Source organism: Coregonus lavaretus, assembly GCF_964263955.1.
Source record: "Coregonus lavaretus genome assembly, chromosome: 10".
In the NCBI taxonomy this organism is placed as follows: Eukaryota; Metazoa; Chordata; class Actinopteri; order Salmoniformes; family Salmonidae; genus Coregonus; species Coregonus lavaretus.
Genome location: NC_139997.1, coordinates 48,330,301 through 48,402,389, shown reverse-complemented (window position 1 = coordinate 48,402,389; position 72,089 = coordinate 48,330,301). Strand labels below are relative to the sequence as shown.

The following is a 72,089-nucleotide window of genomic DNA, read 5'->3' as shown; positions in this document are numbered from 1 at the left end:
TTTGTGTGTGTGTGTGTGTGTGTGTGTGTGGGTGTGGGTGTGTGTGGGTGTGTGTGTGTGTGTGCCTGTGAGTGAGTGAGTGAGTGATAGAAAGAAGAACATGGGCACTCATTTCAATAGATTTAATGTATTGTGTTCTGTATTAAGTAATTAGTTGTGTCTGCTAAATGACTAAAATGTAAATGTAAATGTAATTAATTATTTGAATAAATGTCTTAAAAGTAACTGCAAACTTTGACTGCGTTTTTCTCCAAAACATGATTTGATGATGCTCACATGTAATGGCACGTAACTTGCTTGATATTTGGAGTAGAGAGAACATGTTGGTCTCATTAGAAAGCTAACATTCAGCAGTATAAAACTCCAAATGTGTTTTGGGTTCAATGTGACTGATTATGATAGAGCAAGTCACAAATGTCCACATGGCAGCTTGGGGCAGACCACAACATGTTGTCTCTGGGAAATTGGGCATCATTGGCATAAGTGGGCATGTAAGTAATCCATACCCAATCCTCCAGTAAGTCGTGACGAACTCACTTACAACACTCCATTTTGGACGAGACTGACTTTATGACCAAAATTATCTTAATTTTACACTATGTAGTCAATTTTGATACTAGAAATAATGTCTCTGACTCATATCAATGCCACATAGGCCGCTTAAAACCAGAGAAATTGGTTCTAAGGGGCAGTTACCCTTTAAATGGCACATGGTTACATCTGTATCTTTGTTTTAAGTCCAGTGCCTCAGGCTGTTGTTACATTTGTATCATTTGAAGGGCGCGCATCAAGAGCAAAGTAATTTGTATAATTTTACCTTGTCTGTGAAAACCATTAGCACAGGCGAGTCTGATTAGGCTTAGCCAGAGCCATTTCTTTCTTACAGTTTTTTTTGATTGCTTAAGCACGATTTTCAAAACAGGGCCCGTGTTTTCAAAACACTACACACAATTAGCACAACAACACACCCAATTAGCAAAACACTACAGATCCTTTGCAAAATTAAACACTCTTGTAAAAACTATACACTTCTTTTTAAAAACCACACTTTGTTACCATATGAAACACACACGTTTCACATTACTATACTCTGTTTGCACGAGTTACACTCTACTGTGATAAACCAAAAACACTTTTAGCACTTCTACTTCCCTATGATTAGAGTAGGCTACTATCAACAAAGTACAAAGTACAAAGTCCTCTTTGAGCACCTTCTTGTCTTCCTCTTCCTCTTCCTCTTCCTCCCCTTCCTCCTCCTCCTCGTCCTCCTCCTCGTCCTCCTCGTTCTCCTCGTTCTCCTCGTTCTCCTCCTCGTTCTCCTCGTTCTCCTCCTCGTCCTCCTCGTTCTCCTCGTCCTCCTCGTTCTCCTCGTTCTCCTCGTCCTCCTCGTTCTCCTCGTTCTCCTCCTCGTCCTCCTCGTTCTCCTCGTCCTCCTCCTCGTTCTCCTCGTCGTCCTCCTCCTCCTCCTCCTCCTCGTCTTACTCTTTCTCTGACTCTTTCCATTGTGCTTGAAGACCGATGAACTCACCTGCTGATTTTTATAGTGCTTATACACCTGATTGGTGTGTCTACAATTAAGCAAACGAGTGTTTGCACACCTGATGACTGTGTTGAACCAATTGGTTGGACGGTGTGGTAATTTGACAGTCAGTGCTTTGGTATTGCAAGGACGTGACTTCATGATATATTTTTGTGTGTAATGTATGTTAACTGTGTTTAGTGTTTTGCAAATCACTGTGTGTAGAGTTTTGCAACAAGTGTAAGGTTGACAATGTGCTTATAGTTGTGCAAATATGGGCTGATGTTTTGCTTCTTGAGTGTAAGGTTTTGCTAATAGTGTACTACTTTTAATTTTAGTGTGTAAGCGATCCAAAAAAACTGTAATACATGTCTCTGGTAGGGCTTACCTATACCACAGCCTCTGTCATAGAAACAAACGGAGCATGGTTTCGTGTCCGTGGTTGCACCTTTACATAGCAGAAACCGCTCGTTTGTAACCCAAACCATTCAAAACTAAAGACCTATTTTACTTGAGCTACATTTTTCTTCTTTCTGGCTCAGACTCTCAGGACGCTCTTAAAAGGTACACACAAATTAATCCTCATGAGTAAGGAACTATCAACACTATGAAAACATTTCAAATAAACCCTATTTAATCTTTTAAAAAACGGGTGTCACAGAAAATAGATGATTTACATTATGGATCAGATGAGATGGAGGTCATTACCATTAAATATATTAATAGGGATATTTTAAGTGTGCCAAATAATTTTCTATCCCATCAAGGTGTGCCACGGTTCAAAAACAATTGGGAACCACTGTTCTAGACCATTCCATTGGTCATTAAGTAAAATATCCACTCAACTGGGGCCCTGGGCCATGCAAAACGAACTTTCCCATTGTCAATGAGCGTCATCACTATCTTTCCTTTGCGGTACTTCAAACGGTCATTATTACCAGCTGAGATAAATGTTTATGAGTTCATTTTACTCCTGCCTCAGAGTTTGTCTGGACAGTGTCTTAAGATCATCTTAAAATCTATGAGCTGTGTTTTTTTGGTGTCTTAAAACAGGTTTCAACAGATTCCTAGGACCTGTTCTGAGATGCTTTGTGGATACGGGCCCATGTGGCAGAAAGGAAGATACTCAAGGCCTAGTCAAAAAACATTTATTTATTCTAACCAGGAATGCTGTTTTCCCTGAGAACAAGTAACTCAATATTACAAAATAATACATCTACACAATGTAGATTAGTCACATTAATATTCCCAGTCAGTGCAATTACCAGCTATTCACAGTATTCTAAAGGAATTAAGGCATACATTATGAATCTGTTATGGCACATAAGATGTACTTTGTCATTTCAGTTAAGAAAAAGACTATGTAAAGACTCTAGGGAAGCAAGTTCTACCCTATTGTTATTCCTTCATCCCTGACATATTTCATTAAAACAGGCTCAGGTCATAAGCTTCTCATGAATACCCCCTGTGCTTTACTCTCACTCCCAATCTCTCCTTCAGGTCATGACCAAAGCCCTTTTTAATAGTTACTGTACCTAGTACAATAGTTACTGTTTGTATGTCACAAAGGTGCTTTGAGTGTAATGAGCTGTTCTTACCAACAGTTTAGCTCCTACCGGAGCTTGAAAACACCAGTTCAAGATTGACAAGAGCAAACCTCATAACACATAGCAATGTCGTTTTTCAGCTCTGCTGTTAATTTTGTATTTCCAGTGATCATTGATTTCTTAGGTCTTTTGCATTGTATGTCATTTTTCAAAACAACACACAAAGGCTGATGTTTAGTCTTTTAAAGGCATAGACGTAAATAATACTGAGTTGTTCAGTCTTAACTCAAATGTAATAACCCATGCTCACATGAAGCAAAGTAAAGATTTGCACCATATCCAAGGTGCACATTATTCTTTGGCTCACTGGTTATTAGAACTGGGGCTACCTGCTCATCGTCTATGACTCAGTATGAGCCCCTGAACACAAAGTGAGCTTTCAGTCATCCATATCGGACTGAGAGTCTATAGAAAGAACATGAATACTCTCATAAACAAGTGCTTAATCCACATCTCTCTCTGCGAGCCATGTCCCACATCCTGGGGGTTGCTGTCTGTCAGTCTGTGGTTTACAGCGGAAACTTTCAGTTTCACCCTCTTTCCTCCGGCTCACATTGTTGTGTTATCCATTGTGTCTTGAATGTCAATCACCTCGAATCCGGGGTTGTCGATACCCAACTTCCTGTGGTGGTTGTTTTCGTTATTGTTGTGGTTGCGTTGGTCTGGATCACCCTGAAAGCATTGGACACAGTGTGGGGTCGTCACCGGCACGGTTCTGGAGAAGTTGGAGAAGTCCACATGGTACTTGCCCGTCTTGGTGCGGGAGATGATGGGCAGGAAGCTGTATCCCCATTGGACCTCCTGGGGGATGAAGGAGGTCCGCACCTGGCAGGCGGAGCTGGTGGACTCGGCCGTCCCGTCCAGGAAGACCACCAGCTCAAAGTCCTGCTGCTGGAGGGTGTCCACTGACATGTTGTAAAATGGACTGGCCTTGTCGATGATGTGGTACAATGTCAGCGGGCAGACAAAAAACAGGTTGTCCTTGCCAGCGTCTACTGCAAAGTCAATGCCTACCTGGTCGAGAATTATAGTCTCACCTTCCGGCGTGACAGTTGTCCTAAGCAGCTTGCCGTAGATTTGGCTCCCAATGAGCAAGGTCTTGCGGAGGTTGGCCACTCGGATCAGCAGGCACAGGCTGCCCTTCTTCAGGCAGATGACCGCTGTGTTACTGAAGGTCACTGTCTTTGCCCTCTTCTTGGGAAGGGAGATCTTGGCCAGGATCACCCCACACATGAAGCAGTTGACAAAGACCCCAATGAGGGATTGGACGACGATGAGGGCCACGGTGCCAGGGCAGTGCCCAGTGAGTGCCCGTCCACCATAACCAATTGTTGTCTGGGTCTCCAAGGAGTACAGGAAAGCCGTGGTGAGCCCATTGACATTGTCTATACAACTGACATGGCTGTCTGTGCTGTTCTGTCCAATCAGATCCCCATTACTCTTGGCAATCCAGTACCACAGAAGGCTGAAGACGAACCAGCTGCCTGTGAAGGAGGCGACAAAGAGGAGGAGGACGAAACGCCAGCGGATTTCCACAACCGTCGTCCAGAAGTCCCCCAGGAAGGCAAAGTGGTTGTGGTACTCGATGTTGCCAAACTCAATGTTGCAGCGGCCATCTTTGGTCACCAGACGGGTCTGGCGGATTCTGCCCTCCATCAGGTGGTCATGGATGTGTCTCTGGACGAACTGGAACATCCTGGAGCTTTGGGGGAAAAAAAACAATAACAAGTGTGTAAGACCGGGATAAACCGCAATGGAGAAACCACAAACGTGGGCAACTAGCAAACACTAGTTTTAGTTAGTTATAGAAAATGAACATCAATAAAAATAATATAAAAAATAATAATAACTTCAGTGTTGTTTATCTCAGTCAAAGTTTTGACTAACCTTCTTTTTCTTTCATAAAACACCTCGTCAGCAATAGATTTGAAAATGTATCTTTGATATTCCACTCATTTCTACTCCTAACAACGCATATTACATTTGCCTCAGATATATGAGATAAAAACACAACCTTTTGTGTTTTATTTGTTTGAGAGCCTCAGGAGATTAAATAGTTGACAGAAGTTACATTTGATATTTCACGGTTACTCACCCTACAAAGTGATGTGGGTACATTTGTGGTTCTAATTGTTCCACTTTTGTTCCAAAAATCTAATCCCTGGCAGCAGTTCCACTGAAGGGAAACCAGACAATAGTAATGACCTTGCACTTTAAAATCTATTGCCTAAATTACTATGGCAACACAATTAACTGTTTAACATAGGTCACTCATCCTCTAATAAAACTCAATGAGGCAACACTATTTCTGCCATTAAAAGACAACAGCCTTTTTTCACAATTAGAAAATTGAACACGTTCACCTTCCTCTCCTATTCAGCAAACAAAAACAAAACTTCTCACTTCATAAAAAATCCCATAACAATACTTAAGAAATAGATCACTGTCACACTGTCGGTCTGTCTATCTGAACAGCAGAAAATCCACTTCACGTACCTGCTAAGTGAAACCATGGGCCAAACTGCAGAGACAGGATCAGTCTGGGAACTCACACTCCTCCGAGTGAGTTGGCATGTAGGCGTTGCAAAGGTTTTAATCCACAGTGAAATGTCCTAATCCCAGCCACATGCCACGGTGTACAGCCCTCATACAGACAGACAAGAGTCGGAATGTTACAATAGTGCGCCACTATTTTAGTCCCAAGTCAACATCCCACCACACTCTCCTCCAGAGTCCCCAGTATAGCCACTCACTCCATCCCCAGTCAGGGTGTTGTGGTTGGCTGTGGCTCCCCCTGACATGGTGGCCCATTGTACATGGTATCCACCACCACCACCACACGTGAAGGCTCAACTCCAAAAATGTAGCATCCTGGATTCCATGGCCACAGAGTTTGCCAGAAAGCACACAATAACTATTGCAGACAGAAGGTGCACCTATTGAAGAGGGGACAACGTAACCAGTGCAGCACTCATGCTGTTATTTGTTTTCAACTCCTCTGAGAACATTAGGGCTTTGTGTTGAGGCCCACACAAAGAAATCATTTTTTTTTCGCTGGTCCCCAACAACCCCTCCTCCTCAAAACTTCAGCCTTCTTAGTATCTGCATCAGAATTAAGTATGCTGGAGTGGCAGGGAGCAGTGGGCGGTACTCCAGCAGCAGAATGAGTTTGGAAAATAATATTTGTCTCAACTGTGGAACACATATGCGGAATGGCCGTCTGGCAATTCTGGCAAATGCCAGAAAGCCTGGAAAAATTTAAGAAACTTTGATTCTTGAGTGTAGTTGTCCTTTAATTCAGTGTGCATGCCCTGCACTCATCACATGTGCACTAAGCGCACATGTGATGAGTTCGCAAGTCAAATGCCCACTTGTGGTGCCACTGGACAGCAAAAAACGAGTACGTTTACCTTTATTTATTGTAATTTAAATTAGTTTGTAGTAGTTAAGTGTTGCGCTAGATTACGCAGCTACTAATAGGAAATGTATGGTTTAAACATGTCTTTAATGTTTATTTGTGTTAGCTGTTAGTGATAATTCCAAGTGTTAATAAATGTGTGTTTACATCATAATGGCCAAAGGTGTCTGACTTTATAGTAAGTACAGCGCCATATGATATGAAGGACAAAGGGGAAGGGGGATACCTAGTCAGTTGTACAACTAAATGCATTCAACTGAAATGTGTCTTCCACATTTAACCCAACCCCTCTGAATATAAGACATTTATGAATGTGTTATGAATGACGAAAGGGGTCTGACATTAAAGTAAGTACAGCATCATGCAATATAGCATCTTTATGGATGTGTTATGAATGACCGAAGGTGTCTCACTTCAAACAAAGTATTACAGGACATTACATAGGTTATTAACATTCTGCTGATTTATGAAAGACAGCCACAAAGTTTTAATTATAGCTAAACCCTGCCCATTTCCACAATTTCTCTTCTTACAATGTGATGTTAAACCTAACCCTAACTAATGAAGGCCAAGTTTGATGTGTTGGTCCACCAGATCTTTTGGGCGCATTTGGGCGGAAGTGTCTGGGAACGAGATTAGGTTCAATGTGACTAACATGACTTCACTTTAGTGCGTGTGCCATCCTTCAGCACAACATGTCACCCTTTATAAAGCACATTTGACATTGGTGATTATGTCACCCAGTTATGCCACATTTATGAACCCTTTATAAAGCATGACATACGGTTATAGATGCTTTGTAATACATTAATGTAGTGCTTATGAAGGCATTTTGAAGCCTTTATGAAGCTGTTATAAGCTAAACGTCATTTAAAGCTGGACTGACTGTGCCACTATAAACAATGACATGATAAGTAAAAAATAATAAATTACTCTTAAAATGTAGTTAGGTAACACTAAATGGCTACACTGAATTATCGGCTGATGATGTTGAAGAACTACTCAAAAAAATTAAATATGGATTAGGACAACCAAATTATGAACTTACCTTTTTTTTACTAAGAACTTGTGAACTTGAGACAAGTATTGTAATTGGGCTGTTGATGGAGTATACAAAAGTATATAGACACCCCTTCAAATTAGTGGATTCCGCTATTTCAGCCACACCCTTTGCTGACAGGTGTATAAAATCGAGCACACAGCCATGCAATCGCCATAGACAAACATTGGCAGTACTGAAGAGCTCAATGACTTTCAACGTAGCACCGTCATAGGATGCCACCTTTCCAACAAGTCAGTTCGTCATATTTCTGCCCTACTAGAGCTGCCCCGGTCAACTGTAAGTGCTGTTATTGTGAAGTGGAAACGTCTAGGAGCAACAACAGCTCAACCACGAAATGGTAGGCCACACAAGCTCACAGAACGGGACCGCCGAGCGCTGAAGCGTGTAGAGCGTAAAAATCATCTGTCCTCGGTTGCAACACTCACTAAGTTCCAAACTGCCTCTGGAAGCAACGTCAGCACAATAATTGTTAGTTGAAATGGGTGCTAGTAGCGTTTCAGTCGGTGACGTCACTCACTCTGAGACCTTGAAGTAGTTGTTTCCTTTGCTCTGGAAGGGCCATTGCTTTTCTGGAGCGATAGGTAATGATGCTTCGTGGGAGGTAGTTGTTGATGAGGGTCCCTGGTTCAAGCCCAGGTTGGGATAAGGAGAAGGACAGAAGCAATACTGTTACATTGAGAGGTTTATGAGATGTTAATTTCTCTCTCCTTTAAATTCCCAAAATATAATCCATTCACATGTTCTCTTTTAGACTAATGGTCAAAATGGACAATGGTCAAATCAGCGAGGCAACAACAGATTGTGGTCTGGAGGGCGTAATAGAAATGTTTCCTTTTTCCATGTCATAACTCGGTTCAACTTTGTGACACTGGGTGAAGGCTAACTTTGCATGAGACTGTGCATTGTTATTAGTTTTCTGCTCAATACAACTGAGATGTACTAGTAAAATAAGTATGATTTCTCATGTCCCTGTGCTGCTTTGCATCCCCTGTTTACAATACACTGTGTAGTCTATTTCACTCACTGAATCAGTTAGAGAAAATGTTGAACTGTACAACATCAGGTACGCTGTAACAGAAAACGGTAATATATATGGTAATTTGGGGTATTATCAACAGTAAAATAAGTTTTACTGCAGCATACTGTAAATGATGGTGCAATGTGGGAAAATGTTTTAAGCAAGGAAATTATTGCTGTATTTCGAATGGTACTGAAATTCAACCGCACAGAATCCAGTACCGTATCTTTGGAGAGCCAAAAAACCTTTTGACCACTAGTGGGTGCATGGTATTGTGGCTGCCAATGCCTACTTGACTCAAAAATGATCAGGTGATTCTGCATCTACTAGGATAAATCTCTATCTTTCCATCTCCCAGTCTTCTGCAGACAGGGAGTCAAGCCATGTGCTTGACACACACATTGAGGGGAGGTAATCTGTGCTTAAGTCAGTCAGCAAGAAATTGAGCGAGAGAGAGAGAGAGAGAGAGAGAGAGAGAGAGAGAGAGAGAGAGAGAGAGAGAGAGAGAGAGAGAGAGAGAGAGAGAGAGAGAGAGAGAGAGAGAGAGAGAGAGAGAGAGAGAGAGAGAGAGAGAGAGAGAGAGAGAGGTAATTAGGAGATATAACACAAATGGGAAGGATGACTGCAACTGGTAGGAAGCACTGGAGCCTGGATGGGAGTTGAGTGATGCCTTGGTGGCTTCTTGGAAAGTTAAGTTACCTCCATTGGAACCAAAAGGTAGGAACCACTCTAAACAGGTATAGCCTGGTGTGTGATGCTTCAGCAGGTCCTCTGGACTTTAGCTGCCATGCATTGTTGAATGTAATTTGAGTGACACGATAGCTTACTAGTTCAATGCAAGTAATAAAGGGAAATATATATTTTTTAAGGATATATATATATGTATGTATATGTATTTATATGTATGTATATATATATATATATGCTAGAGAAAACAACATATGGGGGATTGGAAGTGATGCAGACAATTACATTGATGGAAGTATTAAAGCTGATCTATCCCCTAAAAGAAAAAAAAAAAAAAAAACAGTTAAATGCATAATGCATGCATTTGTGACTTTTATAATGTGTGTATCTGGGATTCTGCACTGGAGTGAATCACAAAAGATAACAACAATTGATGTACATCTGCAAATGACCCACATCTGTGAATGAAGAAAGTCACAATCAAGCTGTTGTTTTGTACCCAGTACCGGGTCTGCGGAGCTTAAGTGTTACCCACTACGTCAATTTCGGTCAGAAAAAATAAAGTGACATATCATTCGAAAGCTACAGCACTTGTCTTTTTGGAAACTGAGCTCACACCTTACTGCTGGGATGTCATAAGAATGCCCCTGCCTCGTTTCCAATGGGACAAATTAAGGGGAAAAGAGTGTTTGAAGTTTCCTCGCCTGTCTGTGTGTTATTTAAAAAAACAAGGGTCATTTTAAGATGTCAGGCCTGAAATTCCACTACGCCATTTTCGCACAGTGAGGACTACCCAAACCAGATCAAACCAGACGCATCTGGTTTCAAGTGGCCAAGTCGCATCATATGATCTTCTACTGCGATCTAGTGGACGAACTGGGAAATTGCATGAGCTTTGATTACATAAGTGAAAATGTTATGAGTTCAGCTTTCTCCTTATATGTATATCAGTCCTGTAAGATGAAAAATTAAGACATGCACAAGCCATGCACAAGTGTGTGTATGTGTGTGTGTGAGTGTGTGTGCGCGTGCGCGTGCGTCCGTGCATGTGTGTGTTTCCAATCCTGGAGCACCCCAAATGTTGTGACCTCCATCTACACAGTGGGTATACCAATGCAGGATTAATTTAATCTCCCTGTTGTTACAGGAAATTTCCTGCACAGCAGTTAATACAAACTTGTAGTGTATTTGAGGTATAAAGGCTTCTAAAGTATGTAATTTACACTTTTACATTTCAGACTTGATTTGCCCTAACAAAAAATGTATCAACCCCCACAATAAAATCGATTAATTATCATCCACACAATAATTCACATTTCCTGTGGCTGCATGATTATTTTCCTGCTATGAGGAAATGCTCAAATTAAGATCCTGATCTGTAGATAGCCCTCCTCCTATATAGCGAATGTGTAATCATTTTCCCGGTCTGCAGCAGGAACATGGCAGCAGGAACATGGCAGGAAGAATGGCACCGGAGGGGATGGCTGCCGTTTTACGGGTTCCTAACCAATTTTGCTTTTTGTGTGTTTTTTCGTATTGTTTGTAACTTATTTTGTACATAATGTTGATGCTACCATCTCTTATGACCGAAAAGAGCTTCTGGATATCAGAACAGCGAATACTCACCTCGAACTGGACAGAGATTTTTTCTTTAATGAGTCAGACGTGAAGGATATAATGTTGCTCCCAGACAAGGCCCAAATCCCCGTCATTCGCATTAAGAAAAGAAGCAATCATCCCGTGATGCACCAAGCCCTGTCTGGACCCTGGTGTGGGAGGCCCCGACCCTGGAGAGGGGTTGACGTCTGGTTCTGGCTCTGCAGTCCTCCCGCGATGCACCAAGTCCTGTCTGGACCCTGGTGTGGGAGTGGACTGCTCTGGCACTGGAGTGGAGCCGCTGCCCGGAGCTGAACTGGACCCCGGTGGAGCGGACTGCTCTGGCTCTGGACTGGAGCAGCTGACCGGGGATGGACTAGGCACCGGTGGAGCGGACTGCTCTGGCATTGGATTGGAGCGGCTAACCGGAGCTGGACTAGGCACCGGTGGAGCGGACTGCTCTGGCACTGGAGTGGAGCAGCTGACCGGAGCTGGACTAGGCACCGGTGGAGCGGACTGCTCTAGCACTGGAGTGGAGCAGCTGACCGGAGCTGGACTAGGCACCGGTGGAGCGGACTGCTCTGACCCTGGACTGGACCGTACCGGGCTGGGGACACGCACCACTAGTCTGGTGCGAGGAGCAGGCACGGGCCGTACCGGGCTGGGGACACGCACCACTGGTTTGGTGCGAGGAGCAGGTACGGGACGCACCACTGGTTTGGTGCGAGGAGCAGGTACGGGCCGTACAGGACTGGAGACACGCACCACTGGTTTGGTGCGTGGAGCAGGTACAGGGCGTACCGGGCTGGCGACACGCACCACTGGTTTGGTGCGAGGAGCAGGTACGGGCCGTACAGGACTGGAGACACGCACCACTGGTTTGGTGCGAGGAGCAGGATTGGGGCGCACCGGGCTGGAGACACGCACCACTGGTTTAGTGCGAAGAGCAGGTACGGGCCGTACAGGACTGGAGACATGCACCACTGGTTTGGTGCGAGGAGCAGACACGGGCCTTACCAGGCTGGAGATACGCACCACTGGTTTGGTGCGAGGAGCAGGCACAAGCCATCCTTGCTGAACGCTAATTTTAGCCCGGCACACGCTAAAGAGCAGGCACAACCCGGTGCACCAAGCGCACCGGGCTGTGAATGCGCACTGGAGATACAGTGCGTATCACAGCATAACAGGGTGCCTGTATGGTCCCACGCTCCTTAACGCGAGTGCGGGGAGTTGGCTCTACTCTGAAACCTGGCTCCGCCAGCCTCTGCTCTAAGGACTGCGTTCTCCTTTTCTCTAGGGTTAATTCCTCTCTCAGCTCCTCCTGTTGCCTAGCCAGCTCCTCTCTCCGTGCATCCACTGACTCCTCCCTGTGGGCCTCCTGCAGCGCCTCCTTCTGAAGGGAGAGCTCCTGCTCCCTCTTCTCTATCAGCCCCCGTAAGGTGGTGGTCTCCTCTCTCAGAGTGCTGAGCTGCAGGTCTTTCAGGGCCTCCTGCTGCTTCGCCCACGGGGTGTGTGCCCCCCCCAAAAAATTTTTTGGGGCTGCCTCTCGGTCTTCCTTAGTGATCGGGACCTTTTGAGTCGCCGTTTTTTCTCCCTCGCTTTCTCCGTTTGCTCCCAAGGAAGGACATCCATACCTGCCTGGATCTCTTCCCAAGTCCAGGATCCCTTACCGTCCAAAATATCCTCCCATGTCCATGTTGTCTGCTCTTCCTGTTCACGCTGCTTGGTCCGTTGGTGGTGGGATCTTCTGTCACGATCGTCGTGTAAAGGATTGGACCAAGGTGCAGCGTGGTATGCGTACATAGTAGTTTATTATATAAACACAAAATAACAAAATCCAACAGAACGTGAAGTTCAAAAGGCTAAACATCCAACAAGCCAAACAGAAACAAGATCCCACAACATAGGTAGGCAAAATGGCTACCTAAGTATGATCCCCAATCAGAGACAACGATCAACAGCTGCCTCTGATTGGGAACCACACCCGGCCAACATAGAAATACACATTCTAGATAATCACATAGAAATTCACACCCTGACTAAACCAACTAGAGATCTCTATGTCAGGGCGTGACACTCTCTCTGTAAATCCTGATGTTTTACTATAATATGGGGCAACGCTTCCAGACAATTTATTCCAACTAGATGACTGTGGTGTAATTTGAAATACCAGGTAATAACGTTGTACTTTAATAACAATGCATTGTAAAGAACCATCAATTGAGAGAAGCTAAGTATGGTCTTGGTGTTGATAGAAATTGGATAAAATATAGTAAACTATATTTTTGTGATACAACAGAGTTTGTCTGCACAAAAAGGGATTACACAACCATGTCTAGACAAACGTTGTGTAAACATTTTTGTGCAGACAAACTCTCTGTTGTATCAAAACAGTTGTGACAACTGTGTTGTACATCAGTTGTTCAAACTGAGTGTGTACGGGTGGCCTCTGTTATTCAATGGTCGTGTTTGTTATGTAGTGGGGACAACATCTAACCCTATCAAATTTCCCCACGTTGTCATATTATCATATACTCAGTGTGGCTACGAGTTTGTGATGGATGATCTCAACAAAGCCTGTTATTTTGCTCATATACATTCTGTACATCCTGAAAAACACATCCTTTGATATAAAAATGTATAAAACCTTACACGTCACTAGCATGCAGTAAACAGATGTCATTGGCTTTTAGACGCTTTGTTCTTTTTATAAGATGGAAGGCACATATATTCCATAGTATTTGTAACAGGAGACTGAGGTGGAGTGAAATAAAATGACATGATCAAGTTTTTATCTGGCGAGTTTTCCTTCCCTTTTCAACATTGGGGCATCTACTTGATAGTCAGGGGTGGCACAAAAGTTTTCCCTTTACTGAATGATGCTGTGGCATTCCTCTTTAATGTTTTGGGGTTGTTTGTGGTTTTGGGGGTTATGTTTTTTTCTCATAGTAACTTGTATTCAAAAATACAGTAGCCTGTCATCCCCATTAAAATGTGAATGCTGAAAATATTTGACAATATTGTTCATTTTCCGCATAACTCATACCTCATAAAGATGTGTCAGTGAAAACAAATTGTCACATTGTTCTCAAAGGCTGCATTTAGACAGGCGGCCAAATTCTTATATTTTTTCCACTAATTAGTATTTTGACCAATCACGTCAGATCTTTTCACATCAGTCTTTTTCAAAAGACCAATTAATGAAAATAAGAATTGTGCTTCCTGTCTGAACGCAGCCTAATATGGTGTATGAATTCATATCAAAATGTGAGAGAAACCTTAAAGAAAGGTATCCCCCCATGCATGGTCAGCATTACAGTTATTCAGCTACACTCTCTCTTTCCCTACAGCGTCAACCTTCTTACTGGATTAATCCATCTGAATAGAGGGCATTGTTGCTCAGATATGTTACATAATGTACGTAATGCACATACAGTAGTGTTAAAATAGGACTGTTTAGTCATAGAACGTATGTCCCAAATAGCACCCTATTCCCTATATAGTGCACTCCTTTTGGCTAGGTCTCAGGTCAAAAGAAGTGCACTATATAGGGACTAGGTTGCCATTTGGGACACAGACAAAGGCTTTGCTTATGTTATGTGAGAGAAAGCACATAGCTGGCCCATATCTTCAGTAGGTTCCTAATCCTGAAATTATTTTACCCAGTGTTCCTTTTCAAATAAACTTTGCATTGAGTGGATTTTACGTAAACCTGATTCTCTACTTATAAATGCCTCATGAGCTTAGTAAAACTGTACCCAATCAGAACCCAAAATGCAAGCTTGTTTTACTCCATTGTTGGTAAACAATGTAATTGTAAACAAACATTTTATCGCTTAAAAGCATGGTTAAGGCCGGGATTCAATCCGATTGAGGATTTGCACAATGCACCATTTAGAAGGTCATTTCCGATTAAGCGACATACGCAGCATTTACCATGAATGTGATCTCCGAGAATGTGGGAACATTGGCTTTAAAACATGCATTGCAGACAAAGGGCGATCGGATTCAATCCTGGCCTAAAACTATCATGTTGATGTCATGAATGGTCAGTCCTTACACCCCGTCTATGAATTTGAGAGTGGTTACATTTCTCCTGCTCCATCCCTCAGCTCTTTACCAAAAAAAGTGGTGGGGTGGCGATGTGTTGTTGTTTGAATCCCTTTAATGATAATTCATTTTGATGTCTGACTCTTCTAGGAAGGCTTTCCACTAGATGTTGGAACATTGCTGCAGGGACTTGCTTCCATTCAGCAACAAGAGCATTAGTGAGGTCGGGCACTGATGTTTGGCAATTAGGCCTGGTTCGCAGTCGGAGTTCCAATTCATCCCAAAGGTGTTTGATGTGGTTGACATGAGAGCTCTGTGCAGGCCAGTCAAGTTCTTCCACACCGATCTCGACAAACCATTTCTGTATGGACCTCGCTTTGTGCATGGGGCATTGTCATGCTGAAACAGGAACTTCCCCAAACTGTTGCCACAAAGTTGGAAGCACAGAATCATCTAGAATGTCATTGTATGCTGTAGCGTTAAGATTGCCCTTCACTGGAACTAAGGGGCCTAGCCCAAATCAAGTTGGCATTCAGACTTACAGTACCTTATGAAGGTATGTAACAGGCTTTGCAGGCATGGTTCCCTTGCACACGCTGAATACATTTCATTAAACTGCTGAAAACCCTCCCACTTGCTGGCCAACAGATTTTCTCATGGTGTTTTCATTCAATAGGGTTTTCAGTACATTTCTCTTAAGCCGTCCCTTTAAATACGTGTACCTTTTAGTTCGAATTTTGTCAACAGACTCAATAGAATACATTGAGAGAACGGGTTCAGCATTACATTTACATTTACATTTAAGTCATTTAGCAGACGCTCTTATCCAGAGCGACTTACAGTTAGTGAATACATATTTTTTTATACTGGCCCCCCGTGGGAATCGAACCCACAACCCTGGCGTTGCAAACGCCATGCTCTATCAACTGAGCTACATCCCTGCCGGCCATTCCCTCCCCTACCCTGGACGACGCTGGGTCAATTGTGCGCCGCCCATGAGTCTCCCGGTCGCGGCCGGCTGCGACAGAGCCTGGATTCGAACCAGGATCTCTAGTGACACAGTTAGCACTGCGATGCAGTGCCTTAGACCACTGCGCCACTCAGGAGACAGATGGGGTAGTCATATTAGGGATCAATTAAAGAAAGCCATCTAAATGTAGCCTATGCATATTCGTCTCCATTTCAGCACCAATTGGTAGATAAAAAAATACTCTGTAGAGTATTTTGGGTTAGGGAAGTATTTATGAATCATAAATAACAGGTTTGGAGAGCCTTTAAGCACGAAAGAAAGAAAACGGGGGTTTGATTCATTCTGAAAATTGCCATATTCAGTTCTTTAACACATGGTAATGTTGGAAGATTAGTGTACATACAATTATAATAGGGAGAATAGAGTACAATAGTAGGCTATACCCTTGTCTATTGCCTTCACTAACCATGGAAATGTGTGATGACACAGCCAAGTACTGTGCATCCCTGCAAGTTAAAAGGCCGTACAATGAAAATTCTGCATAATGGCACAGCATTTCATAAACTTTACTGTGGGAAAGTTGATATGTTGATATGCTTTAGTTTGCTGCCACATTACTAGTTTCACATGTGTCTCTGGCGATTATAAGTTAAAATGTATCTAAAACAAGCATTTACTGTATATTTACAATTCCATTATCCAAACGGATTACTCATTTACCTAGCACTTATTAATAGCTCTTATCAAGTTGTAAATTACAGTACATGGAGAATGGTGTTATTTCTATTGGAACAAATAAAGTAGACGCTTTTTCCACTTAGAACCGGTAGGTCGCTAGACATTATTCATGATTTAAGAATACGGCGTATCTGTAGACACACTTCCGCCACAACTTCATTTATTCGATCTCCACCCAAAACGAATAGCAGGTGAACAGCACGCATGTGATTTCACATTACAGACCAAATAGTCTTGTAGGCCTACGTAAATGCATGACTCTTGCGTTTAACATGCGACTCACATAGACCTACACATAATTAACCATAGGCCTATAATTAATAGACTATGAGACGAGAACATAATGCCCTAATATAACAGTAATAATCACAATAGGAAGCCATAGCCTATATAGACTAGAACAGTGGTCACCAACCTTTTCTTAGTCGAGATCACTTTATGGGTCAAAATGTAAGCTAAGTATAATTCTCTGCTGGGAACGGGAGATCAAGTGCGCCTACAATGTATGATCAATAGCATATAGGGCATGGGTCGGAGAAGCACAGGGTCAGAGAACCAAAGTTATATTTCCAATTAAATTAAATTCCAAACAATGAAAGGCCATCGACTGGAACTAAATATTGTTTCATGTATTTGCTTATTTTCATGTATAATAAGAGAGGTCAGATTTTCTCCATGTAGGCCTACCCCTTATTATAAATAACATAGTCAGGTCCGTAACCAGGGTCTAAGTTTATGCTGCATTTCTATACAATTAAAAAAATGTGGAGATTTGCGAAACAGCAAAAACAAGCAAATTATCACATTGGTTGCTATAGCTTCATTCACCTCAGTCCATCTACAAACACATATCCTATTAGCTATACAATTAGCCGCTACACATTAACTCAGCACTGGGATTAAAAACTATAATTTAATACGTACAGAGGGATCTGTTAGCAGAAAAAGTATTTTATTGACAGAAAGTAAACAAATGTTTGCTTTACAGATTTTTTTGTTGTTGCAGTTCTACAGCAAATGTCCTGCAATTCAACACATTTTGCCATGACATGCCATGTTATGCCATGTTAATATGATATCTGAGTGAGAGTGACTAACAAAATCAATGAGGGCCCCCTGGAGGTCAGGGTCCCTGTGCAAGTGCCCTGCATGCCTGGTCAGTAATTCGACAGTGCCTTCAAAAAGTAATCACACCCCTTGACTTTTTCCACATTTTTGTTGAGTTACAACCTGAATTTTAAATGAATTACATTTAGATTGTGTATCACCGATCTACACACAATACCCCATATGTCAAAGTGGAATTATGTTTTTACACATTTTTACAAATTAATAAAAAATGAAAAGCTGATTATTCAACTAAGTATTCAACCCCTTTGTTATGGCAAGTCTAAATAACATCAGGAGTAAACATTTGCTTAACAAGTCAGATAAGTATTGCAAAATAATTCTGTGTGCAATAATGGTGTTTAACATGATTTTTGAATGACTACCCCATCTCTGTACCCCACACATTCAATTATCTGTAAGGTCCCTCAGTGGAGCAGTGAATTTCTTGAAGAGGTCACGACTTGGGGCAGTGGGTTCAGAACAACAATAATAAAAACGGTATAAAAAATATATATAGATGTATATATACAGTTGAAGTCGGAAGTTTACATACACTTAGGTTGGAGTCATTAAAACTTTTTTTTCAACCACAATTTTTTTCAACCACAATTTCTTGTTAACAAACTATAGTTTTGGCAAGTCGGTTAGGACATCTACTTTGTGCATGACACAAGTAAATTTTCCAACAATTGTTTACAGACAGATTATTTCACTTATAATTCACTGTATCACAATTCCAGTGGGTCAGAAGTTTACATACACTAAGTTGACTGTGCCTTTAAACAGCTTGGAAAATTCCAGAAAATGATATCATGGCTTTAGAAGCTTCTGATAGGCTAATTGACATAATTTGAGTCAATTGGAGGTGTACCTGTGGATGTATTTCAAGCCCTACCTTCAAACTCAGTGCCTCTTTGCTTGACATCATGGGAAAATCAAAGGAAATCAGCCAAGACCTCAGAAAAAAATTGGTCTGGTTCATCCTTGGGAGCAATTTCCAAATGCCTGAAGATACCACGTTCATCTGTACAAACAATAGTACGCAAGTATAAACACCATGGGACCACGCAGCCGTCATACCGCTCAGGAAGGAGACGCGTTCTGTCTCCTAGAGATGAACGTACTTTGGTGCAAAAAGTGCAAATCAATCCCAGAACAACAGCAAAGGGCCTTGTGAAGATGCTGGAGGAAACAGGTACAAAAGTATCTATATCCACAGTAAAACGAGTCATATATCAACATAACCTGAAAGGCCGCTCAGCAAGGAAGAAGCAACTGCACCAAAACCGCCATAAAAAAGCCTGACTACGGTTTGCAACTGCACATGGGGACAAAGATCGTAGTTTTTGGAGAAATGTCCTCTGGTCTGATGAAACAAAAATAGAACTGTTTGGCCATAATGACCATCATTATATTTAGAGGAAAAAGGGGGTTGCTTGCAAGCCGAAGAACACCATCCCAACCATGAAGCACGGGGGTGGCAGCATCATGCTGTGGGGGTGCTTTGCTGCAGGAGGGACTGGTGCACTTCACAAAATAGATGGCATTATGAGGAAGGAAAATTATGTGGATATATTGAAGCAACATCGCAAGACATCAGTCAGGAAGTTAAAGCTTGGTCGCAAATGGGTCTTCCAAATGGACAATGACCCCAAGCATACTTCCAAAGTTGTGGCAAAATGGCTTAAGGACAACAAAGTCAAGGTATTGGAGTGGCCATCACAAAGCCCTGACCTCAATCCTATAGAAAATGTGTGGGCAGAACTGAAAAAGCGTGTACGAGCAAGGAGGCCTACAAACCTGACTGTTACACCAGCTCTGTCAGGAGGAATGGGCCAACATTCACCCAACTTATTGTGGGAAGCTTGTGGAAGGCTACCCGAAACGTTTGACCCAAGTTAAACAATTTAAAGGCAATGCTACCAAATACTAATTGAGTATATGTGAACTTCTGACCCACTGGGAATGTGATGAAAGAAAAACAAGCTGAAATAAATCATTCTCTCTACTATTATTCTGACATTTCACATTCTTAAAATAAAGTGGTGATCCTAACTGACCTAAAATAGGGAATTTTTACTAGGATTAAATGTCAGGAATTGTGAAAAACTTAGTTTAAATGTATTTGGCTAAGGTGTATGTAAACTTCCGACTTCAACTGTAGATGGCCAGAATGCCAGTAGTAGGGCAGCAGGTAGTCTGGCGGGTAGAAGCATTGGGCCAGTAACCGAAAGGTTGCTGGATCGAATCCCCGACAAGCTGTCTGTCTTTATGCCCTGAGCAAGGCCGTTAACCCACTGTTCCCTGGACACCGATGACATGTATGTCGATTAAGGCAGCACCCCGCACCTCTTTAATTCAGAGGGGTTGGATTAAATGCAGAAGACACATTTCAGTTGAATGCATGTACAACTGACTAGGTATCTCCCTTTCCTTAGGTTCTGTGAGGACAAGTGGAAGATGTGATATTTTACCAGGAGGTGGCAGCACAAGTATGTACAAATAACAATGAAAGATGAACAGTCTTCTCCATCACTACAACATCAGTTTTTTCATAATAATAATAATATTAAATACAGTGGGGAAAAAAAGTATTTAGTCAGCCACCAATTGTGCAAGTTCTCCCACTTAAAAAGATGAGAGAGGCCTGTAATTTTCATCATAGGTACACGTCAACTATGACAGACAAATTGAGAAAAAAGAATCCAGAAAATCACATTGTAGGATTTTTTATGAATTTATTTGCAAATTATGGTGGAAAATAAGTATTTGGTCAATAACAAAAGTTTCTCAATACTTTGTTATATACCCTTTGTTGGCAATGACACAGGTCAAACGTTTTCTGTAAGTCTTCACAAGGTTTTCACACACTGTTGCTGGTATTTTGGCCCATTCCTCCATGCAGATCTCCTCTAGAGCAGTGATGTTTTGCGGCTGTCGCTGGGCAACACGGACTTTCAACTCCCTCCAAAGATTTTCTATGGGGTTGAGATCTGGAGACTGGCTAGGCCACTCCAGGACCTTGAAATGCTTCTTACGAAGCCAGTCCTTCGTTGCCCGGGCAGTGTGTTTGGGATCATTGTCATGCTGAAAGACCCAGACACGTTTCATCTTCAATGCCCTTGCTGATGGAAGGAGGTTTTCACTCAAACTCTCACGATACATGGCCCCATTCATTCTTTCCTTTACACGGATCAGTCGTCCTGGTCCATTTGCAGAAAAACAGCCCCAAAGCATGATGTTTCCACCCCCATGCTTCACAGTAGGTATGGTGTTCTTTGGATGCAACTCAGCATTCTTTGTCCTCCAAACACGACGAGTTGAGTTTTTACCAAAAAGTTATATTTTGGTTTCATATGACATTCTCCCAATCCTCTTCTGGATCATCCAAATGCACTCTAGCAAACTTCAGACGGGCCTGGACATGTACTGGCTTAAGCAGGGGGACACGTCTGGCACTGCAGGATTTTAGTCCCTGACGGCGTAGTGTGTTACTGATGGTAGGCTTTGTTACTTTGGTCCCAGCTCTCTGCAGGTCATTCACTAGGTCCCCCTGTGTGGTTCGGGATTTTTGCTCACCGTTCTTGTGATCATTTTGACCCCACAGGGTGAGATCTTGCGTGGAGCCCCAGATCGAGGGAGATTATCAGTGGTCTTGTATGTCTTCCATTTCCTAATAATTGCTCCCACAGTTGATTTCTTCAAACCAAGCTGCTTACCTATTGCAGATTCAGTCTTCCCAGCCTGGTGCAGGTCTACAATTTTGTTTCTGGTGTCCTTTGACAGCTCTTTGGTCTTGGCCATAGTGGAGTTTGGAGTGTGACTGTTTGAGGTTGTGGACAGGTGTCTTTTATACTGATAACAAGTTCAAACAGGTGCCATTAATACAGGTAACGAGTGGAGGACAGAGGAGCCTCTTAAAGAAGAAGTTACAGGTCTGTGAGAGCCAGAAATCTTGCTTGTTTGTAGGTGACCAAATACTTATTTTCCACCATAATTTGCAAATAAATTCATTAAAAATCCTACAATGTGATTTTCTGGATCTTTTTTCCTCAATTTGTCTGTCATAGTTGACGTGTACCTATGATGAAAATTACAGGCCTCTCTCATCTTTTTAAGTGGGAGAACTTGCACAATTGGTGGCTGACTAAATACTTTTTTCCCCCACTGTATACCATTTAGCAGACGATTTTATCCAAAGCGACTTTTACATATGGGTGGCCGCAGGAATTTAACCCACAATCCTGGTGTTGCATAAATACCAATAGAGCCATACTGCCTAAACACTGTACATGCATTCATACATACATACTTGGAAACAGTTTTCCAGACAAAGGTTAAGCCTAGTCCTAGACTAAAAAGATTATCAATTGAAAGTACTTTTTAGTCTGTGTCTGGGAAAACAGCCCTTTCTGTAGAAAATTGTTTTCTTTTGAATAACCTCAGTCATGGGCATGGCTCATCACCATAACTATGACTTTGAACGTTCTCTCCATAATTCCTATTTTCTCACACTCATTTCCAGTTCAAGACCATTATCTTAGGTTTCCAGCACATCCTTTGAGAGGTATGCCACAGTTTGAACTTGAAGAGCCCCTTGAGAGTGGAAGGGGGGACAAAGCACCATTGTTAGAGTCAGGGCTTCTTGCTCAGTGCTGAATCGCATCCCTACGCACAGAGGAAGACTAGGAGTTGGCACACTCCAAGGTCAGACGAAAATAAATAGTTCAACGTGTGATTTTTTCGACTGACACTCGAAGCAATGACATCTTTAGCTTGGTTATGATCTGCCAAGGCTCCAAAAGAATACCTATAGTTTCAAATGAAATAAATGTTTCATATGAAACCATAGTCACTCATGAAACCGCACAGATATTAACACTAATACATCTGCATTGATACTATCTTTCCCATTACATGCATAACAATATCTACTTTCGTGTGACCACTAATATTGATACAACGACGATTGATATTCATAGATTACAACACATAGACATTCATTGTTTCTTGACCCCTTATTGACCGTGGTGATAGGAGAGACTTTTGACTGATGCTACTCTGAAGGAAATGCTTAGCAAATCGTTTCATACCCAAACAAAGCAACACTGAAGTGACTATGTTCATAGTGACTATCTTCTTCTCACTACAGTAACTTGTCTGCACACTTCAAACATTTTCAAACTGCTCTAAAAAGCACCTAAATAAAATAAAACACTAAAATCCTTAAAAGTGACTCAAATGACAAGAAAAAGTTTGGCCAGATGACCAGTTTGGCCAAATGACCAGAACGGCCACCTATTACACTACAGTGCCATTTTCGCTAGATTGTCTTTTCAAGCGTCTGGCTAATGAGGAGCTACAGTACCCTATACTGTACATTTCACACAAGATTAACACATGCCATTTGCAATTCTAAAATGTTCCATGGCATGTGAAATGATAATTTAACCTGTTACCAATACATTTGTAATGTATCTAGGAACTAAAAATGGATTACAAACTAGCTTTTCAGGTGTTTGTGAAAGCAAAGACGAGGTGGAATGCATTTTTTACAATTGTGTTACAATACCATTTGCCATAATGTAATAATTGTATTTCCAACTCATTTTAAACATGTATATTTCCAGGAGGGTGAGCAGCTATTCTGAGCAGCTCTCACCTGGTTGCTGTTTGGCGGTGTGTTGAGGGGCAAGTGGAGCAGGCGGCTGGCCGTTTGCTGCTGGAAGCAGGGGTCCAGGATGCGGATGTGGTTTCCAGAAGCCCTTTCTGATCTGAGGCCACAAAAAGGGTGAAGAGAGAGAGTATAGTTAGAAAGAGTCCTGGGGTGGTCCATATGTATCAAGGAAGTAGAAGTATGAAGAAGCAAAAGTACGTGGCCTGTTTTGATGCTGCCTTCTGAGGAGCTATCAGAACGTTTAATCCCCATTTCAGGAAGTGCCTCACCGTCCCACAAGTTAAGCTTCAAACCTCAGCTTAAGAAACAAACAACGCTGTTAAGGACAGTGGATGATCTGCTACTATTTATTTCCTCTCTAGATATTTAAGACTCATGACTGCATGGGCAACCTCTCACATCGTTGTCCCTTATGCAGTACATAAGCTGAGAGTTGGGCGAGTCAGGATGTTCACGTTGGGCCAAGCTAAAAGCAGAAGGACGCTGCCCTCAATGTCATCGGCCCTGAAACTTGTGCCTGGTTTGAATACTTTCCAAATGTATCCTTCCTTCCTCCCTTCCTTGAAGTTATCACTGGTCTAAAATGACTGGATTGGTGAAAGGTATGTTATAGGAACTTTGCTTTCAACTATCCAATCACATACTGCTCAATGACTAGCTTGAAGAAGGGAGGAAAGGAGTATGCATTTTCTATTTTCGAGGATTGGAACAGAGCCAAGCATATGTAAAAATGTGATATCATATCATGTAAAAGTGAATTACTTAGGCTTTAGGAAATGCAACCAACTACAAAGATTGATTGGGAGGGGAGCGGGAGAGGAGACCCATGTACCCCGCTTCAATCAAGCAGGCGTCAGTCACCCACTTGGCTTCAGTCACCCCCAAGATTGAAGCAGGAGACAAATCCAGCAATAGCCTTCTCATCAGGCCTCTCACAGACAGTGATCCTGGGATGGACAGCTCACACAGCTTCCCCACATACTGTGCTGGATCAAGGGTGACCTCATTGAAGAGGAGATCCAGGAGCCTGTCTACGTAGCCTGTATGTTTTTGAAAAGGGAAAAGTTTGTTAAATAGGTAGTGAATTTAATTTCCCTTTATTTACTGAGTTATGATGCTATCAATTAGTTTATATAGTGATCTACTCATTCTACAATATGTTTTCTGGTATTTTTGAAGTACTCAATTTGAAATATGCAATATTTGGGTGTGCAGTTTTTGGTGAAACTTCTCAGTGTTTGTATTTGGAATGTGTGTACCTGAAATGCTCAATTGATTTGAAATGAATAACTATGACTTACAGTATGTTGGGTCTGTCTTCACAATATATCCCCCTTTTTTGCCTTGGGAAAGCTGATGTTGTATCACAGCATTTCTGCTGCGGTGGTTGCCTGGGAAGCTATGCAGACAGAGTAGATATTGAATTTTCTAAAATGTCTATCATTACTGCTTGACGATAGTGGAAAAACAAAAAAAGATGGAAAGTGAAATAATAATAACACCCACCCACCCACCCCCATCACTTCTCAGACTCAATGTAAGGGGCTTAGGGATGGAAGAACAAAAACCATATAATGACTATCAGGTGTGTTACAGAAAATATACTGTTCACAAGTCAAAGCAGCCACAGTTACAGCCACAGCCACCATGTCAGACTCATCAAACACTGATACTTACATTATGGTCAGCGCTTGCAAGATCCACTGATCCACTGTTAATGATGGTACAGCATCTGTCTTCAGGATAAGATTCCTGGCAAGACCCATCGAATGTTCTCCACAACTGATAAAGCAACTTTGCTGAAATGTGCACTGCACACACGTGATTCATCATCATTAAATTAACACGGTGGCATCCAGTCACAACACAGTGTGCCTTTTCCGGCATGCTGGTAAGTAGCTTGCTAGCTAAAAATCACAACATAGTTGTGGGCTAGTTACCAGTATCGTTCTGCCACATTTTGCTTGAGCTATCTAAACGTTTGTAAACAAAGCAGTATGATGTGCACGTGATGACGGTTTTAAGTCATTACATATTTAAATTAGTTAAGATTATAAAAAGCTACCATTGGTGTATAAAATGTCCGGCATTACGTGACGTTGCATAATGCTGGAAGTAATCTGAATCCAAGTCAATGTACTAGCTACAATAATTTTTCATACTTAAGCCAACCTATTATTAACTGGTTTCCTCCAAATATCATCACATTTTATGAAAAACATGATTTTCACTATTCGGGACCTATTAAGTTTGTTTACTCAACAAACAAATGTATGACAGTGTGAAATCAAACCGGGTGAAGAATAGGGCCCACCTGGCCTGGCGAGGGTTCAGCCTCCTCGCTGCCCGGATGTACTCCAGGTTACGGTGGTCCGTCCAGACGAGGAATGAGTGTTTCGCCCCATCGAGCCAATGTCTTCACACGGTCAGAGCTCGGACAACAGCCAACAGGGCAAGGGCACCTAGGAAGTGAAAAAAACCAGATACAAAGTAATGGCCAGATTTTAATCTATGGATTGAAAATCATTTGGGAAAGCTTAACCCCTGACTCAAATGGACTAGATAAGCGAGATACACTACATTACCAAAAGTATGTGGACACCTGCTCGTCGAACATCTAATTCCAAAATTATGCGCATTAATATGGAGTTGGTACCCCTTTGCTGCTATAACAGTTGTTGTTGGAACATTGCTGCGGGGACTTGCTTCCATTCAGCCATAAGAGCATTAGTGAGGTCGGGCACTGATGTTGGGCGAGTAGGCCTGGCTTGCAGTTGGCGTTCCAATTCATCCCAAAGGTGTTCGATGGGGTTGAGGTCAGGGCTCTGTGCAGGCCAGTCAAGTTCTTCCACACCTATCTCGACAAACCATTTCTGTATGAACCTCGCTTTGTGCATGGGGGAATTGTCATGCTGAAACAGGAAATGGCCTTCCCCAAACTGTTGCAGAACTGCACAGAATCGTCTAGAATGTCATTGTATGCTGTAGTGTTAAGATATCCCTTCACTGGTACTAAGGGGCCTAGCCCGAACCATGAAAAACAGCCTCAGACCATTATTCCTCCTCCACCAAACTTTACAGTTGGCACTATACATTGGAGCAGGTAGCATTCTCCTGGCATCCGCCAAACCCAGATTCGAAAGTCGGACTGCCAGATGGTGAAGCGTGGTTCATCACTCCAGAGAACGCATTTCCACTGCTCCAAAGTCCAATGGCGGCGAGCTTTACACCACTCCATCCGACGCTTGGCATTGCGCATAGTGATCTTTGGCTTGTGTGCGGCTGCTCGTCCATGGAAACCCATTTCATGAAGCTCCTGACGAACAGTTCATGTGCTGACGTTGCTTCTAGGGGTAGTTTGGAACTCGGTAGGGAGTGTTGCAACCGAGGACAGATTATTTTTACGAGGTATGTGCTTCAGCACTCGTGGTCCCTTTCTGTGAGCTTGTGTCGCCTACCACTTCGCGGCTGAGCCATTGTTGCTCCCAGACGTTTCCACTTCACAATAACAGCACTTACAGTTCATCAGGGCAGCTCTAGCAGGGCAGACATTTGACAAACTGACTTGTTGGAAAGGTGTCATCCTATGACGGGCCACGTTGAAAGTCACTGAGCTCTTCAGTAAGGCCATTCTACTGCCAATGTTAGTCTATGTAGATTGCATGGCTGTATGCTTGATTTTATACACCTGTCAGCAACGGGTTAACCTTAATCTACATTTTGGTCATTGGTCATTCAGATAAGGTAGGTAAGAAAACCACATATCACAGTCATTGCAAGTAAAACCTTCCTCAACAATGACAATTCCTATTGATTCACTTGGCCCTTAATAATCAAAGTTAAAACCCTCAACTTTATCACCCATTACAACTGTCACAATGTACACTTATATTAACATACAGTATAAATATCCATAATTATATTATGACATTCCTCATTCTGATAAAAATTACAGATCATCATCTCAATGCATTCCTAATACTATTAATTTAGCAGTGTATATACCTCCTACCCAAATTATTAAATTTAGATAAATCCAAATGTATTATCCAACCCCTTCTTTCTCCGGCACTTAAATCTTCTGGCGTCTCTTCATTATGTTCTTCAGACAGCTTCATAGTTCAAAATGCATTGCCCATGACAATGTCCCGACTTCAATGTCTCATCCGAGTCACCACCATCTCTACACCCCATTGTCTTGTCCATTTGCCAACCATTATACCAACAACATGAGAAATGTTGCATTTGAACAGATCTTTCTCCATTCTCACTCAATGGTGGACTCCTGTCCCACTCTCTCGATATAAAAACATGAGAAAATCAGTTGATAGCTGTGGTAGAAGTGGTGCTGTATAGTAACGTCTTCAATGCCTCTTACAGTTGAAGTCGGAAGTTTACATACACTTAGGTTGGAGTCATTAAAACTTTTTCAACCACTCCACAAATGTCTTGTTAACAAACTATAGTTTTGGCAAGACGGTTGGGACATCTACTTTGTGCATGACACAATACATTTTTCCAACAATTGTTTACAAACAGATTATTTCACTTATAATTCACTGTATCACAATTCCAGTGGGTCAGAAGTTTGCATACACTAAGTTGACTGTGCCTTTAAACAGCTTGGAAAATTCCAGAAAATGATGTCATGGCTTTAGAAGCTTCTGAAAGGCTAATTGACATAATTTGAGTCAATTGGAGGTGTACCTATGGATGTATTGCAATGCCTACCTTCAAAATCAGTGCCTCTTTGCTTGACATCATGGGAAAATCAAAAGAAATCAGCCAAGACCTCAGAACAAAAGATTGTAGACCTCCACAAGTCTGGTTCGTCCTTGGGAGCAATTTCCAAACACCTGAAGGTACCACGTTCATCTGTACAAACAATACTACGCAAGTATAAACACCATGGGACCACACAGCCATCATACCGCTCAGGAAGGAGACGCGTTCTGTCTCCTAGAGGTGCGAAAAGTGCAGATCAATCCCAGAACAACAGCAAAGGACATTGTGAAGATGCTGGAGGAAACAGGTACAAAAGTATCTATATCCAAGTAAAACGAGTACTATATCGACATAACCTGAAAGGCCGCTCAGCAAGGAAGAAGCCACTTCGTCCAAAACTGCCATAAAAAAGCCAGACTATGGTTTGCAACTGCACACTGGGAAAAAAGATCGTACTTTTTGGAGAAATGTCCTCTGGTCTTATGAACCAAAAATAGAACTGTTAGGCCATAATGACCATCGTTATGTTTGGAGGAAAAAGCGGGATCTTGCAAGCCGAAGAACACCATCCCAACCGTGAAGCACGGGGGTGGCAGCATCATGCTGTGGGGGTGCTTTGCTGCAGGAGGGACTGGTGCACTTCACAAAATAGATTGCATCATGAGGAGGGAAAATGATGTGGATATTAGAAGCAACATCTCAAGACATCAGTCAGGAAGTTAAAGCTTGGTCGCAAATGGGTCTTCCAAATGGACAATGACCCCAAGCATACTTCCAAATTTGTAGCAAAATGGCTTAAGGACAACAAATTCAAGGTATTGGAGTGGCCATCACAAAGGCCTGACCTCAATCCTATAGAAAATTTGTGGGCAGGACTGAAAAAGCATGTGCGAGCAAGGAGGCCTACAAACCTGACTCAGTTACACCAGCTCTGTCAGGAGGAATGGGCAAACATTCACCCAACTTATTGTGGGAAGCTTGTGGAAGGCTACCCGAAACGTTTGACCCAAGTTAAACAATTTAAACGCAATGCTACCAAATACTAATTGAGTGTATGTAAACTTCTGACCCACTGGGAATGTGATGAACGAAATAAAAGCTGAAATAAATCATTCTCTCTACTTTTTTTCGGACATTTCACATTCTTAAAATAAAGTGGTGATCCTAACTGACCTTAGACAGGGAATTTTTACTAGGACTAAATGTCAAGAATTGTGAAAAACTGAGTTTAAATGTATTTGGCTAAGGTGTATGTAAACTTCCGACTTCAACTGTATGTTCATCTTCAGCCGGTTCAGAGGTTGTGTCTTTTTAAGGTTCACACCATTCTATGCCAAATTATCCCTGCTATGCATCAAGACACCATCTGTATTTACCTCAATAGAAGACAGAACATAACAGTTTAGTTGATTTCATTTCTAATCCAAGAAACCATATAACCATTGAATATATGCCGAATTATTATGTTTTACCAATTATTCTTAATAACAATTTCTAATATACTTCCCAATTTCTGTTAGGTAAACCCTCCAAATACAGAGAAATGAATGATGTGACAGTCAGGTGAAATTCTGGAAGATCTTGTAGGTCTGTCCCTCCGCCAAGGGAATCAGCCATCACACGTAGCTCATCAGTAGCATTCCCCTTGCCATCGTCTCCCATCAACTGATCCTTGTCAGCTCCAGCATCCTCATCTCCCTCATCTCTAGATTGTTGGTTTCCTCATAGTAGTCTGTTGCATTGGTTTAGATGATACCAGGTCGATCTCCCCTCTATCCATACATCCGTTGGTGTAGACTGGGTGACGATGTATGGTCCTTTTAGATCTGACCCTTCTACCTTCACTATGGTCTAGGATCATGCAGAGTCCTTCTCCATTTATCAACATCGCTCTGTGGAGTGTGTCATTCTTTCAGCGTACTAATAGGGAAGTTGAGAGTCCCTGCTGCAAAGATACACAGACTTAGACACAAAAGAAAACAATGCTCCGCAGTGGTGATGCCATCTTCCTCCTCTGATTTGGAATACTCCTACAGTGGAACAAATAGATGCAGGTATTTCTCTCTGCTACTTTCCCCTCCATCGAGGTAGCCAGCAACACCTAGTACTGACCTCCCCACCTGGGTTTTGTCCATCTCTGACTTCTGTACTCCTTTACTGCCACATAGTCTCCAAGACGCAGAAAATGCTCAGATTCTCCTGTTAGGTTGGCAGAGAAGCCTTCACCCTTGGGAAGAAAGTCTTCAGAACATTGGTAGGTGAGACACAGTATGCTACTATATCCTGTCTTCATATCAGTCAGTAGAAGCCTTGATATTAGGAAGTGCACATTTTTGCATATTTTTATAGGTCACTAGTTTCATAGACAGGCTCCTCTACATACTGCCTTATACCACAAATACATTTTCACCTAAAACATTTAATCTAACCCATAACACATGAATTACTACTGCTCATATTCTTTTACCAAAACAAAACCATGCGACCAGTACTTCCCCCCTTTGGACACATGACTCAAATCGAGATTCATGTCTTCAAAAATAAAACAACATTGCCTGTTAAACCAAAATAATAAATGCAATTAAAATGACAACATTTGATAATACCTTAACTTAATTGTATCCCCTAAAGTAATTCAAGTAATATCAAAATTGACTAGCGCCAGGTGTTCCTCATTCAGGACTAGCTCTCTCATCTTACCTTATTATGGTCAGAATCATAGATATGACTATTGCCAAATTATAAACTTCTTCATAATTATCAGTATTATAAAATACCCTCAACTCGGTATAATAAATTACCTTAAATTACTCATCCCATGCCTCAAGGCTTTCCAGTGGGGATGATCAATTCACACTAGAAAGTCAGGACAGAGTTCAGAGGTCGTTCAAACCCTTCAAAGAAGTATTCCATGCTATAGTATAAACTAATCATTAACAACAGTCAAAACATTTCATAAATGTTATGTATCCCAAGCGTACAGTAAGTCCTCATTACATTTCTTCTTAAAAGAAATCACGCGTTTACCCAAAACTAACTCATAAAAGAAAAAAAACACCCTGTAGCTCAGTTGGTAGAGTATGGCGCTTGCAACGCCCGGGTTGTGGGTTCGTTTCCCACAGGGGGCCAGTATGAAAATGTATGCACTCACTAACTGTAAGTCGCTCTGGATAAGAGCGTCTGCTAAATCACTCAAATGTAAATGTTAGTTGTGTGTGGTTATTTGAAAAACCCAATTGGAAAACAACAAACAAAAATAGCCAGGCCTGGTTTATTTGGTAGCTGCCTTTTACGACCTAATTATAAGACTGCCAAATTTTACTAACTGCTCCCCCTAGCCCATAGACTTAGGAAACAGCCTAATGAGATATAAGGAAATCCACATTTTCCTGGAAGAGAAATTATACATTTCATTAACATTCAATTATAATCAGCAATCCAAAAATATGAATTACACCCCAAAACATGATGCAGATATACCCTCTCCTATCTCACATCAATAATCATTTGTTTTAATCTAATTCCTCATAACTAGTCCAGAAGAAGATGACATACAATCTCTCAAAAGATGAAAACCACTCATGTTTCTCTGAGTTTACAATTAGTATTTTTAATTGATTACCCTTCAGACTTCATCCTCTGTAGTTCTCACAATGATTATTCAACCCCTAAATCTGCTCCTTTTGATCCCATATCAAATTATCCTAGTATCGTTACTTGATCAACAACATTGGAAATATCTATTTCCCCTTATATTGTTCCTGTCACCCCTCTAAATGACATATTTTATTCATTCGCCAATATAATCAATTACTCCGCGTAAGGAAGCAGTGAAATTTTATCCCAGGCACTATTAAAAAAGTTGTTTGAGACGTTGTCTCCTACTTTCCCTTAACATATACTGTAGGGGACTTCCATCGTCCTGGAAAAAAACACATCAGATAATACGACGTTTCATTAATTTGACTACACCTTCTCTCTAAACCTATATCCCCTTTTTGGTAATGTAATCATCTCCACTTGTTGCATTGATGTTTGAAAATAAAAAACTATTGTTTAGTATGGAGAAAAAAAAATGCACTCACTAACTGTAAGTCGCTCTGGATAAGAGCGTCTGCTAAATGACTAAAATGTAAATGTAAAAAATGTTTAGTAACTTCAGAACTTACAAAAAATGTTTACTACTCCATCAGCCTAACTACTCCCATTGTTCAACGTACCAGAAATAGATTAGCGTTTTTAGAATTAATGAACTGTCTGCATAACTCATTGTTGTTTAAACAAACTATAGAATTTAATAATAATAATAAAAAATGGTCAAAGAACGTTCCATATTCAACTATTCAGACATCTGCTTCACATTATCCCAATGCGTCCTTTACATCTCAATATAGCCCAACGATCACTACTCTCTTTCACCCTCTTACTAAATCATGACATTAGTAAATTCTATCCACAAACCACTACTACCTAAAACATATTTTCATTCACATAACTAGAAAGCACTATTTTAATACCAGTCTACTCAAACAATCCAATTCAACATTTCTCATCACCCTATTAACCTACTTACTTTTTAACACAGAGAATCCTCTACAATCTCTTTTATCCTCTACCGCTGTTTTTCCATCTAACGGTACTTTAGCAGACTGAAGTTATTTTAAAGTCAAAACAAACAAAACATATATTCACAGGGATGCAACTTAAATCACTATGTTATCCTATCCGCCATGGGTTGGTAAGACAATCTCTTTCGTATAATCTTATCAATTCAACCAGTGATTCAGGTCAACAGCATCAATGTAACAGTTTTGCTTCCTTCCCTACATGGGCTTGAACCAGGGACACTCTGCACACATCAACAACAGTCACCCTCGAAGCACCATTACTCGTCATTTCAACAAAAGGCGCGACCTTGCAAAGCAAGGCAAACAACTACTTCCAGGTCTCAAAGCAAGTTACGTCACCAATCGAAACGCTACTAGTTCGCACCACTAACTAGCTAACCATATCCCACCGGTAATACTCATCACCCTTTTGACATCCTTCTCCTTTACCGCAGCAACCATTGATCCAGGTACACCAAATTTAACCCATAATAACACTTACATCCCTCTCACATTCATCTAACCCCAGTTGCTAACACCCACAAATCAACATGGAAACTCTTCCATTCTACCCTTTAGACAAAAATAAAACCCATTCTCAATCTTTTAATCTAGCAAACCCATAGGCAACGCAAAAAAAAATGACTACCTCGAAATCGTCTCGCTATTCCCGTTAAATAAGTGAGTCTTTCCATTTGAACCAAGCACACTACAAACCTTCCATTCTATATCACCAAACCAAATACTTTGTAGCATCTGTCTAAGCAACACATACCAACATTTGAATTACACTCAGAAACTCAGGTTTGTTTACTCTATGCCATTGCCCCAATGCTATTGAAATGACACAGAAATCCCACAAATAGCGCAATTATACTGGCTTATCTTCTCACCATCCAATACAAAACGCAGTTCCTTCACTACATCACCTTACCTCTGCAATGATAATTAGTTTAATGGAAACCCCAAATTGTCTTTGGACTATGTTGTAAGTTACGTCTGTAACTTCCATTCCTTATGTGCAATTTATTTCTTAAACCTTATCTCTATCAAATGACCCATCAACGTCTCAAACTTAGAAAACCCGTATTAATTATTTCCCACCCATGACATACGTCTACGTTTGGATGAGCAAGTTAACACATACATAGTACTCTAATTATGATTTTCTCACTTCTCTATTAATCAATTACACACATAAACTTCATCCTATTTTCACATCGTCACAAACTCCATATAGAACATTAGAAACTCCTAGGTACTCACATCAAACAATCCCTTCGTGTTTTATTAACGATCCTCACTCAACACAAATCAACTTCTTCAAACATACTCCCAGCGGAACCAAAAAAACTGACTGTAGTTTCAAGGACACTGACCATTGGATCCTCACAGGTTCTGACCATTGGATCCTCACAGGTTCTCTAACTTTCAGGAAACCCCTTCAAAGTCAAGCCTCTCATTAAAACATATACTTCTCCACTACACTTTAACATAACCTCACGTTCTCCATGCCACTCCTTGATATCATATCATGGGCATTGATGTGCGGAACCACAATATAATGTTATATCAAAGCTTATTATCCAAACTTATATCAACTTATCATACACATTCATATAATTTATTATGCACCCTTTCAAATTAAAATTACTTTTTGCTCTTTGTTCATAAAATAGCCTGTTGTTCCATATACCTCGATGCCATCTGGTGAACAAAAAATGGTTGCATCGAGTTTACTTAAAAGGTCTCTTCCCATGAACGCCATAGTAGTTGTAGCGTTTACTATAAATGAATGTTGATCATTAATATCCTCCTAATCAATTTGTAATGGGAGAGATATAGGATTAATTTGCAGATTTCCACTAATTCCGATAGACTGGACCTTCTGATTACTTAAAGGACACCTTCAATCTTGTTGAATAGATCACCTAGCTTCTCCTCTCTAGGTTTATTCTGGGAATTAGTGTGCGGTTGGGCAGGAGTCCAATTTCCTCTCTCTATCTCCCTCGATTATTATCGTTCCCCTGCTTCAACGACAAATTCCATAAATGTATTTGCTAATCTTTTGTTTAAATCGACATTTTGGTTTTGTTTGACTATTGTAAAGATAATTTTATATTAATTTCCCACACACTCTCTAGTAGATCTAATTTTTTCAATGTTTATTCATCCTGTATGACCTCTAAACATTCTTTCTGCCGTTTCGAAAGCCCTACCAAACCTTTGTAACCACAATGCCCTGCATTCCTCGCGCCACCGTTTGACCTCAAAGTTATCTCTTTTAGCTATAGGAAACATGTATGTTGACCTGATTTTAGGAATAGCCCATGTGGACTGAATCTTTTCATAAGGTAAATTATGTTGCTCCATTACCAAATTATGTAATGTCTTAACTGACATTTCCGCCTTCCTAATTATATTTACCAGCCATTGTGCACTCATTAAATTCCATGCTTTATACACCTCCTTCATTTAATCTAAATCCCATTTCAAGTTGCTTATGGCTGTATTATCAATTATATACTTTCCCGCTACTTGTAATTTATCCCTTTTAATCCCATTTTAATAGAAAGTTAGCAAAAATTGATAAGATCTTGCTACCATGGAAAGGTAAATACCTGTCAATTTGTGGAAAAATCACCCTGATTAACTCTTTAGTATTATCCCAGTTTACCTATTTGCTTATGGTCTTGCCTACGCCTAGCGAACAGTTTTTTAAATTATATGAGAAAAATATATTCCATTTTATTTGGAACGGCAAGCCAGACAAAATTAAACAGGCCTATTTATATAATGAATATGAATTAGGAGAACAGAAATTATTGAATATTAAAGCATTAGACCTATCACTAAAAGCTTCAGTCATACAAAAATTATACTTAAATCCGAACTGGTTCTCTAGAAAACTAGTAAGATTGTCTCACCCAACATTCAAGAAGGGACTTTTTCCCTTTATTCAGATTACAACCCCTCACTTTCAGGTATTTGAAAAGGAAATAATCTCCCTAATATCACTATTTCTAAAACAAGCCATAGAAAGTTGGTTGCAATTTCAATTTAATCCTCCTGAAATGACAAAACAAATATTGCAACAAATATTGTGGTTAAACTCAAATATACTAATTGATAAAAAAAAGCAATTTTTTAGAAAATGTTTAAAAAAGGTATAATCTTCGTAAATTATATTATCGGTAGGAATGGTGGAGTTATGTCGAACATGCAGCTAACAAAAACATATGGAAATGTCTGCTCTATCCAAAATTACAACCAAATAATTGCAGCATTACGGCAAAAATGGAAGAGGAAAGTGGAAGGAGGAAAAAGTAAGGAACTTGTCTGTCGGCCATGCATTAAAGAACATAATTGGTTAAAGAAAATTGTGATAAATAAAAAAGTTTACCAGTTTCATTTAAGGACCAAAAGATTAACAGCCGTCCCATATAGATTGCAAAATAGTTGGGAAGAGATTTTTGACGTACCGATTCCATGGGATAGTGTTTATGAACTGATACGCAAAACGACACCGGATTCAAAACTTAGAATTTTTCAATTTAAATTATTATATACAATTCTTGCTACCAATAGAATGTTATTTGTATGGGGGATACAATCTTCCCAGCTCTGCATATTTGGCTGTGAAGAGACAGAATCATTAGATCATGTCCTCTGTAGCTCAGCTGGTAGAGCAAGGCGCTTGTAACGCCAAGGTAGTGGGTTCGATCCCCGGGACCACCCATACACAAAAATGTATGCACGCACGACTGTAAGTCGCTTTGGATAAAAGCGTCTGCTAAATGGCATATTATTATTATTATTATCATTTGTTTTGGTACTGTCCATTTGTAGCTTGTTTCTGGACACAGGTCCAGGAATGGCTGAAGGATTGCAATATTTCCATGGAGCTGACCCTGCAGATAGCACTACTGGGTGATCTGAAAAGTCATAGTCAATCGATCAATAATATAATAATACTTTTAACAAAAATGTTTATTTTCAATTCACAAACTGTAGAAACAATGAGAATAGAAAGGTTCAGAACGTTTGTAAAACATCACAGTACAGTTGAAAAATATATGGCAAATAGAAATCCAATATGGATGGTGTTAAGAGATAGATGGGAGGTGTTGAATGGAGCTGAAGGATGGGACTAATAACAACAACTAATAACAACAAGATAACTAGTGTAAGACATGCTGTGTCCATAATAAGTACAGTGGGGAAAAAAAGTATTTAGTCAGCCACCAATTGTGCAAGTTCTCCCACTTAAAAAGATGAGAGAGGCCTGTAATTTTCATCATAGGTACACATCAACTATGACAGACAAATTGAGATTTTTTTTCTCCAGAAAATCACATTGTAGGATTTTTAATGAATTTATTTGCAAATTATGGTGGAAAATAAGTATTTGGTCACCTACAAACAAGCAAGATTTCTGGCTCTCACAGACCTGTAACTTCTTCTTTAAGAGGCTCCTCTGTCCTCCACTCGTTACCTGTATTAATGGCACCTGTTTGAACTTGTTAGCAGTATAAAAGACACCTGTCCACAACCTCAAACAGTCACACTCCAAACTCCACTATGGCCAAGACCAAAGAGCTGTCAAAGGACACCAGAAACAAAATTGTAGACCTGCACCTGGCTGGGAAGACTGAATCTGCAATAGGTAAGCAGCTTGGTTTGAAGAAATCAACTGTGGGAGCAATTATTAGGAAATGGAAGACATACAAGACCACTGATAATCTCCCTCGATCTGGGGCTCCACGCAAGATCTCACCCCGTGGGGTCAAAATGATCACAAGAACGGTGAGCAAAAATCCCAGAACCACACGGGGGGACCTAGTGAATGACCTGCAGAGAGCTGGGACCAAAGTAACAAAGCCTACCATCAGTAACACACTACGCCGCCAGGGACTCAAATCCTGCAGTGCAAGACGTGTCCCCCTGCTTAAGCCAGTACATGTCCAGGCCCATCTGAAGTTTACTAGAGTGCATTTGGATGATCCAGAAGAGGATTGGGAGAATGTCATATGGTCAGATGAAACCAAAATAGAACTTTCTAGTAAAAACTCAACTCGTCGTGTTTGGAGGACAAAGAATGCTGAGTTGCATCCAAAGAACACCATACCTACTGTGAAGCATGGGGGTGGAAACATCATGCTTTGGGGCTGTTTTTCTGCAAAGGGACCAGGACGACTGATCCGTGTAAAGGAAAGAATGAATGGGGCCATGTATCGTGAGATTTTGAGTGAAAACCTCCTTCCATCAGCAAGGGCATTGAAGATGAAACGTGGCTGGGTCTTTCAGCATGACAATGATCCCAAAGACACCGCCTGGGCAACGAAGGAGTGGCTTCGTAAGAAGCATTTCAAGGTCCTGGAGTGGCCTAGCCAGTCTCCAGATCTCAACCCCATAGAAAATCTTTGGAGGGAGTTGAAAGTCCGTGTTGCCCAGCGACAGCCCCAAAACATCACCGCTCTAGAGGAGCGTTATATATTGTGAGCTTTCGTGAAAGAGCACAGTTAGAAAGATATGGCATATAGAAGCATACCAGATGGACATCATGAAAATGATCGGAGGAAGTTCAGGAGTAAAAACAAACAAAGTATAATTATTGACTGTGTCCATGAAATGTATATAGTGTGTGTGGCATGAGGTGGGGGCCTGGGCATTGTTGTTCACTGGTTTGCTCCGGTTGGGGAAGGGATGGTGGGGTTGGAAAGTCATAAAGGGAACTATATATATTTTTTAAGGATATGTATGTATGTATGTATATGCATATACAGTGGGGGAAAAAAGTATTTAGTCAGCCACCAATTGTGCAAGTTCTCCCACTTAAAAAGATGAGAGAGGCCTGTAATTTTCATCATAGGTACACGTCAACTATGACAGACAAAATGAGAAAAGAAAATCCAGAAAATCACATTGTAGGATTTTTAATGAATTTATTTGCAAATTATGGTGGAAAATAAGTATTTGGTCAATAACAAAAGTGTCTCAATACTTTGTTATATACCCTATTCCTCCATGCAGATCTCCTCTAGAGCAGTGATGTTTTGGGGCTGTCGCTGGGCAACACGGACTTTCAACTCCCTCCAAAGATTTTCTATGGGGTTGAGATCTGGAGACTGGCTAGGCCACTCCAGGACCTTGAAATGCTTCTTACGAAGCCACTCCTTCGTTGCCCGGGCAGTGTGTTTGGGATCATTGTCATGCTGAAAGACCCAGCCACGTTTTATTTTCAATGCCCTTGCTGATGGAAGGAGGTTTTCACTCAAAATCTCACGATACATGGCCCCATTCATTCTTTCCTTTACACGGATCAGTCGTCCTGGTCCCTTTGCAGAAAAACAGCCCCAAAGCATGATGTTTCCACCCCCATGCTTCACAGTAGGTATGGTGTTCTTTGGATGCAACTCAGCATTCTTTGTCCTCCAAACACGACGAGTTGAGTTTTTACCAAAAAGTTATATTTTGGTTTCATCTGACCATATGACATTCTCCCAATCCTCTTCTGGATCATCCAAATGCACTCTAGCAAACTTCAGACGGGCCTGGACATGTACTGGCTTAAGCAGGGGGACACGTCTGGCACTGCAGGATTTGAGTCCCTGGCGGCGTAGTGTGTTACTGATGGTAGGCTTTGTTACTTTGGTCCCAGCTCTCTGCAGGTCATTCACTAGGTCCCCCCGTGTGGTTCTGGGATTTTTGCTCACCGTTCTTGTGATCATTTTGACCCCACGGGGTGAGATCTTGCGTGGAGCCCCAGATCGAGGGAGATTATCAGTGGTCTTGTATGTCTTCCATTTCCTAATAATTGCTCCCACAGTTGATTTCTTCAAACCAAGCTGCTTACTTATTGCAGATTCAGTCTTCCCAGCCTGGTGCAGGTCTACAATTTTGTTTCTTGTGTCCTTTGACAGCTCTTTGGTCTTGGCCATAGTGGAGTTTTGAGTGTGACTGTTTGAGGTTGTGGACAGGTGTCTTTTATACTGCTAACACGTTCAAACAGGTGCCATTAATACAGGTAACGAGTGGAGGACAGAGGAGCCTCTTAAAGAAGAAGTTACAGGTCTGTGAGAGCCATACATCTTGCTTGTTTGTAGGTGACCAAATACTTATTTTCCACCATAATTTGCTAATAAATTCATTAAAAATCCTACAATGTGATTTTCTGGAATTTTTTTCCACAATTTGTCTGTCATAGTTGACGTGTACCTATGATGAAAATTACAGGCCTCTCTCATCTTTTTAAGTGGGAGAACTTGCACAATTGGTGGCTGACTAAATACTTTTTTTCCCCACTGTATATGTATGTATGTATATGTATGTATGGGTATACAGTGGGGAGAACAAGTATTTGATACACTGCCGATTTTGCAGGTTTTCCTACTTACAAAGCATGTAGAGGTCTGTACTTTTTATCATAGGTACACTTCAACTGTGAGAGACGGAATCTAAAACAAAAATCCAGAAAATCACATTGTATAATTTGTAAGTAATTAATTTGCATTTTATTGCATGACATAAGTATTTGATCACCTACCAACCAGTAAGAATTCCGGCTCTCACAGACCTGTTAGTTTTTCTTTAAGAAGCCCTCCTGTTCTCCACTCATTACCTGTATTAACTGCACCAGTTTGAACTCGTTACCTGTATAAAAGACACCTGTCCACACACTCAATCAAACAGACTCAAACCTCTCCACAATGGCCAAGACCAGAGAGCTGTGTAAGGACATCAGGGATACAATTGTAGACCTGCACAAGGCTGGGATGGGCTACAGGACAATAGGCAAGCAGCTTGGTGAGAAGGCAACAACTGTTGGCGCAATTATTAGAAAATGGAAGAAGTTCAAGATGACGGTCAGTTACCCTCGGTCTGGGGCTCCATGCATGATCTCACCTCGTGGGGCATCAATGATCATTAGGAAGGTGAGAGATCAGCCCAGAACTACACGGCAGGACCTGGTCAATGACCTGAAGAGAGCTGGGACCACAGTCTCAAAGAAAACCATTAGTAACACACTACGCCGTCATGGATTAAAATCCTGCAGCGCACGCAAGGTCCCCCTGCTCAAGCCAGCGCATGTCCAGACCCGTCTGAAGTTTGCCAATGACCATCTGGATGATCCAGAGGAGGAATGGGAGAAGGTCATGTGGTCTGATGAGACAAAAATAGAGCTTTTTGGTCTAAACTCCACTCGCCGTGTTTGGAGGAAGAAGAAGGATGAGTACAACCCCAAGAACACCATCCCAACCGTGAAGCATGGAGGTGGAAACATCATTCTTTGGGGATGCTTTTCTGCAAAGGGGACAGGACGACTGCATCGTATTGAGGGGAGGATGGATGGGGCCATGTATTGCGAGATCTTGGCCAACAACATCCTTCCCTCTGTAAGAGCATTGAAGATGGGTCGTGGCTGGGTCTTCCAGCATGACAACGACGTATTCTCTCCTTACCAAGGTATTTAAACCTAATGATGATACAACACATCAGAGAACTGTGGTCCTCTGTAGCTCAATTGGTAGAGCATGGCGCTTGTAACGCCAGGGTAGTGGGTTCGATCCCCGGGACCACCCATACGTAAAAATGTATGCACACATGACTGTAAGACGCTTTGGATAAAAGCATCTGCTAAATGGCATATTATTATTAACTTATTTTATGATGATGCAACACATCAGAGAACTGATTTCATGACGATACAACACATCAGAATACTTATTTCATGACATCTCATGATGATACAACACATTACTTATTTCATGATGATACAACACATCAGAATACTTATTTCATGACTTATCTCATGATGATACAACACATTACTTATTTCATGATGATACAACACATCAGAATACTTATTTCATGATGATACAACACATCTATTTAAGTCCTACACCCACTCCTGTATTCTCTTTTGTCTTTGTACTCATTACTCTTAACACACCCTGTTTCGATTCATAGCACCATTTCTTTGTCTAATTTGATATTTCTCCTTACATCCCTTCTACACAACTCAACGTCCCCCTTTAAAAATATTGAATTTTAAACATTCGTTACAGCTCAGCTTTACCACAGATAAGCAGAATTTAACATAATAATAATAATGCTCACCTGTCAGTTCGGCTGTAAACTGTATCCTGTTCGTTCAGACGCCAATCTGTTATGATGAGTTTCTGGTATCGAGAAGTTCAGTATGTAAGAGAATATGGAACACAGATGGAGAGTTAATTCAGACATTATTTAATGGTTACAATAATGGATTCAATGACAGGCGGTACGGACGTAGCCTCTTGTCATATGAATGACTTCCATACAAAATCTCTCAGTTTATATAATGCTCTCCGAGCTGCTTCTTGATATTATCTGCCAACCATCATTGAGTGTCACTCATCTACCACAATAGCATCCCCATACTTGGTATTGTCACCCTAGACAGGCCATTCCATCACCTACACCTTCTAAGATTAGCACAAGTGCCCCCAATCTATCTTGGCACGCAGACCTTCTGTCCCTCACCAGTGACCTCTATAACGCATGGCGTGTCCTTGTCCCCTCTCCTACATGCAGCTTAGGAGTTTTACATACATTAAAGAATATTGTATCACAAATCATCATAACACAGTGGGAGGGCTGTTTTGGATATGAGAGAAATATACAGTAGTACAGAGTTATTCATATGAAATAGATTCAGGTCCCCAGCAGTGGAACTATGAAGAAAAACTGGGAGTAGGAAGCTCTATTGAAGTTCTTAACCTAGATTCTCCAGATGTATCACAATTTGTTAGAATCAGACACCCTTATCATTCTAGATGCCCATTGCTTCTTAATGCGTGCCGGCTATTGTAAAAAGTAAATATGTTCTGAGATGCCAGGTACACTAAATGAAACCTGACTGTAGTTCAATTAATACTTTTTGTCTAGTCAGCTGGGGTTGACTCAGCAGAAGTTCCAGCAGAGAGTCCAGGATAGACTAAAAGAGCGCCAACAGGCTGTGGAGTCTCTCAAGGCACATATTATTGACCAGAGGAGACGCACCATTTCACTTCCCTCCTCCAGTCAGCCAGTGACAGAGATAAGAGGCCACTCTCCAATCACTCTCTTTCTTTCTCTCTCTCATAACAGTGCTCTGAACAGGCAGCAGTGGAGGACAATGACAGGATTTTAACTGAGCTGATCTGCTCCATTGAGAGAAGGTGCTCTGAGGTGAAGGAGCTGATCAGAGCCCAGGAGAAGGCTGAAGTGAGTCGGGTTAAAGGACTCCTGGAGCAGGAAATAGCTGTGCTGAGGAAAGGCGCTGCGTTGGAGCAGCTTTCACACACAGAGGATCACATCCATTTCCTTCAGGTAACTACAGTATACGTCCATGTGAAATTACTATTAATTCATTCTGAGTATTGAGTCTCAATCATATCCACTCTTTCCAGACTTATGAGTCTCTCTCCAGTCTCAGTGTATCTTCAGACGTATCCAGCATCGTTGTTGGTCCTCTTCAGAACTTTGGAGATGTGAGTAAGACTGTGTCTGAGCTGAGAGAGAAACTTGAAGACTTCCTTAAATGAGAATGGACCAAGATCTCCACTAGAGGTGGGTTGAATATAATACTGAAATATACAGTATGTGTCCTGTAAGAACAAAAACTGTACACCAATGAGATATAGCCATTTCTTCATACTGTGTCATATGGTATTGTAATCATATCCCCTCTCTCTGGGAATGTGTTTGTGTGTCTGTAGTAAAACAAGTGGATGTTTTACTGCCTCCAGAGCCCAAGACCAGAGAACAGTTCTTACAATGTGAGTATTTATTCAGAAGTAACTCTTTTTCGTGACAATCCTCACAAACTAAGATGGAAATACAATAGATAACAATAGCAGATCTAGTCCAAGATGGGGTAGCTATCTGGTTTCTTTTATTGCTCTGATTTGATCTCTGATCTCCTATAATCAAAGACAGGGTAGATACAGTATCTGACTTAACTTATTGTTCCAACTCCCCTCATTTGTCTCTGCTGTTCTCCAGCTTACACTGGATCCAAACACAGTAAACAAGGAACTCTCTCTGTATAAGGGGAACAGAAAGGTGACATATAGAAACCCAACCATATCTTGACCTTCCAAACAGATTCACTGGCTTGCGGCAGGTGTTGTGTAGAGAGGGTCTGATTGGACGATGTTACAGTGAGGTGGAGTGGTAATGGTGTTTGTACAGCAGTCTCATATAAAGACATCAGCAGAAAAGGGCAAGGCAATAACTTATCATTTGGATACAATGACAAGTCCTGGAGTTCACAGTGATCTGATAGTGGTTGTTTCAGTCTCAATAATGTTCAGACTGAAGTATCAGCCCCTCAGTCCTCCAGAATAGGAGTGTACCTCGATCACAAGGCAGGTATTCTGTCCTTCTACAGTGTCTCTGACACAATGACCGTCCTCCACAGAGTCCAAACCACATTCACGCAACCCCTCTATCCTGGACTTTGGCCTTGTGGGTGGTATGATTGTACTGCTGAGCTTTTTGAGCTGGAGTAGAGGTACTATATAATATGGTTGTTTTATCATTTTAATTTAATATAATATCATATTGTTAGTTTTTCTGTACAATTGTTCTGCGATATGATCTTTAGAGACATGGTTAGTTGAATGCACTGACTGTAAGTCTCTCTGGATAAGAGCATCTGCTAAATTACCAAATAGTTTTTTTTAAATACAAAATATTTTAAAGCAAAAATCTGGGATTAGTTTTCAGCAAAACTGCCACCTCTTGAAATTGTACCCTAATATAATGTATATCCAACTCTGCTCTTGTGAAAAAAAACAGCAATGTATATTCTATACAAACTGTATACAATGTTATATATATATAAATATATATATATATATATAAATATATATATATATATATATATATAAATATATATATATATAATTGATGATTTTTAATAACAATGGAGAGAAAAAGTATGACAATCCGGTTGGAACAGTATCCTGCATAGTAAACTAGATTGATGAGTGTCAATAAAATGTCACACTAATATTATATGATGACTTTTCATGGAATTGTATTATTCATGCAGGAAAGTTAGGGGTGATACCTCTAGTTTTGGACTAACTCCAACTGTTGTGGATTTGTTAGGATATAGATTGTCATTTGTTTAGAAATGTATGAATGAATAAAAACTCAAGAGACAATAAATATATTGGTTTATTTATTATGTGCATATTTGCTCAATTCAACATATCAAACATTTGGATTGTAATAAAGGAAATTCATCCAAATATACATTGAGTACAGATGTGAACAACAATTACCGATAAGAACCATTAGACATGAGGTCCAGTCAATACCTAACAAATCATATTTCGTTCGAGCACCAGGTAGGTATTTACACTGCCGATAGGAAAAGAGTATGAGAGAGATAGTACCGCTACCAGACAGAAGAGACTGCCTAGAGTGTAGCCTGTTTGCCAGATAACCAACGGAGAGGATGGATAAGACACGTCAATGTAAACACAGCACAGGGGGTAACCCAACTAACAATATCTCATGCAATAATAACGGTTAGAGCAACTCCGAGACAACTTCATAGAGGCAATAAAGAACCCAGTTATCAACATTAGATGATTTGCAATCATTTGTATTCATTCAGTGAGGAGTATGTAGGTGCACGAATGTGTGTGTTTGCAGTTCAAAACAAAAAAGCCTTTAAATGTCCCAAAATCTTTCAGGCCATACACGATAGTCCCACAATAAATCAATTCATTCAGTTCAAGCTATATCCTGCATTCATAACCGCGGTGCAAACATTATGGCTTAGGCCTAGATTCAATCAGACCATTATGAGCAAAACCACACGATCTGGTTTTGTTTTTATGTTGTTTTAACTGGAATGATGTGGTAAAGCCTTTTTTGCACAAAGAACATCTATATGGTCTTTCCCCTGTGTGATTCCTCATATGCACTCGCAGATGTCCAATATGACCGTAGCATTTACCACATTCAGTGCAGAAATAAGGTTTCTCCCCTGTATGGGTCCTCATATGCCTTTTCAAAGAAGATTCCCAATTGAACCATTTGCCACAAACATGACACCTGTATGGTTTCTCCCGGTTGTGAGAAACCATATGCACCTTCCTCATATGCCGCTTCAGATGTCCGAACTGACGATAGAATTTGCCGCAGACATTACAGCGATAAGGTTTCTCCCATGTATGGGTCTTTATATGCCTTTTAAGATCCCAGTTACGTTTGAAACATTTGGCACAAATATGACAAGTAAATGTTTTATCTGATACTCTGTAGCAGTCTCCATCAGGTTCTGTTTTCATCTCTTCAGTTGTGTTGGTGGGTGAATCCACAATTTGGATTTGGAAAAGATGCGAGGGCTGAGGTGGTTCCTGATTTTCCACAGAGGAAGGAGTGAATATGAACTCTTTGGTATCAGACTCTAGTCCTTTAAGCTGCTCTCCCCCCTGACTGGTCCAGAGTTCCTCATGTTCCTCTTTTATCTGTTTGGACTCTGGGTCCTTCTGCCCCAGACTGGGGCTCCACTCCTGCTCACAGTGCTGCTTAGGAGGAACCTCTTCAGACACCGGGAGAGAAAGCTGCTGGAGGTCTGGAGAGAAGGATAGCAAATAAAAATAAGTTTTTTATACATATTTTGATAAGAATTGGGGCCCTATGGCCTATGGAGTTGTTTTACATCAATTCAAATCACTGACTGCACCCCTTTTTAATTTGAATTACTTGCCCATGGTAGAAGTGGTCAGAAAGTGACTTTTTGGACATGAATACCAAAACATCTAAAGTTATCTATCGGGATTTCGCCTTTCGGATAGGATTAAATGCATAGAAATAGAATGGACAAATCATTGACTTGAATGGGGACTTCCGTTCTATTCATTCTATTCCTATGGATTTAATCGTATCTGATAGCTGAAATCTGGATAGATAACTTTTGAAAAACTGGGCCCAGGAGATAGAGGTGCTCAAAGTTCACACATTTTGCATACCTCACCCAACCATGAGACATCCATGTCTTCATCACTGAAAAAAGATAAATGGTTGAGTTTGATATAATTTGAAAGCTTACAAACAGGGTTGTCAAACTTTTCTATGATTTCTTGAATTATTATTTTTAAATAAAAATGTCTTTAACCTTTGAAAGATAAATGTGGTCAAAGACCAACTAGAGCAGCACCGCCCCCTCAAGATTCTGAGCCTGCCTGGCAGGGTTGGTCCTACAAAGCTAGAGCCCACTGATGGGAGAGCATAATATACAAGGAAATTCTCAAAGCTGCTAATGAGAACCTTGACGACCTTGTACCTAGCCGGTGGGGATTCCGGTGGGGTGCCCCCCACCCAGGTAGTGGTAGTGCTGGCAACACTGGATGCAGTAACCCATCGGGAGGGGGTCACACCCAGACAATCAGAGGGGGGGCATATTATTGTGGCCCTGGTGGCACAAAATAATCAAAGGTCTGACTGCACGGAGATGCTTGGGAAGAATGGTTACAACTGGGGACCAGAGTGTTTGTGTCTCAGGGGAAGAGGTTAATCAAATCTCAAATATTTGTCCATTTTTGCTCAATCTTGCATGCTTTCTCAAACAGCTGTAACTGTATATGCATTCGTAAAATCCGGTCCTTTCTTGAGATGGGCTCTGGGATGTAACAACCGTTGAGCATCTGAGCTTATGGTTGATTGTGGAGGAAAGGGGTTGAGTGTGTTAAGAGTATGTGCGTGTGTGTGTGTATCCCACATCTGTTGCAAGGGGGTAAGGATGTTAGGAAGAATATAGGATGAACCACAACAATTGTTTGATAAAATAATAATTGCTTTACAAAAATGTAATGTAATACAATGGCAATCCGGGTTATATGTAACAATCCTTCGCATGAACTGCCAACATTATTACGCATATTAATTGATAATGATGGAAATTAAGATATGCAAGATATTTGAATAGATATATATTTTTAATAGATATATATATATATTGAGGTGAGAGCATTGGAAATGCTTTTGGCAGTTGACCTGCTTCTGTTTTGTGGGTGGCACTGTGTGCTGTTTTTGAAGGATGGGTCCTGGCCTCTCGGAGGGCCTAGGGATCCGGGGGGACGGGGGTGGTATGCCGATCACTGGGATGACAACCCAACTTGGGATGGGGAGGGGCTTTAGCGGGGGGAATAGTGGAGAACAATTGGAGGGTTACTTAGTAGCAATGCAAATATCATGGTACAGCTATATGGACACTCAATCACTATGGTATTTGTATTGGTAAATGTACAAACATATATTATGATAAATAGATTTGAAACTTGTATCTCATTATGGTAAGTGGTGAAATAAGTATAGCCAGTTATAATTATAATGGCTTAGCAGATAATAACAAAAGAATAACAATATTTACATGGTTCAAAGAGAAGGAATATAATATCTATTGTTTACAGGAAACTCATTCAACAATTCTAGTTGAAGTTGTGTGGAAAAAGGACTGGGGGGCTAAATATACTTCTCCCATGGGCAAAGAAACTCAAAAGGGGTGATGATATTAATTAACAGTAATTTCGATCCAAATTTGCAAATTGTCCAAAAATCCACAAGGTAGATGGATGATTTTAAATATGTTATTGGACCATAAACAGATATGGCTCATTAACCTTTATGGACCAAATAATGATGATCCACACTTCTTTGACAATATATATAATAAATGATCAACCCTGCAAGCAATACAAGACTCTATTATCATGGTGGGAGATTATAATACTGTTTTCAATAGCTCAATGCACCGTAAAGGAAATCAAACTACAAACTATCACCCTCATGCTCTTAAGGAAATCATGAATGTCATGGATACATTAGAACTCGTAGATGTATGGAGGCTTAAATATCCTGACCTAGTGAGATATACATGGCAGAGACTCAATCAAGCTAGTTGTCTTGACTTCTTTCTTATGTCATTCTCGTTGGCACCAAAAGTTTAAAAAGTGTTGATAGGACACAGAATGCGGTCGGACCATCATATAATTGGCATATACATTACTCTTACTGAATTTCCACGTGGGCGAGGATATTGGAAATTTAATCAAAGCCTATTGGATGATAACTTGTTTTTAACTAGGACAGAGGAATTTATAACTGATTTTTTCCGACATAACATACAGTTGAAGTCGGAAGTTTACAAACACTTAGGCTGGAGTCAATAAAACTCGTTTTTCAAGCACTCCACATATGTCTTGTTAACAAACTATAGTTTTGGCAAGTCGGTTAGGACATCTACTTTGTGCATGACACAAGTAATTTTTCCAACAATTGTTTACAGACAGATTCTTTCACTTATAATTCACTGTATCACAATTCTAGTGGGTCAGAAGTTTACATACACTAAGTTGACTGTGCCTTTAAACAGCTTGGAAAATTCCAGAAAATTATGTCATGGCTTTAGAAGCTTCTGATAGGCTAATTGACATCATTTGAGTCAATTGGAGGTGTACCTGTGGATGTATTTCAAGGCCTACCTTCAAACTCAGTGCCTCTTTGCTTGACATCATGGGAAAATCAAAATAAATCAGCCAAGACCTCAGAAAAGAAATTGTAGACACAATTCTAGTTCATCCTTGGGAGCAATTTCCAAACACCTGAAGGTACCACGTTCATCTGTACAAACAATAGTACGCAAGTATAAACACCATAAGACCACGCAGCCGTCATACCGCTCAGGAAGGAGACACGTTCTGTCTCCTAGAGATTAACGTACTTTGGTGCGAAAAGTGCAAATCAATCCCAGAACAACAGCAAAGGACCTTGTGAAGATGCTGGAGGAAACGGGTACAAAAGTATCTATATCCACAGTAAAACAAGTCCTATATCGACATAACATGAAAGGCCGCTCAGCAAGGAAGAAGCCACTGCTCCAAAACCGCCATAAAAAAGACAGACTATGGTTTGCAACTGCACATGGGGAAAAATATCATACTTTTTGGAGAAATGTCCTCTGGTCTGATGAAACAAAAATAGAACTGTTTGGCCATAATGACAATTGTTATGTTTGAAGGAAAAGGGTAGTAGCTTGCAAGCCGAAGAACACCATCCCAACCGTGAAGCACGGGGGTGGCAGCATCATGCTGTGGGGGTGCTTTGCTGCAGGAGGGACTGGTGCACTTCACAAAATAGATGGCATCATGAGGAAAGAAAATTATGTGGATATATTGAAGCAACATCTCAAGACATCAGTCAGGAAGTTGAAGCTTGGTCGCAAATGGGTCTTCCAAATGGACAATCACCCCAAGCATACTTCCAGAGTTGTGCCAAAATGGCTTAAGGACAACAAAGTCAAGGTATCGGAGTGGCCATCACAAAGCCCCATCCTATAGAAAATGTGTGGGCAGAACTGAAAAAGCGTGTGCGAGCAAGGAGGCCTACAAACCTGACTCCAAAAACTCAAAAACTTACACCATCTCTGTCAGGAGGAATGGGCCAAAATTCACCCAACTTATTGTGGGAAGCTTGTGGAAGGCTACCCAAAACGTTTGACCCAAGTTAAACAATTTAAAGGCAATGCTACCAAATACTAATTGAGTGTATGTAAACTTCTGACCCAATGGGAATGTGATGAAAGAAATAAAAGCTGAAATAAATCACTCTCTCTACTATTATTCTGACATTTCACATTCTTAAAATAAAGTGGTGATCGTAACTGACCTAAGAAAGGGAATGTGTACTAGGATTAAATGTCAGGAATTGTGAAAAACTGAGTTTAAATGTATTTGGCTAAGGTGTATGAAAACTTCCAACTTCAACTGTTGGTACAGCAAATCCCCTTATTGTATGGGACCTTTTTAAATGTGCCTTTAGAGGACATGCAATTCAGTACTCATCTCGAAAACAAAAGCAATTTAGGTCAAGAGTCCACACTAACAAAGGAAATAGAAGGTCTAACAGAACCGATAGATAGCAATAAAAACTGTAACAGAGGCTCAGAATAAATTAGAGGAAAAACAAAAATAAATGGAGAAACTTATTCAAGGAAGATCAAATGTAATATATTATACAAATAAAGCAAACTGGATGGAATATGGGGATAAATGAACCAAATTATTTTTTTATCTTCAAAATAGAAATGCTACCAAAAATAATTTACTGAAACTGGTTACAAATGACGGAGTCACCCATGATCCACCAAATTATATTTTAAATGAGGAAGCAAAGTACTTTAAGCATATGTTTTTGTTTCAGTCGCCTCAATCTGAAGCTAATTGTAGGGATTTTATTCTATTGTAATGTAAAATTAACAGCCATACAGAAAGACTCATGTGAAGGTGAAATTACAGAGGAGGAACTTCTGGATGCAATTAAAGACTTTAAGTCCGGGAAAACTCCAGGGTTGGATGGTATACCAGTCGAGGTATAACAAACCTTTTTTGATATACTCAGAGGACCGTTATTAGCATGTTTTAACCACTCCTATGTAAATGGTAGATTATCAGACACTCAAGAAGAAGGTCTGATTTCATTATTACTGAAACAGGATACAAGTGGGAAATATAAAGATCCAGTCCATTAAAAAAATTGGAGGCCCCTTACACTTCAGTGTTGTGATGCAAAAATTATAGCAAAATGTATAGTGCATAGAATTAAAAAGATATTGTCGGATATTATTAATTCTAATCAGACAGATTTTTTACATGGACGATACATTAGAGATAATATAAGGCAAGTACAGGAAACAATAGAACACTATGAAAAATCTGGGAAACCAGGCCTGCTATTCATAGCAGACTTTGAAAAGGCATTTCATAAAGTACGACTGGAGTTTAAATATACAGTGGGGAGAACAAGTATTTGATACACTGCCGATTTTGCAGGTTTTCCTACTTACAAAGCATGTAGAGGTCTGTAATTTTTATCATAGGTACACTTCAACTGTGAGACGGAATCTAAAACAAAAATCCAGTAAATCACATTGTATGATTTTTAAGTAATTAAATTGCATTTTATTGCATGACATAAGTAGTTGATACATCAGAAAAGCAGAACTTAATATTTGGTACAGAAACCTTTGTTTGCAATTACAGAGATCATACGTTTCCTGTAGGTCTTGACCAGGTTTGCACACACTGCAGCAGGGATTTTGGCCCACTCCTCCATACAGACCTTCTCCAGATCCTTCAGGTTTCGGGGCTGTCGCTGGGCAATACGAACTTTCAGCTCCCTCCAAAGATTTTCTATTGGGTTCAGGTCTGGAGACTGGCTAGGCCACTCCAGGACCTTGAGATGCTTCTTACGGAGCCACTCCTTAGTTGCCCTGGCTGTGTGTTTCGGGTCGTTGTCAAGCTGGAAGACCCAGCCACGACCCATCTTCAATGCTCTTACTGAGGGAAGGAGGTTGTTGGCCAAGATCTCGCGATACATGGCCCCATCCATCCTCCCCTCAATACGGTGCAGTCATCCTGTCCCCTTTGCAGTCATCCTGTCCCCTTTCCATGCTTCATGGTTGGGATGATGTTCTTGGGGTTGTACTCATCCTTCTTCTTCCTCCAAACACGGCGAGTGGAGTTTAGACCAAAAAGCTCAATTTTTGTCTCATCAGACCACATGACCTTCTCCCATTCCTCCTCTGGATCATCCAGATGGTCATTGGCAAACTTCAGACGGGCCTGGACATGCGCTGGCTTGAGCAGGGGGACCTTGCGTGCGCTGCAGGATTTTAATCCATGACGGCGTAGTGTGTTACTAATGGTTTTCTTTGAGACTGTGGTCCCAGCTCTCTTCAGGTCATTGACCAGGTCCTGCCGTGTAGTTATGGGCTGATCCCTCACCTTCCTCATAATCATTGATGCCCCACGAGGAGGGTGATTGACCGTCATCTTGAACTTCTTCCATTTTCTAATAATTGTGCCAACAGTTGTTGCCTTCTCACCAAGCTGCTTGCCTATTGTCCTGTAGCCCATCCCAGCCTTGTGCAGGTCTACAATTTTATCCATGATGTCCTTACACAGCTCTCTGGTCTTGGCCATTGTGGAGAGGTTGGAGTCTGTTTGATTGAGTGGGTGGACAGGTGTCTTTTATACAGGTAATGAGTTCAAACAGGTGCAGTTAATACAGGTAATGAGTGGAGAACAGGAGGGCTTCTTAAAGAAAAACTAACAGGTCTGTGAGAGCCGGAATTCTTACTGGTTGGTAGGTGATCAAATACTTATGTCATGCAATAAAATGCAAATTAATTACTTAAAAATCATACAATGTGATTTTCTGGATTTTTGTTAACAGTTTAATTTATAACAATGGATATTCCCACTCAAGGCAACACACTGATGTGCGGAGCTCCAAACACCTTTGTGGTACCATTTGAAAGTGAACATTTCTAATTGTAATCACATTTTAATATATTTATCAGCCAAAACATGACACCCACCCGCGATTTAAGAGTATGCTGTCTCAAACGATGGTGGGCACAACACAAACACCTCAAATAATGTCAAATATGGTCTAAGCTACTACACACACACACAAATATAAACGCAACATGCAACAATTTCTAAGATTTTACTGAGTTACTGTTCTTTTAAAGAAATCAGTCAATTCAAATAAATTCATTAGGCCCTAATCTATGGATTTCACGACTGGGAATACAGCTATACATCTGTTGGTCACAGATACCTTTAAAATAAAAAGGTAGGGGCGTGGATCAGAAAACCAGTCAGTATCTGGTGTGACCACCATTTGCCTCATGCAGCGCGACATCTCCTTCGCATAGAGTTGATCAGGCTGTTGACTGTGGCCTGTGGAATGTTGTCCCACTCCTCTTCAATGCCTGTGCAAAGTTGCTGGATATTGGCAGGAACTGAAACACGCTGTCGTACACGTCGATCCAGAGCATCCCAAACATGCTCAATGGGTGACATGTCTGGTGAGTATGCAGGCCATGGAAGAACTGGGACATTTTCAACTTCCAGGAATTGTGTACAGATCCTAGCGACATGGGGCCATGCATTATTATGCTGAAACATGAGGTTATGGCGGCGGATGAATGGCACGACATGGGCCTCAGGATCTCTTCACGGTATCTCTGTGAATTCAAATTGCCATCGATAAAATGCAATTGTGTTCATTGTCGGTAGATTATGCCTGCCCATACAATAACTCCACCACGGGGCACTCTGTTCACAACGTTGACATCAGCAAACCGCTCGCCCACACAACGCCATACACGTGGTCTGTGGTTGTGAGGCCGGTTGGACACACTGCCAAATTCTCTAAAAACAACATTGGTAACAGCTCTGGTGGACATTCTTGCAGTCAGCATGCCAATTGCACGCTCCCTCAAAAATTAAGACATCTGTGGCACTGTGTTATGTGACAAAACTGCCCATTTTAGAGGCCTTTTATTGTCCCCAGCACAAGGTGCACCTATGTAATGATTTCTGTATGGACCTCGCTTTCTGCACGGGGGCATTGTCATGCTGAAACAGGAAAGGGCGTTCCCCAAACTGCTGCCAAAAGGTTGGAAGCACAAAAACGTCTAGAATGTAATTGAATGCTGTAGCATTAAGATTTCCCTTCACTGAAACTAAGGGGCCTAGCCCGAACCATGAAAAACAGCCCCAGTCAGCCCCAGTCAGTCGCAAAAACCATCAAGCACTATGATGAAACTGGCTCTCATGAGGACCACCACAGGAAAGGAAGACCTAGAGTTACCTCTGCTGCAGAGGACAAGTTCATTCGAGTTACCAGCCTCATAAATTGCAGCCCAAATAAGTGCTTCACAGAGTTCAAGTAACAAACACATCTCAACATCAACTGTTCAGAGGAGACTGCGTGAATCAGGCCTTCATGGTCGAATTGCTGCAAAGAAACCACTACTAAAGGACACCAATAATAAGAAGAGACTTGCTTGGGCCAAGAAACGAGCAATGGACATTAGACCGGTGGATATCTGTCCTTTGGTCTGGAGTCCAAATTTGATATTCTTGGTTCCAACCGCCATGTCTTTGTGAGACGCGGTGTGAGTGAACGGATGATCTCTGCATGTGTAGTTCCCACCGTAAGGAATGGAGGAGGTGGTGGTGGTATGGTGAGGGGGTGCTTTGCAGGTGACACGGTCTGTGATTTATTTAGAATTCATAGCACACTTAACCAGCATGGCTACCACAGAATTCTGCAGCGATACGCCATCCCATCTGGTTTGGGCTTAGTGGGACTATCATTTGTTTTTCAACAGGACAATGACCCAAAACACATCTCCAGGCTGTGTAAGGGCTATTTTACCAAGAAGGAGAGTGATGGAGTGCTGCATCAGATGCCCCGACCTCAACGAAATTGAGATGGTTTGAGATGAGTCGGACCGCAGATTGAAGGAAAAGCAGCCAACAAGTACTCATTCAAGACTGTTGGAAAAGCATTCGAGGAGAAGCTGGTTGAGAGAATGCCAAGAGAGTGCAAAGCTGTCATCAAGGCAAAGGCTGGCTACTTTGAAGAATGTAAAATATATTTTGATTTGTTTAACACTTTTTTGGTTACTACATGATTCCATGTGTGTTATTTCATAGTTTTGATGTCTTCACTATTATTCTACAATGTAGAAAATAGTTAAAATAAAGGAAAACCCTTGAATGAGTAGGTGTCCAAACTTTTGACTGGTACTATATATGAACATGAAAAAGAATGTTAAAGATAATTAACGTTAAAGCTTAAAAATATAATTCTTATTCAAAACAATTTTTTTGAATAAATCATTAAATAGTTTGACGACCCTGTTTGTAAGCTTTCAAATGATATAAAACTCAACCGTTTATATTTTTGATGATAAAGACATGGATGTCTCATAGTAGGGGGGGGGGGGGGGTAAAAAAGAATTGGTCAACTTTGAGCATCTCTCTCAACTGTTTAGGCATTCAGGTCCAAAAAGTCCCTTTCTGACCACTTCTATCATGGGCAAACATGTATGGAAGGTTTCGTTCTAATCTACTGTAAAGGGGTGTAGCCAGAAAGTTTTTGAAATCATATGGAACGAGCCTTTGGTAATACTAAGACAACTAAATATACAGTAGATATTAAGTATCTGAGTAGGGAAACTAAATACACAAACAATGTCTTGGTGAATTGACTACAGCCATGGTAAGTGGTATTTTGAAGGAACTAGAAGGTATTGTGAGATTAAACTAGGATATGGAAAACAGACTGTAGGCCTATATATAAACAAACAACAACAAACAACGTCAAAATGATATCCAATTAAAAAAACATATTTATTAAAACATACATTTGTTTTTCAATTTTACACAGTAATGTATCTCAGAAAAGACATACTTTTGCATGCTGGTCATGTTTGAGAGCATCTGTAAATACATCTGCCTCGCAACCTAACAGAGGATAATAAAGTTTGCAGGAAGGAAACAGACAGTCGTGATCAATTTAGATTGAGATTGACTGGGAATGTGATCATCCCCAGGTTTAAAATGGCAGATTCAATGGTCAATTTGAAACACACCATATTTTAGAATACAGCTGTACAACTTTCTCTACAAACTATATTTAATGTAAAATATAATATTCATAAAGAAGTTGGAAACCGCTTACAAATCCTAAATATCTTGCCAAAAACAACAAATGTGACCTTTTGATGACGTTCTACAAGTCCATTAGTCGACTCATACTGATCCAAACAAATGACATGTTCAAGCTTCCTCCCTCTGGTGAATAAGGTGTTTCTCGTTTACTTTAAGGTTCCAAATCCAATCTCACTAAACCATTTTCTGAAGTCTTTGCACTGATGTGATTTCACTTGTTTGAATTTGCTGCTGGAGCATTTAAATGTGGACACAAAACACATGTGTTCTCCTCTGTGTGAATCATGTAATAAAAAAATGTTCCACTCCGGTTGAAGCATTTGCTGCATGAATTGCTCCGGTGTGATTCCTCATATGCCGTAACAGGTTCCTTTTCTGCCTGAAGGATTTGCCACATTCCTTGCACCGATACGGCCCCTCCCAAGCCTCGCGACTGTTACCAGCGCACAAATAAGACTTTGTTTTGGGTGTCGCCGGGATTATATTCCTCCCCTGCGCGTGCGTGGTTTTATGTGATTTTAATTGTGATGCCGTGATGAAGTATTCTCTACACAAAAAGCATCTGTATGATCTCTCCCCTGTGTGTCCCCTCATATGCACTGTCAGATTTCCTATCTGACTGTAGCATTTGCCACATTCACTGCAGCAATAAGGTTTTTCGCCGGTATGGGCCCTCATATGCCTTTCCAGACCAGATTTACAGTCAAAACATTTACCACAAACATGACAAGAAGGGTTTTCACCAATGTGACATATTTTCATCTTTATCTCTTTAGTTGTAGTGGTAGGTGAGCCCACAATTTGCATTTGGAAAAGATGCGAGGGCTGAGGCGGTTCCTGACTTTCCACAGAGGAAGGAGTGAATATGAACTCTTTGGGATCAGGCTCTAGCTCTTTAAGCTGCTCTCCCCCCTGACTGGTCCAGAGTTCCTCATGTTCCTTTTTAATCTGTGAGGGCTCTGGGTCCTCTTGCTTCAGACTGGGGCTCCACTCCTGCTCACAGTGCTGCTGCTCAGGGGAAACCTCATCTGGGAGATAGAGCTGATGTAGGTCTGGAGAAAAAGAAAGAAATCTTTCAAAACCATTAATTCCTTAACTATTGTCTTACATGGTTAGTTGGTACACTTATGTTCAATTTACACAGTGTACAAAACATTAAGAACACCTAATATCGAGTTGCACCCCCCCCCCCCCCCAGCAGTGTTGCAGTTGTTGACACATACCGGTGCGCCTGGCACCTACTACCATACCACGTTCAAAGGCACTTAAATCTTTTGTCTTGCCCATTCACCTTCTGAAAGGCATACATACACAATCCATGTCTCAAGGCTTAAAAGTCCTTCTTTAACCTATCACCTTCCCTTCATTTACACTGATTGAATTGGATTTAACAAGGGACATCAATAAGGGATCATAGCTTTACCTGGATTCACCTGGTCAGTCTACAGTGCATTCGGAAAGTATTCAGACCCCTTCACTTTTTCCACATTGTTACATTACAGCCTTATTCTATAATGGATGTTTCTTTTTAAAAATGTCCCTCAAATCTACACACAATGACTCATAATGACTAATCGAAAAACAGGTTTAGATTTTCTGGGACATTTTTACAAATAAAAAACAAATACCTTATTTACATAAGAATTCAGACCCTTTGCTATGACACTCGGAATTGAGTTCAGGTGCATCCTGTTTCCATTGATCATCCTGTTCCATTGATCATCATGTTTCTACAACTTGGAGTCTTGAATTGATTGGACATGATTTGGAAAGGCGCACACACACCTGTCTATATAAGGTCCCAAGGCAAAAATCTACATAAACTCACTGATAAAAACAGCAGCTTTTTGCTGTATTCTTTGACAGTCTCTTTCTGGTCATGGTTTTAAAAAGTTATGAAATCTCAGGTAGGCTAGCATCAAACTTAGCTGTAACTGGGGTCGTGGAAGCTGTAGGCATGGTGATTTGAGCTATCCGAATGGCCAGCGCAGTAGGCGCACTCAATTTAGCCACAGATCTCCCAGTCTGACGGGTAGGCGGAGTTTGTCTTTTCAGACAAATAAAATTGTTCAAAATGGGAACACTTTGCTAACCCGGTGCACAGGGCTTCTGAATCAAGTGCACCTACCGTCAACAGTGCCTTTATCCTTGGCTTTTCTACAGAAATGTTTGATTATCGACTAGGAATGACTTTAAGATCCACCAGTTGATCGCAATTGACCGGTTGGTGACCACTGCTATAGGCCAGTATGCACAACGATGTCGGCACATTTTCTGAAGAGCCCAAAATAAATCTGATAATTCTGGATCCTATTTTGACAGGTTGCACCTCAAAATATAAATCATACATTCCCTGGATATGTTAGATGAAATAGCTTACTTTTTTAAATCATAGTCTAGAGCCCTGCAGCTAATGTAAAGTACCTGTCCATTTCTATTTTTAAATGTATCGTATTTGTTATCAAGCAAATGTTACATTTATCATATGACTTTTTGTCCATATCGCCCAGATGTAATTCAGAGTAATTTACCTTATACGGAACAAAAGAGAGGAATGAATGTAGCTACCTACATTCGGCTAGACAGAGCCGAGAATTCTACCAAAGCAGGGCATAATGTCCAGTCAGAAAATATTGTTTTCCCTCTCTCCCCGTCAGATGAGTGGGCCTTTTGGCCTAAACCTAGTAGTTTTTAATAACTATCTTCTGTCTAGCCATTTAAAAAAAGTAGGCTATAATCCCTTCTCTCCATTCAATTTGAATAGGACTTTGGGCAAGACAACGCTTTCATCGTTTTATGCATGCATGGCTTTCTCCTGATCAAACAATGAATGACTAACGGAGTTCCATTTCCATTAGATTTCTAAAAAAAGTAAGGTAGTAGGGCTGGGAATTGCAAGGGACCTCACGATACAATATTATCACCATACTTTGGTGCCGATACGCTATGTATTGCTCTTCTCACGATTCTGTATGTATTGCGATTCACTACTGTGATTTTCATGCGATTTGATGTTCCATACATATTGCTCACTATATGCCTGCTGCAGATATTTTCATGACTGAAAAAAAACAAACAAAAAAGTAAGAGTGCTGAAAGCATGTTGGCTCACTATTTTGAAATAAGTTGGAGAACAAGCCGAAAAATACCAACATTTTGGCGCAACTCTTAAAAAAAAAAAAATCGATACTTGGAGTCAAATGAACGATATAATATAGTCTAAAAATAATATTGGGATATGTAACTATCGATTTTTTCCCCCATCACTATAAAGGTAGCCAGGGGACTAATAATGAGAAGGAACAAACAATAGCAATAGTCTATAGAAAAATCTCATGACAGGTTTAAGCTTATTTAGGGTTGAACCGATAATGATTATATCGAATATCGTGATTTGCAAGACAAATCTATTTGAACTTTACAAATCAAAACTGTGCAGTTTTGTCAGAGGAACCAAAACGGAGAGGGACTTACTGGAATTTATCCAAAACGCTATGCAAGTAGCCTTGTCGTTTTTGAACTTTGTAGGCTTTTTAAATGGTCTTTAAAAATGGGCAGAAACTTAATGAAAGGCATCTTGCAGAAGTAAATTCAGCCACAAACACAAATATATATCTTATATGACCGCATTTTCATGAATTTGATGATATAATCATCAAGCCCCTTCAAAAGACATGTCACTTGCACAGGGTATATAAACTTGTTTACGTTGCAAAACATTTTATAAAACATTTTGCAACGGAATCCTACTAATGAATACTCCCCTGAATTGGGGTAAGTACTCATACCTGTTTGACTCGTAGTTCAACCACGTGCACGTGTTGACCTACGTTAGTTACGACTAAAAGGAGAGAAACCGCAAGCCCCAAGTAGAAGACCTCATTCGAATACTTTTCGAAGCAGCCTTATTCCTTCCCTATGTGCAAAAGACATTGAAAATATGTAATTCTGGTTGAAAAAAAATGTAACGTCTTGTGCTCACTAAGTCCCTCCCTTCCATGTGGTCTTCAAATGGGCAAAAACGTAGCGCAATGGTCTTCAGTGCAAAAACTTAATGAAAGGCATCATGCAGAGTAAATACATTTTGTAGATTCAATTTAATAAATGTTCTGCGTTTTCATTAATTTGATAATATAATTGTCAAGCTTATTCAAAAGACCGGGGACATGAACACTGAAGTATGACGTAGGAGAGCGTCACTTGCAAAGGGTTTAGAAACTCTAGCAACAGACAAAATGTTTTGCAATTGAATCCAACTAATGAATGCCTCGTAGTTCAACCAGGTGCACACAATTATGAATATAAACCCTGGATTGTGGATGCTATGTATTGGCAAATGAAAGGCTTTGAAGAAACCGGTCGGCCATATTGGCACTCCTCAGAAGAAGCAGTCCTCCATAGGAATGAATGTATTTCTACAGTATTTCAAATTACATGTTTCAAGGACAAAAATACATGCATTTAATCATTTTTTGTTGTAGTGGGGACAGTACCTTAAGGAAATTGTTAGATATGTGTATTGTTATGTTTAGTAAGCATTAAAAAGGAGAATTAACATTATAATATACATTTTTTTTACTCAAGCGATAATTTCTGGAGCACGCATTTTGGAGTGCACTTCCTTGTTTCTCTCGCTACTGCACGCATGTAAGTAGGGGCATGCTACCGGCACAGGTACTAGCTAGTTACGTTGTCAGTCACTCACAAGATCAGCCAGGGGACGAACAGGGGACTGAATACTTTTTTGTTGTTAGGTTATTTGCTGAATATTGTTGAAAATGGTTCGCAGATGTGCAATCCCAACACGCGACAACTGTTGAGGAAAGCTTGTTCATGGAATCAGGCAGAACTAATTTATCAGCAATAAGAGGTTTATTCAAGCAATTGCAAGGAAGCTTACCCTCCGGATGAAACCGGAAGAGCAACTTGTTCATATACAAATTACAGCCTTTTTATACTTTATCTACACAAAGAACAATACCCGCTTCTAGGAGGAGGCAAGTTTACAAAAAGCATTTAAACAAATGAAAGCAGGTTCTAACCAGTTCTCACAGCCTGTGTCTAAGTTAGAGGAGTGATATGATCTTTAAAGCCTAACCAGAGGAAACTAGATTTCCGCCTGGCTTTTAGAAAGAATTCAGACCCCTTGACTTTTTCCACTTCGTTAGGTTACATCCTTATTCTAAAATGGATTAAATAAAAAAATCCTCAATCTACACAAAATATCCCATGACAAATCGAAAACATGTTTTTAGAAATGTTTGCACATTCATAAAAAATAAACAGAAATACCTTATTTACATAAGTATTCAGACCCCTTTGCCGAGAGAGAAATTGAGCTCAGGTGCATCCTGTTTCCCATTGATCATCCTTGAGATGTTTCTACAACTTTATTGGAGTCCACCTGTGGTAATTTCAATTGATTGGACATGATTTGGAAAGGCACACGCCTGTCTATATAAGGTCCCACAGTTGACAGTGCATGTCAGAGCAAAAACCAAGCCATGAGGTCGAAGGAATTGTCAGTAGAGCTCCGAGACAGAATTATGTCGAGGCACAGATCTAGGGAAGGGTACCAAAATATTTCTGCAGCATTGAAGGTCCCCAAGAACACTGTGGCCTCCATCATTCTTAAATGGAAGAAGTTTGGAACCACCAAGGCTCTTCCTAGAGATGGAGAACCTTCCAGAAGGACAACCATCTCTGCAGCACTCCACCAATCAGGCCTTTATGCTAGAGTGGCCAGATGGAAGCCACTCCTCAGTAAAAGGTTTGCCAAAAGGCACCTAAAGACTTTCAGACCATGAGAAACAAGATTCTCTGGTCTGATGAAACCAAGATTGAACTCTTTGGCTTGAATGCCAAATGTCACATCTGGAAGAAACCTGGCACCATCCCTAAGGTGAAGCATGGTGATGGCAGCATCATGCTGTGGGGATGTTTTTCAGCGGCATGGACTGGGAGAATAGTCAGGATCGAGGGAAAGATGAACGGCACAAAGTACAGAGAGATCCTTGATGAAAACCTGCTCCAGAGTGCTCAGGACCTCAGACTGGGGTGAAGGTTCACCTTCAAACAGGACGACGGCCCTAAGCACACAGCCAAGACAATGCAGGAGTGGCTTCAGGACAAGTCTCTGAATGTCCTTGAGTGGCCCAGCCAGAGCCCGGACTTTAACCAGATCGAACATCTCTGGAGAGACCTGAAAATAGCTGTGCAGCGACGCTCCCCATCCAGCCTGACAGAGCTTGAGAAGATCGCCATAGAAAAATGGGAGAAACTCCCCAAATACAGGTGTGCCAAGCTTGTAGCGTCATACCCAAGAAGACTTGATGCTGTAATCGCTGCCAAAAGGTGCTTCAACAAAGTACTGAGTAAAGGGTCTGAATACTTATGTAAACGTGATATTTTCGGGTTTTCTTTTAATACATTTGCACAAAAAATGAAAAACCTGTTTTTGCTTTGTCATTATGGGGTAGTGTGTGTAGATTGTTGATGGGAAAAAAACAATTTAATCCACTTTAGAATAAGGTTGTAACGTAACAAAATGTGGAAAAAGTCAAGGGGTCTGAATAATATCCGCACGCACTGTAGATAATGAGCTTCTAATAATTCACTCCTCTGTGTGGTATGTAAAGAGGTTACTGAACAACTGTGGAAAATTACCAGTGACTAGTATCATTCAACTCAAGAGACTGTAACAAAACCATTTTGCACCCACACAATGCAATCGCAAAACATAGCTAGTCCGATAACTTTTCACAGACTTCCTTTGGACGACCCAGATTTACTGAGGCTTTGTCTGGTTGTTATTAAAAGACGCATAAACACTCCCATCCACAGACTATGTGCGTTGGCCCTACGGGGTTGTAGCAAGCATTTCTCTTCTGACGACTTCTGTAAACCACCAACAAGAAAAATAATTGGTAAAAACACATTAAGAAAACAGCTATACCAACCATTGAAGGATGTCGCTGCGCCTGACTAGGACCAGCAGAAATTGAAATAGAGGTAAGAGATATGCTATAACGTTAGCTAGCTAGCTACTAAAGTAGCAACACTGATGAAAGGGGGAACACTGAGTCTGTTGTTACAGTGAGGGAAAAAAATATTTGATCCCCTGATCCCCCAAGTTTGCCCACTGACAAAGAAATGATCAGTCTATAATTTTAATGGTAGGTTTATTTGAACAGTGAGACACAGAATAACAACAAAATCCAGAAAGTATTTCACCCCCTCTCAATCAGAAAGATTTCTGGCTCCCAGGTGTCTTTTATACAGGTAACGAGCTGAGATTAGGAGCACACTCTTAAAGGGAGTGCTCCTAATATCAGTTTGTTACCTGTATAAAAAAAGGCCTGTCCACAGAAGCAATCAATCAATCAGATTCCAAACTCTCCACCATGGCCAAGACCAAAGAGCTCTCCAAGGATGTCAGGGACAAGATTGTAGACCTACACAAGGCTGGAATGGGCTACAAGATCATCGCCAAGCAGCTTGGTGAGAAGGTGACAACAGTTGGTGCGATTATTCGCAAATGGAAGAAACACAAAAGAACTGTCAATCTCCCTCGGCCTGGGGCTCCATGCAAGATCTCACCTCGTGGAGTTGCAATGATCATGAGAACGGTGAGGAATCAACCCAGAACTACACAAGAGGATCTTGTCAATGATCTCAAGGCAGCTGGGACCATGGCCACCAAGAAAACAATTGGTAACACACTACGCCGTGAAGGAATGAAATCCTGCAGCGCCCGCAAGGTCCCCCTGCTCAAGAAAGCACATATACAGTCCCGTCTGAAGTTTGCCAATGAACATCTAAATGATTCAGAGGAGAACTGGGTGAAAGTGTTGTGGTCAGATGAGACCAAAATCGAGCTCTTTGGCATCAACTCAACTCGCCGTGTTTGGAGGAGGAGGAATGACCCCAAGAACACCATCCCCACCGTCAAACATGGAGGTGGAAACATTATGCTTTGGGGGTGTTTTTCTGCTAAGGGGACAGAACAACTTCACCGCATCAAAGGGACGATGGACGGGGCCATGTACCGTCAAATCTTGGGTGAGAACCTCCTTCCGGCAGCCAGGGCATTGAAAATGGGTCGTGGATGGGTATTCCAGCATGACAATGACCCAAAACACACGGCCATAGCAACAAAGGAGTGGCTCAAGAAGAAGCACATTAAGGTCCTGGAGTGGCCTAGCCAGTCTCCAGACCTTAATCCCATAGAAAATCTGTGGAGGAAGCTGAAGGTTCGAGTTGCCAAACGTCAGCCTCGAAACCTTAATGACTTGGAGAAGATCTGCAAAGAGGAGTGGGACAAAATCCCTCCTGAGATGTGTGCAAACCTGGTGGCCAACTACAAGAAACATCTGACCTCTGTGATTGCCAACAAGGGTTTTGTCACCAAGTACTAAGTCATGTTTTGCAGAGGGGTCAAATACTTATTTCCCTCATTAAAATGCAAATACATTTGTTAACTTTTTTGATGTGTGTTTCTGCATTTTTTTGTTGTTGTTATTCTGTCTCTCACTGTTCAAATAAACCTACCATTAAAATGATAGACTGATCATGTCTTTGTCAGTGGGCAAACGTAGAAAATCAGTAGGGGATCAAATATTTTCTTCCCCTCACTGTATTTAGTTTATGTTAGCTAAAAGTTTGCTTGCTACCTAGCCAGCCTCACAAGTGTGTGTTTTCGGGATAGGGTAAACTAGCTATTTTCATGTTTGTGCTTCGCTAATATTTGTTATATCATTCCGCAAAACACGTAGTTTGCCAACGTTAGATGACTTAGGCCGCTTTCACATATCCCCTGTATGATTTGGATCCTGTAGCTTTTGTTTGATTGGCTAGGTGTACCTATAGTTAGGTCTATAACGCATGAGTGAAACGCAATATCGTACCCAGGCGAGTCACGTTGAACTTTTTGTCCATTGTAAACAATCTAGCTACCTAGCTAGCTAACAACATGTAGAATATGCGTCTCACATATCACATCCTGAAACAGTTATGTACAGGTCTTGTGAAAGCAAAACGTTTTCTGTACAAATGTCACCAATGCTCCCCGAAACAGAATTTCAAATGTGAAAACGCCCCTAAATTGAACATGAGCTTGAGGTAGATACAATGCCACTGTATTGAGTGATGCCATGATTATATTATTGGGTACACTAATGTGTAGAATACATAGTTTGGGAACCTGGCTCGGGTGGATCCAGTTGTGTTTTACACTTCTATTTATCCATGATATGCAGGCTCATGTCGGTTGCAGCACAGAAATCAGTGGGTTGCCCATGGCTGCTGAGATTTCCAGTGTACCAAAATCAACTCCTCACCTAGCAAAGGCCAACCTGGAACCCATGAAACAACTGCATCAGAATCTGTAGATATCACAGAACTGAGATTGCTGCTCTCCAGTCCACAGCAGGCAAACCCACGCACAACGCGTTCCACCTCAGGGGTCTACCATGCTTTACCCTTACCATCTGGGCAAGAGCAATGGTAATATATGTATTTTTTTTCATAGTTAACTGAAATAATACTACTTATCAAAACAGTTATCAATAATGCTTTCGCTTATATGTATAAAAAATATTGTCACTGGAAACCTCAAGTGGGGATTTTTCAAGGCTATATGTTACATGTATTGTAAGGACTATTTGATCTTGTACACATTTGCAGCTGAAAGTAGAATTGCAGTATAAACTAAAAAAATTATGAATGCAAAAGGAGAATAGAAAGGGGAGGGAAAGGTGATGAGCCAGTGTAGACACCGGTGGGTGAGGGGTACTTGTTGCGGATGGTGCTGACAAAGCAACTGAGTAACACTCGTCTCTGACCACATCCAAGTCGTTCGCCTTTCAATCCCCATTCCAAGACCACTCTGTAAGCCACAAGTCTATATTGCCGAATTAATTTTTTTATAAACATCAGCTCGCTGTGCGAAAACAGAATAACACTAGGTTGGCCTACTGAAAACCATATGAGTGACTGATTACATATTTCACACAGCCTATAATACTGTAATGCTGGGAAGTCTATTTATCACACACAAACTACCTGTACTTACTTTAAAATCGACAGCTGGCCATTAGGTCCCTCTGGCCAAGGTCTCTTCTTCCAGTTTATTTTCAGTACATGGAAAAAAGGTTTCTACAACTGATGGGTTTATGAGGGTCGGAAAAGTCATTGTCACTGGTTACACAGGATGGTGGGCTTGCGGGACAACATTGACTCGTCGCCGGACAATTCTAGATTTTCCAAGGCTGGCATAAGCAGGTCCCAATCCGCACAGTAAAGACACTTGTCTTCAGTGGGCTTCATTTGGAATTGCAGGTACACAGGTACACCACCGGTTCCCAGATAGTGAGTCGAGCCTCAGCTGCTAGTTGTATATCTGCCTCAGCCTCTGTCTGCTCCGTCTCTCTCCCTCTCCATTCTCTGTCATCCTCCATCTGTCGAAGATCGTCATCTGTGTATTGCGGTTCAAATAAATAAGCCTTGCCTCCTCGTATTCGTAGTCAGACATGTTGGTAGCATAGTAGTTTGAAAGAAAAAATTATTAGTAGGCTTGGTAGATTAGAAGCTCTGTGTTTACAGTAGGGCTGGGCGATATATTGAATTAATTTGAATGTATATTTTCGTGCAATGATCTAAATGCCTGTAACCCAAGAATGAAGGTTTTTTTTGTTTGACATAAAGCCCCTCCCCTGCCACTCACAACAAAGACCAAATATTGCTTCTTGTCAGAGAGGAAGAAGTTGTTTAAACTCACTATTTGCATTTGAGGTTTGATCCAACTGAATTGGTCATATGGACACCGAAACGCTTAGAGACATTATTTTACTGTAATAGATGAGAACTTACCTTTTTTATGTCCCAACTCCCAAAATGTAGACCAGAGCAGACCCAACTAAAACGAGAGCATCAATTAATATGTAGGAACTGTATGCTCAGTTTGTCACGCGCGGAATTGCGGTATCACGTACCGCTAGCAGTATTTTAGCCACAGACTTAAGCGCAAGCTGCCTAGTCTGTTTTATTAATGTGCAATGCGCATAAAAATATGCATTCATATAAGGAATTCTGAGAAATAAGCATGTTCTTATCTACTTGATTTCCATATCTAAACAAAGTGAACAGGCTGTTGTTCAAACAGTTGGAGGTGGACAGGGTCTGTCTATTCATAACAGTTCAACTGTTCTACCTTGTTAGCAAGCAAATAGATCCAAGTTGGCTAGACTTGATATATAAAGATTAGCTGGCTACTCAATAGCACGTGGCCATGTGCTTGAGAGATTGTGTATGAGACCTGTGTTCATTTTCTATAATGCCTGCTACAAGAACTTGGTAATTATTAGTGAATGTGTATTGTGCTAGTATGGTTCTATGGTTCTGGTAAAATTTGTTAGAAAGAATGGCATTTTCATAGACAGACTTGAAAGCCAGATTAGTGATTATTGCAAAAAAAGCAGGTTAAACTATTTTGATAAAAATAATGCAATTATTAGTGGGTCTTATGGTTGTCAAAGGCTTATATTTAGCCTAGGTATAATTGTACATGCCCTGAATTCATTCGATTATTCCTGACTGTTTGAAATGCAGTGTATTGACCCTTAAATTGTACAACAAAGCTTTTTGAGATTTCATGAATCGCCCATAAGTTTGAAAGAAATCAAGATATGATTTTTAGGCCATATCGCCCAGCCCAGTTTACAGTGGACACGTTGTTGTGGACCTGGCTAGTGCGCTTCTGAACCAACTTACACACTCGCAGTAGTGAGAGGAACGAGGAACTACACTCGCTGGAAATTATGGCTAGAGTTTAACAAAATTGATTATAACCTTGCGGATAAAGTCCGGTATGACACAATTTCATGTGTATAACATTAAAGACCTGCAGAATGAGGCTAATGAAGTCAATTGCTGGTGGGTTAAGTTTCTCAAAAACAATTGAAATTGCACAAAAAAAACAGGTTGGGATCTTCTATAAACGCAGCTTTCCAAACCTGTTCCTGGAGAGCTACCATCCTGTAGGTTCACTCCAAACCTAATCTAGCACACCTGATTCTAATAATTAGCTGAACCAGGCTAGTTACAACTGGGGTTGGAGTGAAAACCTACAGGAGGGTAAGCGCTCCAGGAACAGGGATGGAGACCCCTGTTCTATAACATGCCATTTTAAAAAACCATAGTGAAATTCTCTTTTAAGGTGTTTGTAATATAATAAACGTGGCAAAAACAAATGCAGACATGAATAAATGCATTTCTATAGCTTCCAAAACATATTTTTTACAATATGGAGAGTGCCAAGATGGAGGCGCTGTGGCTTCAAAACATTACCCCATGTCAGACATCTAGTATAAATCATTGGGTGCACATGTGTTGATTATGTTCTTTACGACTATGAGAGTATCCGCAAAACCTAGGAGAAGACCTCGACTTTTCGAAGCAGCCTTATTCCTTCCATATGAGCAAAAGACGTTGAAAATACGTATTTTGGGTTGAAAAGACGTCTTCGCAACGTATTGTGCTCACAAAGTCCCTTCCACGAGGTAGGTAATCAGTGATCTGTAAATCAGTGGATAATCAGTGGTTTCCAAATTCATCCCATTGTTTTCACCAATCTTATTTGGGAAACTCGGTGAACCCTTCCCAAATCAGGACCCCACCCCCCATAGAAGAAGCGGTGGGCCGTAGCCTAAAACATAGAGATCCTATTAAATTACTGTTCGTATTCTAATTCCTAATTCTATGCTACACGTTTCAAATCGTGACTCTGTACAATAGTTGCTACAAACCTGCTCGATGTAATTTTATCTCGGGATTGAAAACCAAATCCAGCAGCCGCCGTAAACGCTTGATCTCCTCCTTCGAACTGGAAATTTCGTTCTCGTATTCTGTTATAGTTTTTTCCACTTCCACATATATCTCCACAGCAGCCGCGGTTAGTCGCTTGGTAAGAAACACATTCAACAACTGTAGTTTGGACATTTTGCTGGAGATAAAGTAAAAGTCGGACAGCCATAAAAGACTAGCCAACGTTAGTAGGCTGGTCAAGAAGGAACACAAACGTATCTGCAAATGTTCTTCTTCAATGGGGTTTATCTGCGGTTGGCATCCAACGTTATAGTGCATTACCGCCACCTACTGTACTGGAATGTGGGCAAGAGACAGGGAGAAACTAAATCAAATCAAATTGTATTGGCCACATGCGCCGAATACAACAGGTGCAGACATTAGTGAAATGCTTACTTACAGCCCTTAAAGTAGAATAAAACAAAAAAGTGTTGAGAAAAAAAGAGCAGAAGTAAAATAAAATAACAGTAGGGAGGCTATATATACAGGGGGGTACCGGTGCAGAGTCAATGTGCGGGGGCACCGGCTAGTTGAGGTAGTTGAAATCCTACCTGCCAACCCCGTTTCTCATAAAAAAGATAACAAAATATTTGACACTATATCTAATGACGTTCTACTCAATATACTCTTTCAACTAATTTCCTGTATCCCCTTCTCCCTCATACTAGATGTCATCCTCTCTCTATCCCTCTGATACTGCCCACACTGTGGCAATACATGCTCCACGGTCTCTATTTCCTGACAATAATCACACTTTCCTGATGGATGCTTTCCTATCACATTTAATGTCTTATTCAACTGGCTGTGTCCCACCCTTAATCTTGTAAAAATAGCCTCCTCTCTTCTGTCCTTTCCTGCCGTCCTCCCCTCCCCGACTTTCCTCTGTACTTGAAATAAATGCCTTCCCTTATTAACTCTATTCCACTGCTCCTGCCATCTCTGCACCATCACTGTATATATCAGTCTTTTTGCCTCTGCCTTGCTCATTGAAACTTCAACATCAACATCCCCACTACTACAGTGAGGGGAAAAAAGTATTTGATCCCCTGCTGATTTTGTACGTTTGCCCACTGACAAAGACATGATCAGTCTATAATTTTAATGGTAGGTTTATTTGAACAGTGAGAGACAGAATAACAACAACAAAAATACAGAAAAACGCATGTCAAAAATGTTGTAAATTGATTTGCATTTTAATGAGGGAAATAAGTATTTGACCCCTCTGCAAAACATGACTTAGTACTTGGTGACAAAACCCTTGTTGGCAATCAGAGGTCAGACGTTTCTTGTAGTTGGCCACCAGGTTTGCACACATCTCAGAAGGGATTTTGTCCCACTCCTCTTTGCAGATCTTCTCCAAGTCATTAAGGTTTCGAGGCTGACGTTTGGCAACTCAAACCTTCAGCTCCCTCCACAGATTTTCTATGGGATTAAGTTCTGGAGACTGGCTAGGCCACTCCAGAACCTTAATGTGCTTCTTCTTGAGCCACTCCTTTGTTGCCTTGGCCGTGTGTTTTGGGTCATTGTCATGCTGGAATACCCATCCACGACCCATTTTCAATGCCCTGGCTGAGGGAAGGAGGTTCTCACCCAAGATTTGACGGTACATGGCCCCGTCCATCGTCCCTTTGATGCGGTGAAGTTGTCCTGTCCCCTTAGCAGAAAAACACCCCCAAAGCATAATGTTTCCACCTCCATGTTTGACGGTGGGGATGATGTCCTTGGGGACATAGGCAGCATTCTTCCTCCTCCAAACACGGCGAGTTGAGTTGATGCCAAAGAGCTCCATTTTGGTCTCATCTGACCAGAACACTTTCACCCAGTTCTCCTCTGAATCATTCAGATGTTCATTGGCAAACTTCAGACGGGCCTGTATATGTGCTTTCTTGAGCAGGGGGACCTTGCGGGCGCTGCAGGATTTCAGTCCTTCACGGCGTAGTGTGTTACCAATTGTTTTCTTGGTGGCTATGGTCCCAGCTGCCTTGAGATCATTGACTAGATCCTCCCATGTAGTTCTGGGCTGATTCCTCACCGTTCTCATGATCATTGCAACTCCACGAGGTGAGATCTTGCATGGAGCCCCAGGCCGAGGGAGATTGACAGTTCTTTTGTGTTTCTTCCATTTGCGAATAATCGCACCAACTGTTGTCACCTTCTCACCAAGCTGCTTGGCGATGGTCTTGTAGCCCATTCCAGCCTTGTGTAGGTCTACAATCATGTCCCTGACATCCTTGGAGAGCTCTTTGGTCTTAGCCATGGTGGAGAGTTTGGAATCTGATTGATTGATTGCTTCTGTGGACAGGTGTCTTTTATAAAGGTAACAAACTGAGATTAGGAGCACTCCCTTGCTCGTAATCTCAGCTCGTTACCTGTATAAAAGACACCTGGGAGCCAGAAATCTTTCTGATTGAGAGGGGGTCAAATACTTATTTCCCTCATTAAAATGCAAATCAATTTATAACATTTTTGACATGCATTTTTCTGGATTTTTTTGTTGTTATTCTGTCTCTCATTGTTCAAATAAACCTACCATTAAAATTATAGACTGATCATTTCTCTGTCAGTGGGCAAACGTATAAAATCAGCAGGGGATCAAATACTTTTTTCCCTAACTGTAAGTGCTTGTTTAGCCTGTTCATCTACTGCCTCGTTCCCCTCCACCCCCACATGGGCTGGGACCCAAGTAAATCTTATTTGAATACCCTTATTTGAATACCCATCTGTTTCATCCTGCCATGGGTTTGTAGCACCTCATAAAGCTAAAGGACTGTAGACTCATTAACACTGCACATTAATCAGAGCAAATAACTACTCTGTCTTGTTTGACTTCCTCCACCCACTGCAAGGCCAACAGTATGGCCATC

The 72,089-nt window shown here is 41.0% G+C and overlaps 2 protein-coding genes across 3 annotated transcripts; both read right to left on the bottom strand.

Annotated features, from left to right (window-relative positions):
- Nucleotides 1-3,675: 3,675 nt before the first annotated feature.
- On the bottom strand, nt 3,676-4,821 carry LOC311135671 (ATP-sensitive inward rectifier potassium channel 1-like; the record flags this gene model as incomplete). The annotated part of the gene is made up of 1 exon (XM_084169694.1): nt 3,676-4,821. The coding sequence occupies one exon, from the start codon at nt 4,819-4,821 to the stop codon at nt 3,676-3,678; it is 1,146 nt and encodes a 381-aa protein (XP_084025820.1).
- A 40,183-nt stretch (nt 4,822-45,004) lies between these two features.
- On the bottom strand, nt 45,005-69,446 carry LOC311135546 (uncharacterized protein). Of its 2 annotated transcripts, none has more exons than XM_084169557.1 (2): nt 69,168-69,442; nt 45,005-46,406 (listed from the first exon to the last, which is right to left on the bottom strand). In XM_084169557.1, the coding sequence occupies exons 1-2, from the start codon at nt 69,358-69,360 to the stop codon at nt 45,598-45,600; spliced, it is 1,002 nt and encodes a 333-aa protein (XP_084025683.1). In that variant the 5' UTR covers nt 69,361-69,442; the 3' UTR covers nt 45,005-45,597. The 2 variants fall into 2 exon arrangements, 1 of the variants encoding a protein (XP_084025683.1); XR_014613780.1 differs by lacking the exon at nt 45,005-46,406 and adding an exon at nt 56,025-57,416 and having other exon boundaries at nt 69,168-69,446.
- Nucleotides 69,447-72,089: the final 2,643 nt, after the last annotated feature.

Coding starts and splice junctions, on each gene's coding strand:
- LOC311135546 (XM_084169557.1), bottom strand. CDS start 69,360: ATGTCCAAACTACAGTTGTTGAATGTGTTTCTTACCAAGCGACTAACC. Junction 46,407..69,167: donor GATAAAATTACATCGAGCAG/GTTTGTAGCAAC, acceptor CCTTCTCTCCAG/ACCTCCAGCAGCTTTCTCTC.